This window comes from Vanessa atalanta, chromosome 20 (assembly GCF_905147765.1).
Source record: "Vanessa atalanta chromosome 20, ilVanAtal1.2, whole genome shotgun sequence".
Taxonomy (NCBI): domain Eukaryota; kingdom Metazoa; phylum Arthropoda; class Insecta; order Lepidoptera; family Nymphalidae; genus Vanessa; species Vanessa atalanta.
The window spans coordinates 1,624,666-1,696,754 of NC_061890.1; the positions used below are offsets into that span (position 1 = coordinate 1,624,666).

The 72,089-nt window shown below is 32.9% G+C and overlaps 1 protein-coding gene across 1 annotated transcript; it reads right to left on the reverse strand.

Moving 5' to 3' along the window:
• Positions 1-9,840: 9,840 nt before the first annotated feature.
• On the reverse strand, positions 9,841-35,021 carry LOC125071795. The gene is made up of 6 exons (XM_047682178.1): positions 34,976-35,021; positions 14,749-14,991; positions 13,526-13,663; positions 12,385-12,508; positions 11,059-11,287; positions 9,841-10,358 (listed from the first exon to the last, which is right to left on the reverse strand). The coding sequence occupies exons 2-6, from the start codon at positions 14,982-14,984 to the stop codon at positions 10,099-10,101; spliced, it is 987 nt and encodes a 328-aa protein (XP_047538134.1). The 5' UTR covers positions 14,985-14,991; positions 34,976-35,021; the 3' UTR covers positions 9,841-10,098.
• Between the last annotated feature and the right edge of the window lie 37,068 nt (positions 35,022-72,089).

The following is a 72,089-nucleotide window of genomic DNA, read 5'->3' on the forward strand; positions in this document are numbered from 1 at the left end:
CAGCCGCTTTACAAATATCTATCCAAACTTTCCCCTTTATAATAGATTATTATCTTAGTTGAATGTAAAATTATTTATCTTTTAACATTAAACGAGAAATTCTTGCATATTTCATTTAAATTTATTTCGTGTAACTCGGAAACGGCTGTAATAAATTGTCTCAAATTTTGGTAAAGTTCTGTCAATTTATTTGTTATTTTTTCTTTAGCTTCAATTAAACTCGGTCGTTTTCACCATTAAGGACCGTTTAAGCGGAATACGGTGGTCGAACGTGCGTCACGATTGCACCGACCGGCTTCGACCAGATTGAGTTCAGTCCTCGTACACAATTCTACGACGATATTCTAGTCACATGGTCGTATTTAAGGAGAAGGATTCAAAATCAGCTGTCTCTAACGTTTTTTCTTTATATCGCTCCAAAGTTGTCCCACAAATTTAATTTCCGACAAGCTTTATCAGATCTCCAGTATCGACGTCGATTTTGTACGAACTTATAAGCCTAAATGATGTATGTGAGGTGTTCTGCGGAGATCGACCCAGTGGGGTAGGAGACACATTGTTGCCGTCTCGTCGGCAGTTTATTTCTTTATGCTTTATTGCACGAATACTTAAAACTACATAATACATAAGGATTAACATTTACAAAAGTTGCATGAATGCAACAGGTGGCCTTATGGCTAAAACAGCGATCTCTTCTAGGCAACCTTTGAGCAGAGGACTGGTTGTAAATCTTTAGGAAGGGGAATACAATAACTTTGATAAATCATATACTGCATATATAATATAATAATACATATAATAAATATAAATAAATAGGTACATACCGATATAATGTAATACAAAAGTAATTAACAAAGAGAAAAAAAGACGAAGAAACAACGACAAGAACCTTGGATATTAAAGCGACTAATAAATGTATTTATCATTCTTTTAAAAATAGCTAATGACTGAGCGCTCCTTATAGCTAAAGGTAATGTATTCCAAAGTCGAGCATCTTCAACAGTAAAGGACTTAGAATATTAAGAAGGAGAGTAGGGAGGAATGGATGGAATTAAATTTTCATCCGAGTGAAGAGCGCGCTTATGAGTCTCCCTTAGGAGCTTGAATTTCAGATAGATAGATTTCGTTCACACTAAGTGGCAAAACGTCAAAACACCCTGACCCGATGCTGTTCTCGGATCCGTCTCAACTTCAACAGGTTCTTATAAATTGATCAGCTGCCTAAATAGACGGATATCCCATATCCATCTATTTAGACGGACTGAAGAAACAATGTACCTTGGTGAGAATATGATGATTTTTTGATAATTTTCTTTTCTTTTACTTAACATAAACCAATCATTTATTGTGTCATTGTTTTAAAAAAACGAAATTCGCAAGTAATCATATGTTTCAGAACATAAAATTATATTCTAAAAGAATCGCTGTTACGTCTATAATTAGAAAGTACGTACAAACATAAAATGCTAAAATATGTTTTTATTGTTTTATTTAATGAGTACGTCGAACTCTGGTAGATTGTAAATATGTACGATATAATCCACACTATTTCGTCTACTTGGACTAATTTCATTTAATTTCTAATGTCATACATCCGTGCGTGGGGGGGGGGGGAGAGGGGGATAAAACCGACTCGTACGCCTTTTAGGGATATGATACGACGCTCCCTTGTGTCTCCGTGGCTTGTACACAATACCTTCGTGACTTTAGTTTATGTTACACTAGCTCACTCACCCTTCAAACCGAAACACTACAATACTGCTGTTTGGCGATAGAATATCTGATACGTGGGTGGTACCTACCCAGACGGGCTTACTCAAAGCTCTATCACCAAGTAGAGCTCCTTTTTAGTCGCCAGTTAATCAATAAACTTGCAACGTTTCAAATAGGAATGTGTGAAATTATTTTGCTAGTTTAATTTCAATGAAATTCTGCCACATTTGTTTCCATCAACCGGCCAAGCTGTCAAGCCAACAGCGTGGTGGAATTAGATCCAAACGTTCTCCTCAAAGGGATAGGAGACCTTAGTCCAGTCCGGATACATTTACAAGCTGTTATTTTACTTTTATTTAAAATAATCTTTAAAAAAAATATTTATTAATACAGACTTTCTGTTATTTGCCAAAACATCTAATGCTTGAAAAATTAAAATAGTTAATGATAAAATAATTTATCTCAACGATTCGAAGATTATAATCGTTTTCATTTTCTGCACATTTTCTTAGTTTTTGGAACACCATTTTCGTTCAAGAGATTTGTAGAGCAAGGTGCTCTACCTTGTTGCAAGGGTTGTAGCAAACAAACTGTTTATTACTACGGTTTTGTAATTAGTGTGAACTAATTATCTGAGAGAACAATGTGTTTCAAACATTCATCATGCGTACCCACTGATAAGGAATATGTTCTATTACGTTTATTTTAAAACTAGCATTTAAGAAATTTAAATCGCTTGATAATTTTTTTTAATAAGGGTTATTGGTATAAGCCCGGATCTAGTGTTCTTTGACCTTCATGCAGGGTGAATAATAATTATTTTTTATTTTATTTACATACTTATGTAAAGTGGTACAAATGATTTTTTGATAGGAAAATCGGAAAAATATTTACTGGCTTAATCCGGGCCCTAAATCAAGGACTTCAGAATCGGGACCTAATTGGATTACAGGCGACTTGACTTGATTTGAGTTCTTGTAATATCAATATTTTTAACAAATTCCTGAGCCTATGCAATAATTTGTCGAAGACAAAAAAAAAAAAAAAAAGAAAATATAAAAACTTTTTTATAAATACTAAATCCTTCGATAATTCTCGGACTTAAATTATCATTGTAATAATAGTAACGTTATTAAACGGGATCGTGTTTCTTGCTTCGGTTAAATCAGATAGTGGATAGAAAGTGCAGCAGCACTGTGGTTACCACTTTTACTGTAGAATTATTTATCTCGCAAGTTATGCTTTGTACAGTTTTCGAAGAGATTTGGACTATTATTATTTTAACATTAAACTGTTACTAACATTACATTCCACTCGCTGGAGATTTGTGATCGTTTTTTTTTAAATTTAACATTTTAAGTACGACAGTCGCTTCTTTGATACTCATCTCTTGGGATGTCGACAACGTTACTCTAACTCATTTCCTGTGAGAAAAAGGAATAATGGAGAATTCTTCGAAAGATAGATTTTATTTCTTAAAAAAAAATGCGTTTAATTTAGATGGTGCAAATTATTTCTTTATAGACATTTTAATCATAAAATAAAATAATAAATTAAATGTAGCTGCATTTTCCAGAGTACTTCTGGCTTGAAGAGAAAATCAGGGACAAGTATGCACTTGAAATTAACATGTTAATCTAACTTAATTAAGCCGCAATTATTTTTCAAATACAACATAGAGTAGCTAATGATTGGAACTGGGATAGCTTGGATTCGCTTGGCTTTAGTTTTCAGGGTAAAATTTGTATAATATTCAACGTTTATGACGTCACGATTCAATTTAATCGTACTACTTAAGGTTCTGTTTGAATACAGTTATATATAAACGTTGGATCGGGATAATAGAGATTTCATCAATTATCTCCTTTAAGTGAAGCTGTTTAAAATCTACATAAGCTTAAAACAAAAAGTATTATAAATAAAAAAACAGAATAATATTTGTTATAAAGTACAGAAAATCTAATCTATGTATAAGGATTGCGTATAAATTTTTTGTATTAATATTTATTATCATTTATTCAATTTAGCATTAAATTTGAGTAGTTTTTCTTTAATATTTGGAATTTTATAATAGTTCTAATAATAAAAGTAAGTACGCGAGTCATTATCCGTAAATGACCTACTTACGGGTTAATGCCTCTTCTCTCTTTGAGGATTGGGTTCAAAGCTAACTGAACCAATACGAGAAGGCAGGTAAGCATAAGGCAGAATTTAATTGAAATCAGACACAGGCAGACTTCCTGACGATGTTTTTCATTACCACCGAACGCGAGATGAATAGTAGTACAAATTGCCTACAAACTCAAACTCAAACAAATTCAAATTCCTTTATTCAACTTAGAAGCATTATAATTACTTATTGATAGTCAAATTAAACACTACCACCGGTTCGGAAAAGGGAACACCCTGACCTGAGAAGAACTGGCAACGCCAATGGTTTCAGTGCTTGCCTGAGTTTGAGCTCGCAATCGTCGGTTGAGATTTAAGAGTTACAACCACTAGGCCATCCGGCAATAAAATAATAATAATTGTTAGAGTAAAGTAAGATTAATAAGGATGGCCTTTTTTGTTGGACATAAGCACCAATTTTTTTGCTGCTTAGCGTAATTTTCGGTAACATAAGAAACCGTAATTTCTAGAAACACGGCTCGCCACGCTAAGTTTGCCTCGTTCGCTCATTAAGCCTCGTTTGCATTATACTAATTAACTTGAAAGACGTTGTAGTGTATTTTTTTATATATTTTATGAAATGTTACGTCGAACATTAATTAATTTTGTATTTTCATACACATTTCACGATGTTTTTTTTATTTTTATGTTATAGGTGATAACGAGCAGGAGGCTCATCTGCATCACCGGGTGCTTGCAGGTGCGTTGCCGGCCTTTCAGGAAGGAGTACGCTCTCTTCTTGAAGGTTCCCAAGTCGTTTCGGTTCGGAAAAACCGCCGGCGAAAGCTGGTTCCACAGAGTGGTTGTGCGAGGCAGAAAATTAATTAATAATTAATTTTAAGACCACATTTTTATAGTGTGACATTCTTTGGCCGTTACTCCTCTTGCTCTAATCCGATAGGAGCGGGGAGACTTCACTTGCAGGACAAGCGTCTTCATTACTTTTTTAATTTATTTATTGAAAAAGTTACACCATCAGCTTATTACTAAGCACTTAAAATTAACAATATATATGGGTATCATTCAAAATGGTCTTTAAAGCTCTAAACAACATAAATCGAGACAATCTGGTGTAAATAGTGTCAAAATTTACACTCTGCGCTTTTACAGGGGATTTCTCACCATATTTGCTATTAAACATAATTTATTTTATTTCTTTAAAAATATTGTCGCAACGTTCTGTATTCAAATATCTCTTGAGATATATATATATATATATATATATATATGTAAAAAAAAAGTTAAATTTCGGCGAGCCGTAACTGGATAAGCGTATTTTCTTATTGAAGCGATTGATTTTGTTTAATCATGTCTTGAACATTACTGTTTTCACAAGCTTTTATTTAACTTTAAATATTTATTAGTTTAATTAGGTCAACTCTGTTTAATAACATAACCATTATCTCTTATCATAAGAAGTTTAAAATATAATGTAAATGGCTCCGATTCAATGACAATACATTTTTAAACATGAGCTTGACTTTGTTGTCTTGTCTTGACTTTTTTGTCAAGAGTATAGACATGAAATTTCTTTGTTTGTTTGTCTGTTTGACTATTAATAAATTGAAATGTAATGTTAAAATAATTTTATGAATATTCAATTAAATCACTATTTAAAATGAGGTCATTACAAAAAATCAAATTCGTCGACAACGTTATTTGGTACAAATCAACAAAATTGTAAAGCAGCGAAATAGTTTAGGATATCTTTTATTTGTACTCGTCGGCGACTCAAGTCTCGTGTACTGTTGAACGGAAATCTATTTCAAATGACTATCATTCAATACGAGTGAAAAATTTATTCGAGCGGAAAGAAATTTAAACGAAGCACACTAATGCATGTGAACCAATTACTCCGCGCTGTTTCATTATACGCTGTGAATTAAATTTCACTAGCTGAAATAAATCAGAAATGAATTAGGTAAACTGTATAGTATATACGAGTTTAATATACAAGCCTTAATTTAACGTATCTACAATAATATTATAAAGCCGAGATGGCCTTGTGGTTAGAACGCGTGCATCTTAAACGATGATTGCGGGTCAAAACCCATGCAAGCACCACTGAATTTTCATGTTCTTAATTTGTGTTTATAATTCATCTCGTGCTCGGCGGCGAAGAAAAGGGAAAACATGTGTTCAATTTCAACAAAATTCTGCCATATGTGTATCTACCAACCCGCATTGGAGCAGCGTGGTAGAATATGCTCTAAAATCTTCTCCTCAAAGGGAGGCTTTAGCCCAGCAGTGGGAAATTTACGGATTTTTAATATAAAAAAATGTAATAATATTATAAATTATTATAGATATTATCAGACTGTCTGTTGCTTTTTACGGACAAACCATTCAAATGAATTTTGGTTTGTAACAAGCTTGAATCCCAAGGAAGGACATAAGCTAAAACCTGACGAAAAATACTTAAAAAGTGAGCAAATCTGAGGGCGACAACTAGTAGAAAATAATTCATCAACATTGTACCACTTTCGATTCGAGCCTCAGAATTGACGTCATTTGATACATTTAATACTGAAATTTTCGTATAAAAACTCCGGTTCTTTATAAACTTTAAACATACTCGACTATCTAGTCTGTGTAACTGTTAACCGCGCTGTTAAAGAAGCGGCCTTATTGAGGCTTTAGTTGTAATATTCTAATTTTTTATGAACTCAAATAAGAAAATGTAATTTCATTTTAGTTGTGAAGTTTAACTTTATATTCGAATATACATCTTCAAGGGATAAGCGTGCCTATTATACTTAGTTCTGTTCAAAATGTTTGTTTTTCGTATAAATAGATGATTAAATAAATAAATAAACATACTACATATGGCAATTCTTTGATATATTATATCTTAGAATTAAGGCCTATTACTCGATACAAGATTATATTCATGATAAAAAAGCGTGGACTTGGTATTTGTGGATTCTATGCAAGATATACTTTCTACCATATACCAGTATTCCCAGAAGACAATGCCCATATTATTTAAATACAACTAAAATTGCCTCAACAAAACTTAACAAAACTTAAACTGTAATATACTTTACTTGGTGGTAGGGCTTAGTGCAAGCCCGTCTGGGTAGGTACCACCCACTTATCAGATATTCTACCGCCAAATAACAGTACACTGTAGTTTTGTGTTCCGGTTAGAAGGGTGAGTGAGCCAGTGTAATCACAGGCACAAGGGACATAACATCTTAGTTCCCAAGGTTGGTGGCGCATAGGTGATGTAAGGAATGGTTAATATTTCTTACAGCGCCTTTCTCTATGGGCGGTGGTGACCACTTACCATCAGGTGGCCCATATGCTCGTCCGCAAACCAATGCCATAAAAAAAATACTATTGTATTTTCGTTACTTATGGGAATTAATAATTATCCTTGTTTCTTTATAATGCGAGTCAGTCCCTTTGGACTTATTGTCTCAGTTGCAAATAATAATATTTTACTCGTATATACCGTCATATATACAGATACTACGTGATACATTTTTCAAAGACATTATCAATATTTGTAACCAATAGAATATCGACCATATAATAATACGCAATAAAGCTTAAAATGCAATGTTCTTTGTAATGTAATTCGTTGTGTTAAGATACGGATTTTTATATTAAAATGAAAATATAGTTTGATATATATGTTTACATATTTGATTCAATAAATTATGAATGAAATGAAGGAAATAGAATATCGACCACCATTGATACCGTTCACATTATTTAACAATTTGTGATACAATCGTTGTATCAATAATAAATATATATTTTGCGCAATTCAGAACTTTTGTGGAATGGCGGCAAGAATGCTACCAGCATTTCCCCGTTGTATCGCAATTCTGATCTGTGCAAAAAATAAATCAGCCCTCCTATCACCAGTGGAGGCAGTAAGGCGATGGTTATACTTTTAATATAGGTTTTTGCACTTTTACTCCGAGGTCTAAGTGTTTGAACTGCAAATTGGGCAAAGAATACAAAATATAATTAGAATCCCCCACTCCTTCGGAAATTGAAGAAACCCAAACAAGCAAACCTCAACTTTAAAAATAAAGGCTACCAAAGTTATCTTGTTTTGTTCGAAAAGAAAAAGGTATAATTTTAAATTGAATTACACTGGGTCCCCAAACTAACAAAACCTGCAACATGGGGTCAGTAAACTACTTATATAAATGTAACTAAGAAAACTACATAAGGTTTTCGGTGAATTTATTTTATAGCAAAAGTTTTTTAGTTACTTTACACGTTTTACCGTCCATCGTAAGATAAATTGTACGATCAAATTTATGAATTAAAGTGTACCTACTTGGTAGTTCATCCAGGGATCGGATGGGGATTTCTACATTCAATAAATTGTTTTAAAGATAATTTCTGAACACTGTATACCAATTTTCAGCAATTTTAAGGTTATGAGTTTATACGATGTGCTAGAATAAATTATGTCTCAACACATTATTTTGTAATTATGCTAATTGCAAATCTTAGTTGATAAACCACATAAACATTGTGGACTCAAATCCTACAGAAACCGCCATTGATTTGGGCAAGGCTAAATATTTACCACATGTTCAAAAATAGGAAAGCAAGTGTATCCTTTTCATTTATATCATAAATTTATAAATAAAAACTACGTACAATACGGTATCGTAGGATCGACTCTACTAAAATCGCATTGACAATTTTCATGTCCCGACGTGTATCGTACCGTGTGACGTGTCCTTTTTTATGTAATAGGTAGGCGGAAGGGCCAATGGACCACTTGATGGTAAGTGGTCACCACCACCCATAGTCATTCATGTTGTAAGAAGTAATAACCATTCCTTATGTTACACCAATGTGCCACCAATATTGGAGCTAAGATGTTATGTCTCTTGTGCCTGTTACACTGACTCACTCACCCTTCAAACCGGAACACAACAATCTGATGAGGAGGGGGTAACTACCCAAACGGGCTTTCTCAAAACCCTGCCACCAACTAATATTAGCCACGATAATATATTATGACGTGATTACTTGATTACAGTATGTAATTGTCCCCCCCTCCCTTCCTCCTTTTTATTATCTACTAATGATTAAGATTTATTTTTCAAGTGCATGCGCCTTAACTTTATTAATAGCATGGCGCCACAGGCCAACCAAGTCCCTAAGGCATGAGGCGTATAAGTATTCCTCGTGAAGTACCTTCTGCATAATAACTGTATGAATAATGCAAGGCACAAATCATTATAATAAACATTTTTTTTGCGAATCAAAGTTGAATGTTATTATAATAATTAGAGTTTATTCTTGTACATGTTTTTATTGTTCAAATATTATAAATATTTACCCTTTCAGTCGGTACATAACAACTGAGTATTGCTGTTTGGCGGTAGAATATCTGATTGCACCCAATCGCCTACCCAAACGGGCTTAATTAAGTCCTAAAACTACCAAGTGACGGTAATTTAATGCTTTCTCATATAAAAATACATTCGATTTTAGATATTTGATTCATGAAGTACATTTAGGGGTTCAATGGTATAATCTGATGTACTCTTTTAGAGAGCCAAATCTGGAGGTACCGCCCACTCTTTCGTCTATATGTCATAGATATTCTACCGCAAAGCAGTAATAATTAGAGTTGTTGAGTTATGGTTTGAAAGGTGAGGGACGCAGTGTAAAATTAGGCACAGGGGACACTGGACACCAAACGCTAAAATTAAGCTTTAAGTAATGACTTAAACAAACAACAAATACAATATTATCCTCTTATTTCTTCCATAATTGCTTAAAACTTTAAAAGCTTTTAAAAGATTGTAAGTATTACTTAGAGTTTAGTCAAATAAAACAAAAGACGGTATTACAAATATTTATTGCATAAAGTAAAAAATATACCATTAGGAACTATAAATGTTCTGGTCATGAAGAATCAGGATAATAAGATCCAATATATAGATACTACAAATCAAATATAACATAATATTATCTTGTATAGTCGTTTTGTTCTAACATATTGTCATTTATGTTTGTTGTCTCATTCACATTGATTTTATTTAAAAGTCGATCAGATAATTTATCATACTGTGAATAGACCTTAATCGGTAAACATTTTTTCATATTCAATAAAATATATGAAAAACAATAAATGCCATTTCTAGCACATTCGTCGATCTATGGATAACAGAATGAAACGTCACGTACAATAGAGATCCCAAGTTTGTCAAAGAAGTAAAAACTAACATATCACACATAGAACTGTTTGTCTGCCACTTTCAAAGTCCTATAATCACCGTGTATTTCTTCATCCAAATCACCTTGTCTATGTAGTGACCTGCATGAATGTGTGCGTGAAAGCATGTCGTACGATGCATTCCTGTGTAGATTCCGGACGCTTTTGTGTCGTGTACGGTATTTGATTTCCGGTTTTAGCTCGGTCTCATAGTATTTACGCTCTTCTAATTGCAGCCACTTAGAGTTTAATAGCAGCTTTTTAGTCCATTCATCTGCAATAGATTAAAATAATGTTGTTTAAGATAATTAGGGGGGAAATAAATTAGAATTGTGGAGTTCAATAAAATTAATTACAACGTCATTGTTAGTTGTTTTACTGTTACTTCATTGGATAGTGTTAATGCATTATATAATTACATACAACTCATAGTCTAAGTCTCTAATGGGATATAATTTTGTATAATAATTCCTTATGGACGTTAGGAATCACTAAGAGAGAATTTAAAAGATATATCCTCTTAGGAGGTTAAATCGGGGATGAAAGTTTGTATCGAAATTCGTCTTATTAAATTAGAAACATATATATCTAGCTTCTGTTTATTAGTTAAATACCAATCTTACCGATGGGATATTCCATCGGGTACAAGGCTAGTTTTATCATCAAATAAATATATTAAATACACTTGTGTCGGTTCTGATTTCAGATAAAGGCTCTCACCGCTTTTCTTCTTTCAAAGCTGCTCTTTTGAAATACCCAGACATTTTTTCATAGACACAAGGGCATAAATTAGGTTATATATGTTATTATTTTTTACAGCTTGACTTTGGGATAAAAATTGGGGGTAGTGACAATTAAGTATCTGTTTTAGTTTTCTTAGGATAATAATGTGATATAATATAATTATGATTTTAAAAGAAATTGCTTGCGGTTGCCACATGCCATATAACACTACCATGTTTAATTACACTAACCATTCAAGTCCTTCATAGCTCCAGCCTTACCACCATATTCGTACGGTAGACCTTCAACAGAGAAGAAGTCCACGCCCATTGCTTCGTTGATGTGTTCCGCGTGCGAATGAACGTGGACAATCTTGCGTCGCCATGGGTACAAACCGATATGCAGGAGTAGAAGCGACATGGCCTTCAAACGATGCGTGTTAATTACGTGTACTTCGGTAAACCGGGTAGGGTAAGCTGTCTGAAAATAAATTAACCAATAAAATAAAGTACCAAATTGACTAATAAAGGGCGAAATTAACTAATAAAACGCCAACATTGCCAGTTTTACGAAAGTAGAATTAAGCTGGTGATATTTTCTTGTCCTTCTGTCTTACTCTAAGCTTATATTATATCTTTTTTATGATATAGTCAGGCGTATGTGCAAAGGACCACCTGTTGGTTACAATGACGCTGTAAGAATATTGATCATTTCCTGCATCGCCAATGCTGCACCATCCTTAGGAACAAAGATACGTTTCTTGTGCCTGAAGTTACACTGGCTCATTCAAGCCGGAACACAACAATACCACTGCTGCTTGGCGGTAGAATACATGATGAGTGGGTGACGCAGACGGACTTGCACAAAGCCCTACCACCAAGTAAAATTATTTTGATAATATGTTTAATTTAAGTCATTGTTAAATTCATACTTGGCATTGATTGTTTTTTTATGCCAATAAGCCAATTGGCTTGACCAGATTGGCTAACATCATCTCAACGATCAGTTAATTATATAATTAGCCATTGTTATCTACTATATACTATTTATAGGAGCACTCTGTTAGATAATGAACTCATTATCTTATTTTCAAGGGACGACAATCAGGTTAAATGACTGACATGACATGACATGACAGGTACGTGCCTTGCGAGGCGCGGGAGTGTGAACACTACCAATTCCTAAACTCAGTACTTTTATTTTTACCGGACAACGTTTTATTGATTAGACGTGGATTTGAATCCCGGGCCAAAGTATTTGCATTCAAAGCTGGAGCAATAGTAAGTGCCTATATTGACATCAAATATTCTCCCCACTACGAGTTGCTTATGAGATGAGATGCAATGTAAAGGACATTTGTAATAACGAACAGTCGAAAGGAATGTCTTCTAACTTAATGCTGGAAATCTCATTTAGTTGAAAGCCATTCCGAGAAAAATCACTTACAATTAAATAATATTATTATTATTTTTGGCGCCTGCGAAAAACTTTTAGCAAAAGTATATTGTGACAGGAATGCTCGTGACAGAAACACAGGAACATAATTAAAACTTTTGCTTTTATATAAAGTTGCCTACCTTCATACACCGCATAAAGTCTTTCCAATATGAACCTCGGAAATGATTTTTAAGATGCGATGGTTGCAAATCAGAAACATCTATGAACACTATTTCTTCTCCAGGAGTTGGATCTTCACGTAATCTGGGAAAAGGATGTATTATCTATAAAATCTTTCAATGTTCTAATCTTTACTACTATTTTATAAATGCGAAAGTGACTCTGTCTGATACCTCTGCACAATTAAACCACTGAACAAATTTATATAAAATTGGTATCCCGGGAAAGAACATAAAATGGGTAAAATGTGGGTGACGGTTTGTGCGCTATAGATAAAATTTAATAAATTACGCGCAGATAAAGCCGCAGGTTCAGCTAGTAAGATGATATCTTTGTAGTCGCGCTTGTGAAAGTTTTTACACTATAACAATGAGACATCTTTAGTAAGCTGGAAAAACTTTGATAATAAGGAAAGTTTTACTCTTTTGTAACGGCGACATAAAGAGAAGAATACGCTACTCTTCAAGTAACTGCTTATACAAATATTGTTATTGCAAGTGTGGTCTTGTTACAATTCTTAACCTACTTACTATGTACACTTTTCTGATTTTTTTTTTAAATTATATTGAGTAAAACCTTTGTAGATAGAAATTTAATACTTGGCGTTAATGGTACTTATGAAAATGTAATTTTACATCATTTATGAATGTGTCGCATGTTCAAATCTTAAAAAATAGAAGGTTTTATATTCGGAATCTGTGCTATGTGTGTTTGGATGTCTTATGAATAGACGTTTATCAACGTGTCATTATTCTCTAAGTGTCAGATGGAAAAAAATAATTTATATCGTTTAAATACACATGTAAATATAAAAGTACTTGAGAACTACATTGTCCAAAAAAAAAAGATTTAAATTAGTTTTAGTGTTATTCGATAATAATTTTACAAGAACTTCTGTGAAATTACCAAAATCAGATTAGGGCCTTTTTATTTGTGAAATGTTGAACTGTGCCTTTTTCAAAGAAAAAAAAATGAAATAATTGCAAAAAATTAAAAAGATAACGGAAGCTTTGGGAAAAAACTCGTCAAATATTTTTTTATTTTTTTAAGAATTCATTTAGGAAATTAAAAAAAAAGGATATATAAACAATTTTAAATTACCTTATGTCTAGTATCATAAGCCACCTCGCCAACAAAGCTCTTGCAGACAAAGGCCGGTCCAAGGCCGAGGGCGCGGGCAAGCAAACGATGGTCACTCGTTTACCACCGACGCTGCGTGTGCGCAATGGTACTATGTATCTGAAATTATTAAATATTAACTGTGTTAGTGTTTCATAATTCATTGATAATAAATAATAAATATTGGACAACATCACATACTTTACTCTGATCCCAACGGAAGTAGCTAAAGCACTTGTGATATGGAAAATCAGAAGTAACGACGGTACCACATATACTCAGACCCAGAAAATTAATGAACTTTTTCTACATCGACTCGGCCGGGAATAGACCCTGGGAAGTCGGAGTGGCGTACCCACGAAAACCGGTACACACTACTCGACCACGGAGGTCGTCAATGTCAATTGATGGCGATGTTTTTATTTTATTCATATGACAAGAAGCTAAAACAATACTACCTTTGTATGTTTTAATTTTATTGAATAATACAGGATATTTTATTTTTAATGACGTTTAAAATAAAAATAATTTTAATCGAGATATCGTATCCAATATGCTTTGCCAATGGAGCGTTCCGTCCGAGTAACTGCAGCGTTCATATATTCGACGCAATCTATAGAGTTTGAAGCGAAAACTTATATGATTTTCAATTTAGATAACATTTTTCAATGTAGAGCATCTTTATAGAAGATTTCAAAAGCATTTATGAGATGATGAGAAATGTATGACGATGTCTTCTAGCCACAGCGGCCCATCCCAAGGAAGACTAGTCACGTACAACGTATTAAAGTGCACTAGTGTACGCGCAAACACAGATCCGATGGAAAAGCAAATCGGACACGACGGGAAGAGTTGATGTTAAAATTAGCCACTGAGCTAATGAGACTCGTGTCAATGTTCATGTCAGACATATGTATGTCTGATAACTTTATATCACATATAGAGTTATACAGACGTATGTGTGTCAATATTTTTCTTATCTTATCCACGTATTGCGGTAGATAGATTAGACAATACCGAAACATTAAGCTGTATTCACTGAAAGCCTAATAAGCTAACCATTCTTGGTCGTATAGCCTCTGACGTTCTTTAACAGGGTTTTTTCCACTAGCTCCTATTCTCTGCAAGTTCTCCCTTAGCATAAATGACGTTGACGACTAATATATATAAATTAAATGACATATTAAATTAAATATAATACTTACACATCTTGACAACTAGACAGGATATCCTCATCGTCTGGGTGTCGCTTGTGCCAGAGATCTGAGAGTCCTCCGGGTCCTCTAGATGTGTAGTATCTCCTGGCTCTTTTAGCAGCTTCTGTCTCATCTCCATCACAGGTGATAGGAAAAAGTTCCAAGTTCAAGATCTCTTCAGGTGATGCTTCTCTTGTCAGGTTATCGCGAGCCCATCGTTCTGCGAACGACGCTGCTGGAGACATCCTGAACCTGAGGAATAAGATTCCATCGTTTTATGTAATCTAAATATATGAAGATTATTTTGTACGGCCATGGAAATATATTTTAATATCTAGTGATAATTTCTTATCACCTTCTCCGATTTCAGATAAATTATGAGGTAATTATTAGTAAGAAGGATTCACAGATAGTTCCATACAAATTTGGGGAAGGTCTGATAACAGTAGTCATGGGAATATCATCAAATTCTAGCTATCATCACGTATCGATTAAATTATGAATACAGTTTATACAGAATGCAGTCAAGTTTCCTTAAAGAATAAACTTGACCAGTGATGCTCGACCCGATTTGTAGAGATATTGATGCATATATTCTTCAAATAATGGAATTATTGTGATTAAAGTCGATTATCTCTTTCTGATATTTGCCATATATGTATGTCCAAGTTCTGTGTTTTTTCTTGGGTATATTAATCCAAGATCACAGTAGTCTTCACTGGTACCGTTGGAAAAAAATATTTAATAAAAAATAGTATATATTATGTTATTACTGTGAATCAAATAAAAAAAAATATTTAGAGAACTTATTCGTATACTAATCTTTGGAACTATACTAAAAATCTTGAAGTCTATAATGAAAGAAAAAAAATCAGTATTTTCTTCACGATTCCGACAGGTCTTTTAAAAACATTTATATAAAGGAAAATTCTCTGCCATGTTAACTGTACTTATGAAAACTAGTAACAGCGTTCGGTACAAGTGAGATGGTAAAAGCGAGTTTCTGTTTTCGAAACTAATTTAAAATTAGAAGAACAGGATTTTATTAAGACACATTGTTTGTTGGTGTTTCATTGTTTGGGAATTTTCAGCGATGAAGCTAAATTTGAGTCCGATCGTTCCCTTAAAAACTTTTCCAACCAACCATAATGATAACCTGATAATTACAACTCATTTTAATTTAAAATGATTAACCATTTTGGCCATATCTGAGTAGGGTCCAGACAGTGCGCTTTGAAAAACGCCGATATCCTTTAAATTTACATCGAAACAGCACGTCAACTCCTATCTCCTGGCAACATTTCGGATATCCTCTGTTTCACAGAAATCACTGTTTGGAGAACTTAAATTCTTCATTAGAAATTGATATCTATATGATAAATTATCCCTCTTAAAAAGTTCTAAAAAAAAAAGTCCGCGATGGCATAATGTTTTATGTTTTTCCCGTACATCATCTGATTTCATTGACTATCTTCGGAGTTACCACAGTTTTAAAAGAATTCCACAGCAAAATACTGGTCAAGTGCGTGGCGGGCCTTTGTGTATGCAGGGCAGGAGGGCGAGTCAGTCACTCTACCTAGGACTGTTAATATTTTCTTAAATATTGGATTTTCGATATAACGATATTTTTTAGTTTATCATGATATCGGAGTGCAATATACAGAAAAATAATCGATAGTTCAATATATGGGTATAATTTAAAAAAAATCTTAAGTCAAAGAAATTATTATACCCCTAAGGGTTGAAAATTTGTTTGGAAGTTGGTAATTTTCTAAGTTAGAAACATGATACTTGTTTTTGGGGGTACTGATTAAAAATGAATAGATACGTATTTAAGCTTTTCTAGAAATTCTACCCTAAGGGGTGAAATACTCACAAAGAGGTCATAAATTTACGTAATGTTTTAAGTTAAGCTGTTAATATGTTCAACATCCACGCGAGCAAAGCTGCGGGCAGCAGCTAGTAAATTTAATCATATTACTTACACTAACGTTAGTGTTTAAATGAATGTAAAATTTTTAGTCAATCAAATAATTATAGTTGGCTGCAGATTATGATCTCGTCTATAAAGTATATTATCGTGATTATAAAGATGACCAGCAGTGTTATTCTGTAACTCACTCGTAAAATGTTGCAAATCCACTCACTAATATTGCATATAACATTATGAAATTTTACGCTCGTATATATAGAATGAGGTCCGAATTTAAGTGAGTTATTAAGTGCCGTCCTCTAATTCCTTTGCCTTGGACCAAAAAAAAAAAATCGTTTTCAATATTCTTTGGGAAAAGTTTCTCGACATTCTTTTTCCTTTCAGTTTTTAAGGCTCACGTCATACTGATAGGCTATACTTTATTGTAGTTTCAAGTTATATATATAAATCAAACTCAAAATTATACTCTATGTCAATAAGCGTTCAAAATCAGTTTTGAATCGTTATTAATTTACAAGATAAATTTTATTGGTAGCGGAATTTATGTTCGACGGAAAAGAACCTTCAAGTAACTTAGTAGTTACAGTTTATTTTCAATGCTATACATCTAATAATAAGTTATATGCGTGTAATCATAGCAACCTGTTTTTTTTTTATTAGCATTAGCAGCCCGTAAATGTCCCACTGCTGGGATAAAGGCCTCCTCTCCCTTTGAGGAGAAGGTTTGGAGCATATTCCACCACGCTGCTCCAATGCGGGTTGGCGGAATACACATGTGGCAGAATTTCGTTGAAATTAGACTTATCTTACACCTTGTTTAATATGTTTTTCTAAGCCTATTAGAATGTAAGTCTCGGTAAATATTTCATGTTATTCGATAAATAAATAAATTATTTAGTTAAAATAAGACAGTTCTAACAAAATTAAACAACAAATTTAATAAAGAAACTTTTTACAAAGTAAAACATTTTCGAATTATGTTTTTGTCAAATTCTTTCTTTCTTTTGTTTTATGATATTAATAGGCGGTCGGGCAACTTGGGCAACTGGTGGTCAGTCGTCATTACGGTGTATAGACATTGGCGCCATAGGATATATTAACCATTCCTTACAATGCGCAACCGACCTTGAGAACTAAAATGTCTTAGTTGTTATATAAGTATCTACTGCTGTTTGGTGCTCACAAAGCTCAACCACTAAGCAAGTATGTTTACAATATTAGCATAATATAATTTTTATCACATGAGTAGTTTCTGAAACGCGATCGTAAAATGATTACTTATATACAAAAGTTGCTGTCAAATATTATGGAAATAAATATTTCAGCGTAAGATTTCGTTTCAATGGAAAACTAGTCTTATCATAGCGCAGGTTTTTAACTCTTCCAGTTTTTTCGTTTGATATTTTTTCGATACATAAAAAAAAAAATCCTTGATTTTGTGAGTTGTGACACTTTTTATTAGACCGTCGAAGCTTACTAGGGCGTAAACGTGACATTGAAATTTTGTACGTCAGACTCACTTTTCTATGAACTAATTCATAAGTTCCGATTTACGAAAATTTATCTCATTTTCTTTCTCAGAAAATGAACAATATTAATTTGAATATATTATTATATATTATTTACCTATTTAATAGAAATACAGTTGAATAAACTCGTAAATTGTAAGCAAACATTGTAAGCTATTTAAAAATAAGTAATATGTACATAAATATGGTCATGATTTGACTATATTTATTAAAATGTGAGAAAAACAGCAAGGCGGGTTAGTAGTAGTCAAGTAAATTGAAAATGTAAGAAGGGTTAAAGATTTTAAAAGCACTGTGTTAAGATTAGTTCTCAGTTCGTTTGGGGCTTTGATGGCGAAAGTAATTTATTTATTTTTATTTTATTTTATTTAATAAGTACACTAACAATATACATATTAATTGATGGTTTACACAACATCCAAAAAAAATTTAAGGTAAGATTATTGTACTGATTATAATGTTCATTGTATTAAGTTAAAATTTACTAATGTTTAAATGTGATTTGTAAAAATAAATATATTCTATGATGTGTGTTTTTTTATTCTAATACTTCAGCTGTTTATATTTAATAATATTAAATATAAACAGCTGAAGTCGTTGTTGTTATTTAAAAATGGAATGAAAATAAAACCTCTTTAGTACGACAAACTTAAACAGAGCTATTTTATTTTTAAAATACGATTACAAAACATTTCCTTTGAACTTAAACGAGACAAGCCTGAGAACGATAATATAATACGTAGTTTATTCAGCCGTTCGTATTGTACACGGATATATCGAGCCACGAATACCATTATCGAAATATTTCCTATTATAATCGTCACGGATCTATTTAAAGGTATCAATCGTGATATAGTTACGAAATAGCACGCCATCCTATCACGTCCTCGCCTTGACTTTAAGCGGAACTTTAGATTTGTGCCGCAATAGTTCACGTAAGAGGCTAGATTCGTTGACGCTCACATATTGTATTTAGGGATTGGGGCGAGGTGTTTGTTTTTTCAAATTTAAATATCAAATCATAGTTCGCTTGGCTCTATACACTTTATAGATGAGTAAGTAAACTTCATAAATACTTAACCTTTTTTTTCTTAATTATAATTTCTATAGCGGGGGACTTTATACGATGTACTATTTACTGGGAATGTCAAGTTATGCCATGGCTCAGCTCAGCGTTGCGAATTCTTTGCGATCTATCTAAAAAATCGTTAATCTTATAAAAAATATAAAAAACAGTAATCGTAGATAATTTTATAATTCACGACTTCTATAATAAATGCAAATATCATATTAGGCAAAGGAAGCGAGATATTTACGAAATTATAAATTATGTGACCTTTGACCTTGAATCTCCTAAAACAAAAAAAACTAGACTTAATGTGGCTTTTGAGGGAATGTTTAAAATGCTAAAACGAATGTTTATATTAATTTTCAGAATTATTACTTATTTTTAACTAATTTGACCGTATTTAATATACACCACAAAGTTGCAAGTTTGTCAAAAAGAGATTTAAGATTCTCGACTGTCTCGCTACAATTTTAAAAACTTTAAAAGCTTTTACTAAAATCACTCTCGACAGAGCTTTTGTATTGAAGAATACTGCAGGAATTTTTGAAATCCACTTCAAGATATTAAGATATACTATTAGTGAGTAGAATGAAGATTTATCTTTTTGCAGAAACATAAATAAAACCCAACTGATAACATTGCCAGATTAAATTCTATTGAATTAAATTGTACATCAATTCAGAATTAAGTTCAAAAGCGTTATTCAAAAGGTACAAGACGGTAAACGACACTTTAAAATTTAAATACCAAAAAATATTTCTAAACATCGATATCATTATCTGTGGGGCCTTTCTAACGTCCTTAGCCAATCCGGTTACGGGTATCGAGGGTTTTCTACTTACTTAGACCTTTCCTCTCTTAAATTTTAACTGTCGCGTCATTTTCTTTCTGTAAATTCCTCACTGCTGGGCTAAGGCTACCTCTCCCTTTGAGGAGAAGGTTTGGAGCATATTCTACCACGCTGCTCCAATGCGAGTTGGTGGAATACACATGTGGCAGAATTTCGTTGAAATTAGACAAATGCACGTTTTCTTTCTCCGCCGAGCACGAGATGATAAACGCAAATTAAACACATGGAATTCAGTAGTACTTGCCTGGATTTGAACCCGAAATCATCGGTTGCACGCGTTCTAACCACTGGGCCATCTCGGCCATAATTTCCTTAGGCCTAAAATTTCAGAGCCAATCTTCATTCATTGGCTATCTAGTTTGCTTTGTCTGGTTGCCGGTTCTTTATCTGGTTGCCAACCAAAAAAACCGGTGCTAAGGAATAAAAAGATTGTCGCCAGCGAAAGTGAAACAATTATTTTTCGCTAAATGGCGTGTTCGCTTAGGTACTTTAGATTGTACATTGCAAATATCCCGACGTGTTATTCTTTAGATTTTTTTTATATATAAGTGTAAATAAATAAATAAAATGAAAAAGTTTTTTTTTTGTTTTAGTTTAATTGACATTATTTGACTAGTTATCACTTATTATACTATGTATTTTTTCATGAATGTTATAATGTTATCCATTTCGTTGTAACTCGCTATATACAGACAGAAAGTCTATTAGGTTTGCTAGTAACACATAATATATGTACTTTAAATTAATTTTAACGGTAACGGCTTAGAACTGATGTTTTTTGCGACGGAAATGTATGTAATGTACTCTATCTAAGATTAGTCCCACTTGATCTGTATTTATAGCGGAGATGGGCTTAATTCGTGTCAGCAAGATTAAGGTCGTGTGTTATCTTGATCCAAAGTTATAAAGAGATTAACATCAGGTCAGTTTAAATATTGATAACGCGTGTTTAATATAGGTACTACCTAATGTATAGGATTATGGGTTATCATAGTACCATTTAACTTAAACCAAAATAACCTTTATATCTATGGCAATGAGTTTCATAATCATGTAGCTATTTATCATGATTTTCTCAATAGCATAATGTACGCTGTATTTTTATTTAAATATACATTTCTAAACATCAATAGCGTGTTAAATATATATAAGGAAATTGTTTTATATTTGAATATTTATTATTATTAAGGAAGTTTACGAGAATAACGCAATGAAGTTTCTAGTTTTATTTATGATTTTATTTATGTATTTATTATATGCTGATACTATAAATGCGAAAGAAACTCTTGTCTGTTACCTCTTCATGTTTAAATTGCTGAACTGATTTGGATGAAATTTGACATAAGAATTGTTTGAGTTCTGAAAAACGACATAGGCTACTTTTCTTTGTGACTGTTTTTGTGCTATATATAGATATATATATATCTATATATATAGATAACGCTTTTAAATTTCGCGCGGATAAAGAAACCGGTGCAGCTTGTTTAATATATTAGTCAAATATATCTTAAATGGTTGTTAAGTAACTAGGCCAAAACTGCTGAACTCATTAAAATGAAACTTTATTGGTAAAATATATATTATGTGAAATCATCTAGCATTTAAATTATTATTAAATAATAATAATAAATATTGGACAACATCACATACATTACTCTGATCCCAATGTAAGTAGCTAAAGCACTTGTGCTATGGAAAATCAGAAGTAACGACGGTACCATAAACACCCAGACCCAAGACATAGAAAACTAATGAACTTTTTCTACATCGACTCGGCTGGGCATCGAACCCGGGACCTCGGAGTGGCGTACCCATGAAAACCGGTGTACACACTACTCGACCGCCGAGGTCGTCAAAAACTATCATAAGAATAATTTACGTTAGCTCTTAAATGAGTACATACATAATACAAAAGAACAATAGGAACAGTACATTTTTTTTTAATTTAAATTGTCTTTAAATTAATTAATTCTTATCAACATATAACATTTAAATGTTGTCTGTGAAACTAAATTTGTCATTCGATGTCGCTATTGACACGATAGAAACAAAACTACACGGGTCGTGTTAGGAGGTGTATTAAAGTAGATTGGTCAGACGGTGACTTTATGACGATAAATGTTTATTTAATGCTTAAGTTTTATAATAACAGTTTAGTTAAGGGTACATTTTTAAGTGTTTTGGAAGATAGAAGTTTTGTCGAGAGACCACTCTTCAATTATTTCTTAAACGTAGATGATATTAAGTTAAATGAATGTTTAAGTTTATATATGTGCGCACAGCCTCCAAGCATCTTATGGCGATTGACGATTTTACGAGTCACAACGTGTTGGCAATCAGCCGACTAGTAAGTTGTAAGGTCCTACCAAGGTAACTTCCTGTACTGAGAATGAAATAACTAAATAATGTGATAATGGTGTTATTTATGAAACATTTAATTGCACTTATTAAGTGTTATTGGTTTTTAGAAATAGTTCATGTTACTTTTTAGAGTTCCGTACCCAAAGGGTAAAACACTTGGAATTTTCACAGTAGATGTATTTCTGTTGCCGCTTTAACAATAAATACTAAAAAAACAGAATAAAATAAGTATTTAAGGGGGCTCCCATACAACAGACATATTTTTTTGCCGTTTTTATCGATAATGATACGGAACCCTTCGTTCACAAGTTCAGCTCGCACTTGGCGGTTTTTAAAATATTTTGACAATAAAGGCAAAACTTAAAATTAAAATCGTCGTATTTATATATATTTTTAGAGACGTTTTTGACATTTTATTTACACAATTGAGACTACGAAGTTCTAAGGCAGTATTTGCTTTATTAAAGACTGTATGTATACTCATATCACTAAACAGTTTGCTAAGTGATCAGTGGTTAATGGTATTGATTTTGCGATTAGTTAGTGGAAATTAATTAGTAATTTTTTTTTTATTACTTGTGGTCACCCTATGTGACTATAATTCATTGAAGATTGAGGAAAATATATAAATTAATATGTTTCGAATGTTTTTGCTTTTAAATCTTATTTTATTTTGGTAAATGACGTAAGTTAAAATCTTTATCGGAGTCATTACCGACCTTACCTCCCTATACCTAAGGCCACCTTTTCCTCTCTTTTTGTCTGTCCCTTTTTCTTATATAACATTATTTTAATTAATATTTATTTATCAATATTATCTTATATTATCAATATTTATTTATTTATTTTAAATCAATTTTTCAACCGTCATGTCGCAGTTGAATTAATGTAATTCGATTAGGAAAGTAGGTTATATCGTAAAGCACCGGCAGTAGTTACTTTTTCAATCATTTTAATTACAGTGTATATCTGTGAAGTACAATATTTTTTTACATATCGATAATACTAATCAATTCTTTGACAATTTTTCTTACACTTTCGAATCCATCGTGTGTCGAAATATTACATAAATATATTTATTATAATTTATATGAAAATATTCAATTCTTGACACAATGAAGAAAATACATTAAGAAATAAAATTTACTGTTTTGAATTTTGTAATAATATTTTGATGCAATTGAATTTAAATAAAGTAAGAATATCAAGCTACCTACCTGTCTTTTAAAAAATATATTTTTAATAGAGACAGAGATAGAGAGAGAGATAAAGAGAGAGAGGGAAGAGTTCACGGGTAGAACACGTGAATCTTAACCGATGATGTACCACATGTATCCATCAATTACCACATTGGAGCAGCGTGGCCTAAGCCAAACAGTACATTTACCACGTTACTTTTGCGTCGTTTTTTTATACAGCGCTTACTTTAAATGTTGCCGTAGCTGTTATTTATTGTAAAGGTTTAATTTAAACAAAAACTATATTGATAAATGAATACAGGATTTATTGTAGACCAACTGAAAAAAAAACTGCTAAGCCAATACACATAAAACTTTTACAAGAAGAAGCAACGCGATTTACAGAAAAGTTTATAAAATATGTATCAGATAGTGACTGCCGACGATTTTGCTTGTAATAATATACCTAAATAGGATTTACTACGTGAATAGGAGTCAGATGCTACTTACGTCTTTTATGAGTTGGCTTATAGTAAAATATTCTATGAAGACCTTCTTCTTAGAATATTTATTCTTCAATATCAGTATATTATCCGTATACCGTGCGGGTCGTAAACTTCGTACCCTCGTTTTTACGACGGTTACTGTACAAAATATCGTTCATACTTCTTGACGTACATATTTCTATATTAAATTTGTTAAATTATAGTCTATTTTTTTTTAGCATTAGCAGCCTGTAAATTTTCCCACTGCTGGGCTAAAGGCCTCCTCTCCCTTTGAGGAGAAGGTTTGGAGCATATTTCACCACGCTGCTCCAATGCGGGTTGGTGGAATACACATGTGGCAGAATTTCGTTGAAATTAGACACATGCAGGTTTCCTCACGATGTTTTCCTTCACCTTCACAGATGAATTATAAACAACAACCAAGCACATGAAAATTCAGTGGTGCTTGCCTGGTTTTGAACCCGCAATCATCGGTTAAGATGCACGCGTTCTGACCACTGGGTCATCTCGGCTCACCATATATCTATCGCCAAAGAGCAATACTTAGTACTGACGTAATTCAGTTGGAAGGGTGATTGAATTGGTAGCAACAGGCACAAGGGAGACAACATCTTAGTTCCCAAGTTTTGCGGTGCATTGGCGATGTACAAAGGCCGTATAGCCTGGAATTATTTCTTAATCGAATATAAACAATATCATACTAGACAGGCAGGCAGGTTTCCTTCCTGTGTTTTCTCTAACGCTGAGTACGAGATCGATTATAAACATGGACATCGTGTATTAAACATAAATAACACTAGTTTATACTGGGTAATTTCTGCTTAAGATTTTACGCCTGAATTTGCTTATATTATTAAGAATTACTTTTCATATTTAAATGAATTATTCAAGTAGGATTTTACAAGCACTTTTGAAACGTCAATTTACAAACTATATTAAGTGAAGCTACCACCGGTTCGGAATGTAGATTCTACCGAGAAGAACCGGCAAGAAACTCAGTAGTTACTCTTTTTTATCATCTATATCATCTTGTATTGAACAATATGATTTTTTATTAATGTTTTTTTTTTTACAAATGATTTGAATTTATGAAGAATGTTACAAATGATGATGTATGAATTTATAATAATAATAATAATAACTCTTTATTGTACACACACACAAGAAAAAAAACATTCAACAACACAATATAAAAAAAAGAGAAATTTACAACAGGCGGTCTTATCGCTTAACAGCGATTTCTTCCAGACAACCAGCATGGAGGAGTTAATGTGAAAAAGCGGAAAGCGGGTGTACAGCACAGAAGTTAAATACTATATGAAATTATATTTATACACAAATTATTACACTAAACAAGATAAATAAACTACACAAATACATATATATATATATATATATATATATATCGAAACATAAAACATACATACCTACCTACATACATACATACATACATACATACATACATACATACATACATACATACATACATACATACATACATACATACATACATACATACATATTGTAATTTATGTATTGTAAATGTAAATTCCAAATAGCGTTGATACTTTTACATAACAAGGTCAATAAACACTTGCATATACATTGTGTTATGAATGCAATACGAAAGAGAGGGGATTAATCTTTGATGTTATGTTAATGTCTATGATGTATCATTGATTTATATGTATTAAAAATACATATAAAATTTTACCAGAATAATACACGGGTAATTAAAATTATTAATAAAATTCAAGTCCATAAACAATTTCAAAATATATTCTTCCAAACTTTTTCTTCAAATTTAAATTGGTCCAAACGTAAGAATAATCCAAATCGGTTTCTTTTTTTGAGTAAATTATAGAAAAGAGTATTTTGTACTATATTTAATTAAAATATTTTAATTATTTGTAAGAGTTAAAAGGTATTTAGAGGATTAACAAAAGGGCGGTAGGGTAAAGATCGTGCGAAGTTCGTAAATGAAGGCACCGTAAACCCGGACAGGTGTGGAAATATTTATTAGAACGTAATACCCGGACCGGACCGGTTGTGGCTTTACTCTTAATTCGATTTAATCCTTTAACATGACAATTGAAAAGTGTTTAAAAGAACATATTTATCATCACATCATATTGTGAGGTTTCCTTTTCCGAACCGGTGGTAGTTTTTAATTTGACTATCAATAAGTTAGTATAATGCTTCTATATTGAATAAAGGAATTTGAGTTTGAGTATAAAGGATAATTAAACTTTATGTGAGAAACGTCGAAAACAAAGTCTAATTTGTGACTCGATAAGAATGTGTCCTGGTCATCTGAAATGGTCCTTACTTTTGTTCCATCTCACTCATTCATCAGATATTCTATCGCCTAATAGTAATTCTCAGTATTGTTGTTTTCTAGGGGTGAGTCAGTGTAGCTACCGGCAATAGAGACTTAAGGACTCAGTTCTCAAGATCGGCGGCCGTTGTTGAAATGCCAGTCCGGCTACCTTTTAATAAAATAAAATGAAAAATGTGTAGACAATAACGAAATTAATACCTGTAGCATTTTTTTCTATGACAACAAATTTTTACTTTTTTCTCGTGTCGTAATACTTGGCGACCCTTTGTATTATAAATAAAATAAGCGGTGAAAAAAAATTTCAAAACATTCCAAACATTCAACAACACAAAAGCCTTCCTCTAATTTTCGATTTTCAGCACAGAGCGAATACTACTTTGGGTAAATATACATATTACAGATTAAATTGTGATATTAGTATTATAGAGATTTTTTTTTTTTACAACATCACATACATTACTCTGACCCCAATGTAAGTAGCTAAAGCACTTGTGTTATGGAAATCAGAAGTAACGACGGTACCACAGACACCCAGACCCAAGACAACATAGAAAACTAATGAACTTTTTCTACATCGACTCGGCCGGGAATCGAACCCGGGACCTCAGAGTGGCGTACCCATGAAAACCGGTGTACACACTACTCGACCACGGAGGTCGTCATTAGTACGTCAGAGATAAATTAAAACCATCCCTATTTAACTAGTTTTTATGTTTGCATTTGTTTATATCGTCCATTCGAAAAGATCCACTGAACGTAAGTCCGCTTTAATTGGCACTACTCCAACTGGTCAATGCTTTCTAAATCTAGTGGTTTCCCGCTGTCAAAAATCAACACTCCAACTATACTGGGTTTATATTGTAACGTTAATTAAAATGTAAATCATTCACATCAAAAATATGTTATATAATAAAATAACTAAAATGAGAAGACATCACAATATGAGAAGACCAACTACACGGCCATACTATTTTTTATATTAAGGTGTATCCATTTTTTTATATTTTCGTCTCAACTGAACAAACAAGCGTATATATGTTACTGTAAAAGCTCGAACTAAGGTAAATCTTAAGATTTTCCAGTAAAACCTAAGATTTACCGACATGAGTTGGTAAATGTAAGTATTTATTATAAAGGGACGACTTTTTCGGACTTTTACCATTCCACCATAACCTAACCTAACATGTAAATCCTAAGATTTACCAAGTGAATAATGGTAAAATTTCGAACCTTAAAGTTTTATGGACATTTACGATTCATAATCGGTAAATCTTAGGTTTTACTGGTAAATCTTAAGATTTGCCGTAGTTCGAGCATTTACTGTAACATATATATTAGTAGTTTCTTGGTATGACATCATGATATAATGCCTGTTATTCAATAAAATGTTATCTCGTATTACTCTCAATTGGACACGAGATAATATCACCTCACGTTACACTATTTAACAAAACCCACACAGTTATAAAGAAATAAATTTTAGGTTAAATAAACACACGTAATTCTTCTGTTCTTATTTCTTTAGCGTTAGTTTTTCTTTATTTCGGGAAGGCAAGGAAACGCCACCTGACGCTACGAGATCCCCATCATCTATAGATACTGGCACCGAAAAGAATGTAAATTATGTCTAATAACGTAAATTTTATGTAACACTTAAGATCGTACCGAGATGGCCCAGTGGTTAGAACACGTGCATCTTAACCGATGATTTCGGGTTCGAACCCAGGCAGGCACCACTGAATTTTCATGTGCTTAATTTGTGTTTATAATTCATGTCGTGCACGGCGGTGAAGGAAAACATCGTGAGGAAACCTGCATGTGTCTAATTTCAACGAAATTCTGCCACATGTGTATTCCGCCAACCCGCATTGGAGCAGCGTGGTGGAATATGCTCCAAACCTTCACCTCAAAGGGAGAGGAGGCCTTTAGCCCAGCAGCGGGAAAATTTACAGGCTGCTAATGCTAATGCTAAGATCGTACGTTTGGAGATTGTGTCCCTGTGATTAAGCTACCTCACGCATGAGTGTTAATGTTGGTCGTTAGAATAACTGAACTATAAATATTAAGCTTTCTCTATTCTAACCATAAGAGGAAAACCAAAATTTGACAGCAAATTGACGCGTTTAATCTATGATATTCACTATGGATTTGCGCAAAAATTTCGTTATGAACGTCGACGAAACTGTTATCGGAATTTTGGAAATAAAATTAAAGTGGAAATATGTAGTTAAGTGTAATTGTTTTGTATCATAAATAAAGATATATTAATCATAAAATCTTAGTAGTGCACAATATAGCTGAGTTAATCTAAGGTTTGTTTATCTTTTTTCCTACTTCCATTGGAATGGGCTATATATCTTACAATGTTAATACACTACCCACCAAGCCTGATGTATCTTGGGCATGTGATGAGACAGCTGATCATTAAAACCAGAACACAAAAATAATAAGCTGATTGGTGGTAGAGTATGTATTGAAAGTTGGCCAACCTACTGCTACTAAGCCCACCGACATAATAAAAATAATAATAATATATATATATATATATATATATATATATATATTATATTCGTTAGTATCAGTTTTAAAACTAATCTCGAAACTGACTAACGAGCTACATAACAAATAGCAAGGTATTTGCCAGTTAGCTCGTTAGTCAGTTGACAGCGTTAATTTTATTCCCTCGTCGTTTAAAGTGAAAGCGAATTTAATTGCAAGCGTAACGAAACAATTAAATATGGGTAATTAATTTATTTATTCGTTAAACGTTACTTAGAACTAGAAACAAAAATAAATAAATTTTCGAAAAGAGAGCAAATACGACGGTTTAATAATGATATTTTTAAAAATAGAACAAAAAATTTAACGTTAAATGAAATAACTTTAATAACGTTGAAAATATGACAGCGAAGAAGTTTAATGTGATGGTTCGTTTTATTTTTTGATAGTGTTCGATATTTAGTTTGGATAATTTTTCTGACTTGCTTTCAAGTGTATGCGCCAATATATTTGAAAAATAGCATCAAAAGTGGCTTCATATGAAAAATTTAGAGCAGGGATAGCTCCTAGTTTTTTGGTAGGAAATATTTTCTTTAATATATGTATAATACCTACCCGTTCCGGCTTCACAATGGTCAAAAAGCGTCTATATGCAAGTTTTATTTATATATATATATTGAGGAAGAAGTATAAGAAGAAAAAATCTTGTTTTATCCTGGATAGGTAAGTTATAATTTTTTCAACTATAATATATATTTAAGATACACCTAAACTTTTCCCTTAAATCACTCAGTTGATGAAAACCGCACTAAAATCCGTTACGTAGCTTAAAAGATCTAAGCGTACAGACCGCGGGAAGTGACTTTGTTTTACACTTTGTATTGTATGGGTATTATCTGTTAAAAAGATCGTATAGCCTTAATTTGACTATTTGAAAAACATTGTTCAATTATTTGTTTCTCATAAAATTGACTTGTTTCAAGGTCGAAATCATGTGGGCTGGTAATTACCGTGCGAATAGACGTAAATTACTTAGAGCCAATTAGAGATTTATTACACTGATTTTGGTGAGCGCTAACAAAAAATATACTCCGTGATTTGTAAACAACGTATTTAAAAAAAAAAAAACCTTAAGCCTCAGACTGTCAAGAGTGTACACGTTATAATCTAAATAACGCTTTAGACTGTCGAGAGTGTACACGTTATTCTATTTATGATTTGTCGTTGTTGTTGTATATTTATTGCATAGTAATTCGTTATGCGTTATTTTAATTTTTACTCTGTAAATAACAAAAGTTATAATGTCAATTACTTAATCTGTATCGCACATTTGTTTATGATTTTCGTATTTATGTTTTCAGGTATATAACCTTTTTGTCTATTTATTTCAAACCGGCTGCAGTTGGCATTAGGTTTAATTTATTCCTAAATGTGGGAAATGTCATTACAATTTATAAAGTCATACTCCAAGCAAGAGGTTCTCAACCTTTCTTGACCTTGGACCACTATAATATTTGAATCCGCAAGAATAAAGAATAATGTACAATGATATTTTTTAAAGAAATGTCAATCAAAACATTCAAAATACTACGACATTACTTGTATATTCTTTTCAAGTCCAGTAAGCAGATGATATTATTTCTAATAGCATATGTCATACAATCAATTAATTCTTGGTATTGTTGCAGGTAAAACAAAATAAACACATGTTTGTAAAAATAAATAAACAAGAATAGTATATTAAATTTCTCGCAAAGTGTTTGAGGTGAAAATTTTACTTTACTTATAATTAATTTGAGTTTGAACCATTTAAATTATTGAAGTTGTGTCTGTTTAACTGTAGTTGCATACGTGGAATACTCCGAAGAAGAACGTCCTATTTTTTTTATTATAAAACGCGTTTTACGGGTTGGTTTTCAGGTGTTAGGCATAAAAATCAATGTCCTTCCTTTGAATCTAATTTTATTTGTACAAAATTTCATTAAAATCGGTTTAGTCGTTTGACCGTGAAATAGCAATAACATACATATTGAGTTATTTTAGCATTTATAATATTAGTATTTTATGTAATTTATTAATTATTAGTATGTACTAACTTTTGGCATTCTGGGGCAATATGAAAGGAAGAAAGAAAGAAATGTTTATTTAGGCACAATTATAAAAAAGTATAAAAAAAAAACAAAAAATAAATAAAGAACACATTACTTAATCTACAAAAAAAAGAAACAATAATTACCGTTTGTGTGTCCTAAATAGGTGTACCATTCAGCTTCCAAGTTGGGTTCCAAGAACCAAACGCTGAATTTCAATGGTATCTTATGTGGTTACGACGGAATGCGACAATATATGCTAATATTAAGACAATGGGGCCTTAACTCTTTGTTGTTTTATTTTTTTACCAGAAAAAAGTTACATTATCAGTCCTTGACCCCTGGATACTCCATGTGCTATCGTACAATACGGTAACGCAGACACTAAACGTCCGATGGTGATATCTTTAGTTGACTACAAGTATAATAAACCCATAAGTCATTTATATCATAATAGACGCAATCTTCGCTCGAACTCAGGTTAATCCCACCATTGTTATGAGGCAATTCCCTGTGACAATATCAGTCATTTTTAACCGATTTAAAAAAAGTTTCCTAATCTGTAAGTATGTTTATTTTTGTTTCGGAACAGACTTTAATGACAATTTGCAATGGGTCAATATTTTTTCAAATTCTTAACGTATTAATTTACTATTATTTTAATTTAGATAATTATAAAAAAGTTACAGGATTTTCAGGCAGAATTTCGTTGAAATTAGACACATGCAGGTTTCCTCACGATGTTTTCCTTCACCGCCGAGCACGAGATGAATTATAAATACAAATTGAGCACATGAAAATTCAGCGATGCTTGTCTGGGCTTGGACCCGCAATCATTGGTTAAGATGCACGCGTTCTAACCACTGGGCGGCCTCGGCTCTGATTATTATATACATAATATTCTATTAAATTTAACTATCGAGCGATGAATTTCACGAAATAAGATCAGAATTGCAACATTAACCGGAAAATGCGTGTCCGACTCGCATTAAATTTGTTTCGTAGTTTTTATTTTGTAACAACTCGACGTAATAATCGCTCGGTCTAAATTAAAGTTATTAAAACGATTTAGAAACTGAAACGAATAATTATCTTAAATTAGAAACACCCCATGATTTTTTTCGTAATATTACGTAAAATAAAAAATGCAACTATGTCGCAATTCAATATAACACATTCAACGTATAATGTTATTCATATTCGTATACGAACCGATGCGACAAAGTTCTAATCCATCACCATTCAGAGTATTGACTTCGTTTCATCATGAACCGTTATTTCTTATGATGGGACAATTTCGTACAAGTCAGTGACATTTACTAGACAAAAGATGACCTCAATACTAATGACGCGTAAATTTTTTTTTCCGTATTTGTCAACGTAAATGTTATAATGAATAAAATAAGACTACGAATCGTATAGAATCAAATTAATCCAATTAAAATTTCGATAGCTTAAGTTTTCTTATTTTGTTTTCAATGTTTATTATTGTTAGTATTCATTGTTTAATTTAATTCTAATGTTTAGATATTTATTTAAAATTTTTGTGATAATTATTGAGGGAGGTTAAATGTTTATTTTTTGTTTTTTTTTTTTTAATAAATAAATATATAGTAAATATTGGACAACATCACATACATTTCTCTGATCCCGATTTAAGTAGCTAAAGCACATTTGTTATGGAAAATCAAAAGTAACGGCGGTACCAAAAATACCCAGAGCCAAGACGACATAGAAAACTAATAAATTATTTTTATATCACTCGGCCGGGAATCGAACCCGGGACCTCGGAGTGGCGTACCCATGAAAACCGATGACCACTACTCGACCACGGAGGTCGTCAAATCTGTCTGCACTAATATTATAAAAAGGTAAAATATGTTTTTATACCCCTGCATACATAAGCTTCGGAATTAATGAACCGATTCTAAATATTTTCTTTATTAGTAGAAAGTTTATTCCCGAGTGCTATTGGGCATAAATTATATTAATATCATAATATTTCCTTTATTTAAAAATTGCATCCGTGTGTACTCGGGGCGGGTCATTTGTCGTATATATATTTTAAATCAATAGATTTCAGTGATAATCATGAAAGCTAGTACAGATATTTTTTGACGACCTCCGTGGTCGAGTAGTGTGTACGCAGGTTTTTATGGGTCCGAGGTCCCGGGTTCGATTCCCGGTCGAGTCGATGTAGAAAAAGTTCAACATGTTGTCTTGGGTCTGGGTGTTTGTGGTACCGTCGTTACTTCTGATTTTCCACAACACAAGTGCTTTAGCTACTTAAAATGGGATCAGAGTAATGTATGTGATGTTGTCAATTTTTTTTTTTATTTAATAAGGTTCATCACAGGGACATTTGCGAGCAGTTTTTTTCAAAGTTTTTCAAAGTTCAATATTGAATGACTGACAGACAACACAGTCTTATTTTGTAGTAATGATGTTGCGGAAACGACTTCGAAAATTTATCTTCAAATAGGATTAATGTAAGGAATGAAAGTCAATATGAAAGTTTGACAACACTTTTGGAATAAAAATATATCGCATTGAATTCGCTTTTATTTATATTACCATTGAAAATGGCGTCGATCCAATAACTCCTTCGAGAAATTCGGAGAGTTTAAGATATGTGAGATGAGTTCCCAGATGCCGGTGAATAATATCACCGCAATAATATCAAGCGAGCAATATACGTGTACATGTATAATAATACTTAGTATAGTTGTATTCCGGTTTGAAGGGCGAGTGAACCAGTCAATCTATCGACATGATATTTTGCATAGAAATTGTACAGAAACGGATATAGCATACCTAATTTCTATTATAATATAAAACTAATTATATATGTAAATAATTTAATGATTATACCTTAATTTTTAACAATTTTCGATTGCGTGCAAGAGTCCTATACCTAGGCGTGGATTATGATTGGCTGAAAAATGATGATTAAATAAAGGAAACATAAATCAACCAATAGGGTGTCATATTCAGCATCCGATTTTAATTAGCCTTTGTAATTTCTTTTTCTTTGTAAACAAACCATTTGTGCGTCATTTATTGATGTTAATATGGGAAAAACTTCACGCGCATTCCAACAAGAACTATTCAAACTTTCAATTGATCCGGAAGAATACTTAACAAACTCAAGGATAAAAAAATCATTTAACATTGTATATATCTTAATAATTAATATTGTATGTCTCTATTAGTATCGAGTTTCGGTCCTTCTCAGACCAGATATTTTCTTTTTAAAACCGGTGGTTGTTTTTCTTTTTGGTACAATTTTAATAACAACGTGAATGTTATATCTCTATAATGTAAAACAAGATATTGGTCAAGATATTTGAAATTAGAATTTAAATTAAACGATTACTTGTAATGTTTCTAAATTGAATGAATGCATTTGAATTAACGTTAAGTCAAATTTATTATTTATCAATTATTGTAAATGGATACGTTTAATTTGAGGAATACTTTTAAATAAAATATGGATTAAAATCGTCCAAGTGTTGGGCAATTGCTCTCTTCTTTATTAAAGAAAGATTAGAGCATATTCCATTACGCGATTTTTGACGGGGACAAAATCTCACACCGGCAGACTTCTTCTTGTGTGGAGCATGATATAAATTACAAACTCAAATTAAGTGAAAAACTAGTGTTGCTCGGAATCGAACCCGCTTTCTTCGACCTTTTCGACTTGGTTCTCGTTTTAGTCGAATAACAAATTAAAGTATATAGCCTCGCTCAAATTAACAAGATTTAATTATTTTAATTTAATTAATATCATAAATAATAAATTACACTTTGATAAAATCCACTATCATTTTAATTACACATAATATAACCATCACCGTAAATATATACACAAAGAACATACCACTTCGCACGTCACCACAGAACTGCGCGGGCGCACGTCACAGCACGACTGTCAGTGAGTCGGTGAGTAACGTAGTGTTGACTTCCATGTCGCCTTGACCTTAGTGAATGTTTGGGATGTCTGATCGACTGTGAGGTCATAATAGTCACTTTTTGGAAATCCAATATTATGTCATGACGTTGTGTTTTGATATTTATAGACTATAATTATCGCCCCCGACTTTGCCTGAGGGGGTCACGTGTTAGGTAATTTGCTTAGAACGATCTATCTATCTCTGTGCCAAATTTTTTTGTACTGGTGTGATTTAGTAATAAACATTCGTCCATCCAAAATTCTCATTTATAATATAAGTTAGATTCATTGAACAACATCACATACATTATCTGATCCCAATGTACGTAGCTAAAGCACTTGGGTTATATCAGACGTAACAACGGTACCACAAACACCTAGACCGAAGACAACATAGAATTCTAATGAACTTTTTCTACATCGATTCGGCCGGGAATCAAACCTAGGACCTCGGAGTGGCGTACCCATGAAAACCGGCGTACACACTACTCGACCACGGAGGTCGTCAGATTTAAGTCATTAATAATGTGTTATATATTATAAAAAAATAGTAAAATAAATGTTACTACTCTTAATAAATATAATGACGTGTGTTTGTCTCCTGTGCGTTCAGAAACCTTGGTGAATTATTTAAATAATTATAAAGTTATGAATAATTAATAAAAGTACCCCAAAAAGGATGTGCCTATATCCTTCAATATAAAATGTTATGTTCGGTTATTACAATTGTGCGCAGCCGAGACGTGTATATAGTATAGTGTAATAAAATTATACAAGTTTAGTAACATAACTTTTTTTTATATATATATTTATTTAATTTACAACATCCACTGGCTCACAGGTGCCTTTTTTACATTTTACTTTTATAAATTTTCGCGTTATTTTATATTTTTACTGAACATCAGCAGATCTTCGCTGGACTTCGAGCTTGTCGTCTTCTTGGAAAACGTGGCCCACACTGACATTTATTTTTTTCATTTTAAAATAATATATAAATAATCCATAATATAATAATATATAATATATAAAAAATACTGTATATAGTAGTTTTTTTTTTAGTAACATAAGTTTAAACATAATAAAAAAAAGTAGAAAGTTTATATGATATAATAAACAAAAAAATAACGTAGAAATATAAAGGTACATCAAAGGTCATGTATATGTTTATCGGTCCCTCATATATATTGATGCCGTAAAAAATTTTAACCATTCATTACCAATGTGGTACCAACCTTGGGAACTAATTAACTAACCTTTGTGCCTATAGTAGTAACACTTGCTCACGCACCCTTTAATCCGGAACAAAACAAGTCTGTACTGTAAGTACTGCTGTTTGGTGGTAGAATATTTGATTAGTTGTACCTACCCTGACGACCTTGCCTAAAGCCCTACCAACATGTAAGGGAGCTAAGTAGTCAAAAGGGTATTTTATAATTATATTCACTAACGTTTTTTGATCACTTTTTATAACAAACACTTACAACACCTAACTCGGTTACCTTCAGTTTCGTTGGCGGTGAAAGTCAGTCCTTGAGTTTTAAAATATTTACTAATGGCCCAGTGGTTACACGTGCATCTTATTTGATGATTTCGAGTTCAAACGTAGGCAATAACCACTAAATTTTCATGTGCTTAATTTGTGTTTATAATTCATCTCGTGCTCGCCGGTGAAGGAAAATATCGTAAGAAAACCTGCATGTGTCTAATTTCAACGAAATTCTGCCACATGTGTATTCCACCAACCCGCATTGGAGCAGCGTGGTTGAATATGCTCCATACCTTCTCCTCGAAGGGAGAGGAAGCCTTAGCCCAGCTGTGGGAAATTTACAGGCTGTTAATGTTAATGTATTTTCACTTATTGTTAGGGTAATGAGTAATGTCCTAATGTTGTCTTAGATTTTCGCGATTATTACTCATTGAAATAAAACCAGTTTTTAACGGATTTAATCGCGTATATTAATTATTTTAATTTTAACATCCCGACGTTTCGAGCACTTTGCAGTGTTCGTGGTCACGGGCAGACTAAGGTGACATTTGTCTGTTCGAATTAAAAGAAATATTATTTAGTGTGTAACTGTGTGACTTAATGTATTGTCAGGAATTTATAGGAAACCCACATACACCAATAAATACCTCAATGGTGACTCGCACCACCACCCTAGTCAGTTAGCTACCGTTGGCAAATCTTTGTTTCAGAGAGCTCACCATCTCTGCGATGCTGAACACCTAGAGGACGAGCTACTTCAGGTCAAGCTTGCACTCCACCAGAACAAGCTGCCCGTGCCTCGCCAGCATCGCAGAAGCCGTATCAAGCCACCCACAGTTGAGCGACAACCTGCATTTCTACCATATGTGAAGGGAGTTACAGACAGGATTGGCAATATCTTGAAGCGAGCTTCGATTAAAACCATTTACAAGCCTCATAAGAAAGTGAGCCATTTCTTGAGACCTATCAAGAGTAATATCCCTTTACAAACTGCGGGAGTATATAAACTCGAATGTGAGTGTGGTTTATCTTACATAGGTCAAACAAAGAGAAGTATCGGTACTAGGGTCAAGGAACATATAGGAGATGTCAAAAATAGGCGTTCTTCAAAGTCTGCAGTCTGTGAACATGCTCTGGATAAACCTAACCATTTTATTCGATTTGATAAACCACAGATCCTCGCTAGAGAACACAGATTCATTCCTAGAATGATACGCGAGGCTATTGAAATTCAAAAACATCCGAACTTCAATAGAGAAGATGGTTGGAGACTTTCTAACACTTGGGATCCACTTATTAAAAATTTAAAATCCCAAATCCAACAGACTGCAAGACCTAAAGATACAGTTAGTGCCTTCTGCGTGCAACCGGAACGCTACTCAAGATACCAATTAAGAAATCGTTGGCGGTAGTTGTAAATAATATTTCTTTTAATTCGAACAGACAAATGTCACCTTAGTCTGCCCGTGACCACGAACACTGCAAAGTGCTCGAAACGTCGGGATGTTAAAATTAAAATAATTAATATACGCGATTAAATCCGTTAAAAACTAGTTTTATTTCAATGAGTAATCTCTTTTTATGTACCATCAACTCATCATATATTCAACAACAACAACAAAACAGTAATTGTCTTCTTCTTTTCCTAAACTTTGTCCTAAGCTATTGAGGTTCGGGGCAACCTGTCTTTTCCTCCCATTCTATTATTTATCATCTAAACGTTCACATCCATCTCCCTCTTATCCCTCCTCAAACACTAGATCCGTGTCTTCTTAAGTCATGCTCTTCTACTCCATCTCTCTCATGTAAAATGACAAATGTATGATATAATAATTGCAATTGTTGTTCTACCGCCAAACAGAAGTATTCAGTATTGTTATGTTCCGGTTTGAAGATTAATCGTGCCAATGTATTATAGGTACGAGGCCATCATAGTGCCTATTGTACGATTTAAGGGATTATAAGGGATACAGTGCGAGTGTGTATGTATTGTGGTGACCACATCTGGTGACCCATTTGCCAGTCTACCAACCTATTTGGAAAATATATAAAAAATTACCAATACAATACTGGTATATCTGAATAAATAATTATGTAACTTTTTTACTATTCATTTTGTTAGAAAGTTAAGATTTAACGGCTTCAAAGCAACTGAATCTAGGTTTATAGTTATATAACACAACAGTTTGTTCGAATTCTAGGAAAAATTACAATATTTATGTTATGAAATGCGTTATACTGAATGTGAATGGCAGTTCTAAGCTTCCACTAATTCGGAATATTATATACGTTTCAGCGTTTGACTGCTTCGTAGGTTTAATGGCTATTTGGCTTGAGGTTCTGGGTTCAAACTCCAAATCAGACCGATGAGTAGTTATTGGGATCTTTCTATCGAATTAAGTCTCATTAACAGCCTGGAATTTGGAGTTGTAATACTTCCTCTCTTTCCGGTAGTGTCAGATTTTCTGTTCCATCAGATGTGAGACAATTGAGAGTGAGGGAATAGAGAGTACACCTGTATGTACACACACACTTTTGTACTATAATATGTCTTGACTAGTTTGCTGGTCTCTCTTGGGATTGGTCTCCGTGACCAGAAATCACTCAGAGCTGCATCATGTGCATACAAACCAATTTTTGCCACGGCGACAAACTTGAAAAAAGGCTAGGCAGTCTGCCTTTGATTTATTAAAGTGCGGAAATGTTCCCGTTAAAATAAATAATCAAATCGATGTATTTTGTATAATCAAACAGACCCGGTGTTATATCATTATAATCTTTAAGTAAGAATAATATCGAAGGAATTTTGAATCCATTCAGCAAAATTGTTTTAAAAAAACATTTGCCGAAATAACTGAATTGTGAGCCGCACACGAAACGCTACGCGCCGTGGTGGCGCTCCATTATCGCTAGGAAATTTAAATTGCGATTCATTCATGTGCGATTTTTTATTATATACATATATGTCGTTGAAACATAGTTTCTTCATGTTTGAAGTCTAAAATTCTAAAACAACTACCATAAACTTGATATAGAAAGGAACTAAGAGGGATAACATATGTTTATTTTGATCGAGAGTTTTGGTTTAGAATATAATTATATTTAACAGAAAGTGATTCTGGGACGCCTAGAACTAAAACGTCTTTAGCTATATCTTTAAATATATTTGGGTAATATTTTTAGGGGTAAGTAATGTTCTATTTGTATTATATAAATGATAAAACTATATTATCTTGGTGTAAATATATAGTTTGGTATGTGTTGGTGTTTCATGAAAGTTACGCTTTACAATCGAAAAACGTCATACTACTTTACTAGTGTGCGTGTATTTAGTAGACAACTGTTATCCACTATTTCATCGACGCGTTCTTAACCTTCACAGTCTATTTAGACACATAACTAATGAAATCCCAATAAACCAAAAGAGTAAGTTTAATAAACTACTCTTCGTTCCAATTAACTAACTAGGAAATTATGTTTTTTTGGGTTCGTAATTTGTTGATTTTCATATGGATGTGGTTGAATGAATGAATGAATGACTGATAATATAAGGTAGTTATAGGCTATAAGCTAAGTATAAGTTTGTATTGAATTATAATTAAATCGAACGAATTCATATCTTGTTTTATAATAGTATTAGGTACTGAGTTTGTTGCCGGTCCTTCTCGGTAGAATCTACATTCCGAACCGATACAAAAGTGCTTGTAAAAGCCTACTCGAATAAAGTATATTTTGATTTGATTTGATTTTCTTTAAGTTAAGCTCTAAAAAATTGACAATTAGACATCATGATCACGTGCAATTTCCTCACGATATTTTTCTTCACTAGCGAGCTCAAGATGAAAAAACACAAATTAAGCTTATTGTAATTCAGTGGTGCTTGTTTGGGCTTGAACCCGCAAACATCGGTTAACCTTTGGTACTCTCGGTATATAAAAAAACAACATTACGACCAAAATGTGAGTTACGTTGTGTGTTTTGTGTTTTTTTTTTTTTTGATTCAAACATTAAAACCAATAATAAGGCTCAAATCAAATCAAAATATACTTTATTCATGTAGGCTTTTACAAGCAATTTGAATCGTCATTTAACAAACTATTTAAAGTAAAGCTACCACCGTACCAAATACTAATATTATGCAAAAGTAACTCCGTCTATCTATCTGTTTAATTTATTTATTTGTATACATTTATTTTCTAATAATTTGATTGAATAAATATATTATAATTATAATGAACACATATTTTCTAAGATCTCTATCTGTAGAATCCATATTCCGAAGAAGTGTTATGTTTAAATTAACCTTGTAAAATTACTTACTTGATTAATATTCAAAATTGCGTGTAAGAGCCTACTTGAATGAAGCAGGTACTTATAATATAATTGGATCACTTGATACAAGGCCGTCGTTTTCTACCGAGAAACAGGAATACTAAGTATTGTTGTGTTTCGGTTTGAAGGGTGAGTGAGTTAGTGTAACTACAGACAGATGTAACATCTTAGTTCCCAACGTTGGTGGCGCATTGGTGATGTAAGGAATAGCTAACATTTGTTACAGCGCCAATGTTTGTGGATGTTGGTGACCACTGATCACCAGGTCATTGTTCCGTCCTAAGCTTACCTAAATTATATTAAAAAATGTACCAATGTACTATTCTTAATTTAAAATTTTAGTATAATTTAAGTAAATCTAGAATATTTTATTGCTGGATTCATTGGTATTTTATAGTAGATATCTATATATATCGATTGGTCAAGACATGGAGATGATTAAAATATTTGCATGCACGAATAAATCCGAAAAAGATTTTTTTTTTTTAGCCGCCTATTCGATAGGTCAAGTGTAGCTCGAATGCTATTCAAATAGGCTACGCCTCAAATCAATAAAACTGCCAAAACTCTAAGCATCTGGCGCGAATGTACGATTACAATACGCATGCGCAAATCAATGTTTCCAGAAATGAAATAATATTTACCAGCAAAATTAGGGAAGTCTTACTCGGAAAAGTCATTGTCAATTATATATTATTATTAATATATAAATATAAATCTACAAGTGGTTTGGGATATACGACACCACGTGATGTGTGGTCCAAATTAAGAACAGAGCTCACTTCATCTTAATCCGTGGATGTAAAAGACCGTAACAGCAGACGAAATGAATTAAAGTTATATGTGTGATTATCTTTATAACATCTAGTACTTTAACACCTTAAGCCGTTGCGAGAAAGTAACCAGCGAAAGCAAACCCAAAGAGCTTTCACATCTAAGGATCATGAATGTCTGCTGAACTATTATTTATAATCCTGTTTTATAAAACCAATCATTTGAACTCAACTGAATGGAATAAGTGGACAGTACCTTGATAGGATATGAATTAGAGTCCCTGAGTACTGTTTATTACTTTAACATTTAGTAATTCGTCCCTTTATTAATAATACAATTAGTTTCATATAAATATTAATAGTATATAAATAGTTATTGTTTGTGATGTGATATTGAGTTTTATTATATTATATGTTTTCTTTCTGCGAAATCACGTTAAGATAAATAGGAAGAATTGAAATTTTAATATGGCAACACCGTAACAAACGTCAAAAATAAGAAGTGGAGCGAAATTTAGGTGATGCAAGTGAATTCTTTTTAATTATGAATGAAAAAATAAAGGACAGCTATCGAATTTTTTTTAAGTCAAGCAATGAGACGTTCTAATATGTTTTTTTCAAATTTATTTTTCGAAAAATGTTCTGAATTTTTAAAAAAAGAACGTAGCGCGTGCTCGTCCAATGTGTTCTTACAATGTATCAGACATTTGTTGTAGTTATTGTGTTGTGTTAAAATCGTAACAGATGCAATGTTGTTAAATATCCGTGTCGTAGAACATATCGATTATTGAACGAATTTTTGTAAACGTGTTGTGTCAAGGTTGTGCTTTTATCGTTGAAATTCCGCTGACTTTTAAAGGTAAATATTTTATTATGCAAATAGATATACACTTAAAAAAAAAACATTACTTACTTACTGCAACGAAGTATCTTTATACTACATATATTTACCATCATATAAAAATTACTTTTGGAAGACTTTTTTACAGAAAAAATACTATAAGATAATATAATAATTGATATATTTAATAGTAAAAAAACATTTCCCCCAAAATGTATTCAAATATAAATATATATTTTATAAATTATGAAAACATTGAGTTTAAGTTATAAGCTAAACATTAATAATTGCCGGAATTATTTAAAATTAATATCTGATTTTGAGTTAAATTTGTTAAAGTGTAATTTTAGACTACTACGCTTTGAAACATTATAATCTAAAACTTGTGACGTTGTTAATGAAAGGAAACTACACGAAACTTTTAATAGCCTGTCATAAGATGCCAAAAATAATGTCAAAACTTCGTAACGAGGGCCTCCAATATCGGATAATGGGATGCTGTTATTATATTATTAATAGATTTGCCTCAAGAATACTTATCTGATTTTTAATCTTATACACGCCATCACGAATCACCATTTTTTTTCAATTTCTTTAGAAGCGTTGTGAGTTTTGAAACTCGATGAAACGAAAGTGCGTCACAAAAAAGGGGAACGAAAATAAATAATCTTATGTGATTATTAAAGTCTCTCTTCTATCGTTTGTGAATTACACAAACACATATTTTTTGAGAAAATGTATATATGTATTTATTTTTAATGTAAATAAATATAAAACAAATTAATTTTATTTCAAAAATAATCTTTATATAAGTTTTTAAAAACATAATTGTTCAAGAATAGCGTATATTTTTTTAAAACCGATTCTGATTTTTTTATTTATGGTGTTCAAAGAACCTTACGCAACTGCTTACAGCAAATACAAAGTTACAACGCAAACGAATAAACGATTCGTGAATGCATATATTGCTTATTCTATTGAAAGTAGGAAAAATATAAACAAACCTTAGATTTACGTATTTCATACGATTTTCTAATAACTCCGCTATATTGTGCACTACTAAGAGTTTATGAATAATATATCTTTATTTATAATACAACAGTATTTTAATTTTACTTCCAAAATTCCGATAACAGTTTCGTTGATGTTCATAACGCAATGTTTTCGCAAATCCATAGTAAATATCTTAGATTAATCAAGTTCTCGACCAATGATATCGCGTCAATTTGCTGTCAAATCTTGTTTATTTGGCTTTTTTCCTCTCATGGTTGAATATACTCTATGTATATTAGGCTTTATCCTATTCCCGCGACTTCATTTACTACGAAATACCTGATCCATCTCTTTCTGTCATCATAACTCTAACATTTGAAAGAAGAAGACAGCAATATTTTACTAATAAAACATAATTGGTAAAAATTATTTGAAAGATAAATTAGTTTACGTGTTTATGATGACGTAATAGATTTCACGCCTTGTCAATTTTTGAAAGCAACGTTGTTTAAACATTTAAATTTATCATATTCCTTAACTTTACTGTTCTTTATTTAAATCTACGTAGCCTGTGGACATAATCATTTAATTACATGCCTGAGAACTTTTACAGGCTATTACGAAATAAATATTTGATAGTTTTCTCTGTGAATTTTATTTATTTACTTGCGGTTTCAGTGGCTTTACCTTCGCGCAATTTATAAAACTTTATGTATAGCACAGAAACCGTCACCCCCATTTAATCTCCCACGGCTTAAATGCAAAAAAGTAGCCTGCGTCTTTCCCTGGGACCCTCTATCACTACCAAACTATCTCAATACTAAATATCCCCTAAATCGGTACTGCGGTGTAAAGATGTGTTACCTCTTTACGTTAAAGAGTTACTTTCACATTTATACTATTTGGATAGACATAGATTTTGTTATTATTATTATTTATTAGCCCATTATTTTTAATTTACCTGTAATCTACATTTCCGTTTTTGCATTAAAGTAGGTATTATCAATATGTTAGATACAAAGTTGATATGCAAATCACGCTATGATGTCCACCTGAGGTCTGATTCTCAACGAACGCGTAAGCGAAGGAGATAATTATACTAATGTCAATAACTTTAATCCACCTAACTCGGGAATTGACCCCGAACCACGATTAACTCTTAAAGCTAGCCACTAGATTAACGGAACAATTAAATCGTAATAAGTAGCACAATACAAATATACCACACCTAAAGAAATGTCATTCCTAGCAGTCTACTGCTAGGTTTAGTCCCGCAGTCTTTTTTAATTCGCTTCAGTCATCTAACGTTATTTTGCGTATCCTCCAATGAGCCTGAAGACTTCATCTCTTACCATAAAAGTTTCAGAGGATTTCTTCAGAGATAAGGAGCTAAAAATCCTATGAGCATTTCGTTGAAAGTCTAAATATAAAAACCTTTTATGATATGTGCCACTCGTTTCAACGGTCATGATTTCATACTTGTGCTATTAAAAAATTTAACGCTCATGACAAAATAGGCGTATTACTCGATGGTAAAGATAAAAAGGGTAAACTAAGCATTTGTTGATTATTAGGCAAGTTATATATAAATTTAATTGTACTTTACTAATATACTCTGTAATTAAAACGGTGGATAAGAGTAGTTACTGAGTTTCTTGTCGGTTCTTTTCGGTAGAATCTAGTTTCCGAACCGGTCGTAGCTTCATTTAATTCAACACTAACTACAAAGAGTATTTCTAGTTAGTGTTAGTAGAGAGTATACGAGATGGCCCAGTGGTTAGAACGCGTGCATCTTAACCGATGACTTCGGGTTCAAACTCAGGCAGGCACCCCTGAGTTTTCATGTTCTTAATTTTTATTTATAATTCATCTCGTGCTCGGCGGTGAAGGACAACATCGTGAAGAAATCTGCATGTGTCTAATTTCAACGAAATTCTGCCACATGTGTATTCCACCAACCCGCATCGGAGCAGCGTGGTGGAATATGCTCCAAACCTTCTCCTCAAAGGGAGAGGAGGCCTTAGCCCAGCAGTGGGAAATTTACAGGCTGCGAATGTAATGTACAAAGAGTATTTGGTTTTTTATGTTACAATAGTTACTTATTAATTTGATTTATATGTTATTATTTAAAAACCATATACGTAATTCTGTTATATACTGTTGTTTCAGAATATATAATGCGGTATAAGAGGCGTGCATCGCAGACTACGAGGGCGTCTCGCCACTCCGACAAAAAATACACTATTCGTAAGTTTAACATTTTTAACTAAAAACCTATGTATAATTCAATCGCGTCAAAACTTATCTTACTAAGATAAACATCCTTCATTTAAGTATTATTTTTCATCGAAGTCTTTCGATGTTTCGTTTATTTCTTTTCATAAGATGAAATTGGAAAAAAAATGTTTTTATTGGATTTGAACCGCTAAACAGCAATATTCAGTATTGTTGTGTTCCGGTTTGAAGGGTGAGTGAGCCAGTGTAACTATAGGCACAAGGGACATAACATCTTAGTTCTCAAGGTTGGTGGCGCATTGGTGATTTAAGGAATGGTTAATATTTCTTACAGCGCCATTGTCTATTGGCAGTGGTGACCACTTACCATCAGGTGGCCCATTTGCTCGTCCGCCTATATATACCATAAAAATATATATATTTGAAGATGCTAACTTTGATCATGTTCAACATTCCCCCCCATTTGGATGATCTTGACGCAAAGACTTCAACTCATTGTGTCGATGCAGTACGTCAAGGAATCAATTTAAATAAATTGAAAACTGGAAACGAAATCCTCATTTTAGGTCATAATTATGTTCCGTGAACAACATAAATCAACATTTTTATTTAAAAAATAAACTTTTAATAAACACAATAAAACAAGATAAAATTTATGTTTACGTAATGCAAATTTAATGGCCGTAATTTCCTATGAGCTTGAAGTTTAAATCGGTAAAGTTTAAAACATTCGTATACCGGGAGTCGTTCCTAAACAACCAATATTAGTTTCAAGTGTCAAACTTCGATTGCACCATAAATTATTGTTACATTCATTACAGAAGAACAAAATTAGACTTATGGTAGTTTTTTTATGGACACATCTAGGTCCTAGGTGACTGGGTTACCCATAGGACCAGTTCAGTCGGTTAATATGCAAAATACCAAATCATATAATCCCTAAGTCTTTACTTACTTTGAAGGATGATTGAGCCATTATGTCTTAGTGATGGATGGACGATGGATTAGTGATATGATTAATATTTTGTATATTGTTTATGCGTGGTGATCACACGCCACCAGGAGACTAACTTTCCTACGTTCCAAAAACAAATAAAAAAAGTTTATATATCAGGTAGGTATGGGTCACCAAACATACATATATATAGGGCAGTGGCGAACTGAGCTAATTTATTTTACATTTGTGTGTATAAATAAGTGTTTATGTTAATTTTAAAGTCATTACACACTAATAAACTATTAAATATCAACGTAATTAAATTTAATATATTTTGAATGAGGCTAATGTTTATTTTTCGACGTAAATCGAATGTATTGAATGTCAATGTAGGCGTACAAGAGTGAATTATTTGCACTTCATTCATTCAGGGATTCCTGGGGAAGTACCCGCTACAAAGACGGGGATACCCGTATATATAAAAAGTCTAAGATGGCTGAAGAGTGTAGTGTTTTGATCTTGATGAAATTATGTAGGTATTAAGCACATTTTTGAAGTCTTGTTTAGGATTTTATCAGGGGAACCCGAATGCATTTGGGGCCATCAAAGACTGAAGACCTGGGGCGAGCCACGACTTCCGCCCCCCTGTTGGTCCGCTACCTATATAGGGACCTTAAGTTAGTCGAATTAAACACTTTAATAACTTCGTTAACTGTAATATATTATTACAATTTATAGTTGTGACCTGGTTGAATGCTCAAACCAAAGTGCCTTCCGTTATTCCGCGCTCAACTATGACAAAGTAGTCGCTGGGATTTACCAACGCTTTTGATTAGTTATCGCAGATTTAGTCAAATTAGCATCTTATAATCGAAACATTAACTAATCTAGTGAAAAACTACCTCATTTAGAAAACCTTACAGTTATTATTGTTGTGTTCTGGTTAGAAGCTGTTAACTGTGTGTAAGTTCACAAGGGACATAACGACATTAAGTCACATTGGATGATTTAAATATGAACATTTAAATACAACAAACAAACGCATTGGTTGTACAATAGTAAACTTGGACGCGGTTCATTTATATGCTTGTCATAAACAGCTGTCGCCAATAAATGTAATATTTATAATTTGCATACGCCGTCTTTGATTTTAATATACGACGAAGTTTGTATATTAATTTTATTTGTTTATAAGAGCCGAGATGGCCCAGTGGTTAGAACGCGTGCATCTTAACCGATGATTTCGGGTTCAAACCCAGGCAAGCACCACTGAATTATCATGTGCTTAATTTGTGTTTATAATTCATCTCGTGCTCGGCGGTGAAGGAAAACATCGCGAGGAAACCTGCATGTATCTAATTTCAACGAAATTCTGCCACATGTGTATTCCGCCAACCCGCATTGGAGCAGCGTGGTGGAATATGCTCCAAACCTTCACCTCAAAGGGAGAGGAGGCCTTTAGCCCAGCAGTGGGAAATTTACAGGCTGCAAATGTAATGTAAAGTAATTTGCTTATAAGTTCCTGCGCTCGCTATTATTCATATAAATTACTTACTTCTGTTATTTAATCGGAAAAAGAGTTTCTTCAGAGTAGAATATACATTCTTAACAAGTTCCTTTACATTGAATATGATCTTGTAAAAAAATATTCAAGGGTAATTGTAGAAAAACCTAGTTGATTGAAGTATATTTTGTTTTCGTTTATTATTATTATTCAATTTAGTCTATAACCTCGACCGTACCGATCAATCTCCTGTGTATGACATCGCACGTGATAATGCCGAAATAATTTGTGACCTGTTGACACAACAAAAATACATTAAAGAAAAAATATTTTTATTTAGTCTGCGTATTACGGAAAATTTACGTCATATTATTTTCCTGGGCTTAAGAACTTTCTATACATGTACAATGTACATACTCGTATATTAACCACTGGGTCATCTCGGCTCTTTTCCTGGGCCATCTCGGCTCTTTTCACAGTAATCTTGCATTTATAATATTAAGTATTCATTGTGTATGAAAATTTTCGAATACAATGTCCAACAAAATTTTCAAGCGAAGCAACTTTTGTTATTTAATGGTAAAATGTTCAAGTAAAATGTGTTTGTATTTTCAACTTTTTCTCATCAATAAGTTAAAAGTTTACCTCGTATCTGGTTCACTGGCCGCGGTCCAACGTTTCCGAATTATAAGGTTAGTGTCACACTGCAATCATATTTAAGAATCAAAAATATTCTTCCTTTAGTCATATTCCTTGATTTTCGATAAATAATAATTTAATTGTATTTATTTAACTTTATTTAGATGTATATTTTGAACCGTTGGTTAGACGATGCTAGCAACGTGTCAGACATAAAAATATTCTTTGTATTGAAAAGTATATTATGTATATTTTTCTAACCTAGCCTAGATAGGCAAGATGGCCCAGTTAATTAACCTATGATTGCGAATTGAATTCCTTTACTTAATTGGTGTTTATAATGCATCTCGTGCTCGAAGGCATACATCGTCTAATTTACTGGCTAATGGTGAATAGGGCTATCGGGATCTAGGGGCCGCGGTTTTGTTACTGTGCCATAATCGCCACGCCTGGCTGGCTGGTTGGCAATCGCAGTAGTATACGGGATAAGATGTTGTGGTGATTATACATATTTATTATATACCTACCACACATACCAACACTAAAATTAGTATTGTTGTGTTACGGTTTGAAGTGTGAGCCAGTATAACCACAGGCACAAGAAATGTAACATTTCAGTTTCTAGGTTTGGTGGTGAATTTAATATGTTGCCCTTACCACCGGCTGGCCCATTAGCCCATTAGCTTATCAATCCAAACACCGCTATAAAATAGCTTGTCTTTGTTGAAAGACTTACCTAACTTGTAAAACCTACATATGAACCAAAACTACAACGAAATTAATTTAATAAGTAATATCATATCTGGTTACAGGTCACTGTATACCAAGACGATTCAAATTATTTACCAGTCAACGTGTATCCTTACAAAGTATGACAGAGATAGGAGCCGTTACCTTTTTATTTGGATAATAGCCAAATGTTACCAAATAGCCTCACCGGCGCCTTGGGAAAGCGCAAGAATAACATCTCTACTGCAGTCGTACTTAAATATTATAATCGAATAAAATAACAGGATAATACGAATTTTAATATTGCTGATTTACAATATTTTTATTCAATTTTAATAATAATATTTTATTGAAATGTCATTACTATTAGTATATCGTTGAAAAACAAAATAAAATTTACTACCAGCGTTTGATAGATGTCGCCGTTCCTGTTTGTATTATGTCTTTGTCACCGTTTATAATCTTTATTTATTTAAATCCTTATATTGCAAACTTAAAAATGAGGCGGTCTTTAAAGGAGGTCTTTTTGCTTAATAGAGAGCTTAGAAAGAAAATAGGGCAATGCAGAAATGAGAGAAGAGATAATAACTATAACATAAGAATATTTATATTTAAGTAAAAAAATAAACTGCACACAACAACATCTCAATAATACACACATAATAATTTAAATTATATATTTATAGATATTTCGATGTGAATTTCAGTTAAATTTTAAAAATTCTAACCTACCCGAACGACGACGATGTTTTGATATAAGTTGAATGACGGTTCACAATTTATCGACAATTTACAATCTCACGAGATTATTTATAATGAGAGGGCTATTAACGATTTACAGTTCACATGGGGATCCGTTGAATAGTATAGAAGTTGATTTGCTGCAGCGGCATCTGAATATTTGTTAAAATAAACCGAAGGAATGAAACCTTCACTAGGAAAAAAATATACGTGGAAACTTTAACGGTGACTGTTCAAAAGGCGTCAAAGGCTCATTATATCTCAAATATTTTTGAGGATAAAAAAATAGTTTATTAACTTAAGAATTAATAACATTAAGTGCTTAAATATATACAAATATGAATTACAAATAGTTACTGTATAAATCTTGACCGCGTGGAATGGTGGCAAGAATGCTAGCAGCATTTTCCCGTTGAATCACAATTCCGATCCTCAGGGCTAAAACGAACCAGCCCTCCTGTCACCAGTGGTGTTATACTTTTGATAAGGCTTTTTGCACCAATACTCCAAAGGCCAAGTGTTTCGACGGCAAATGTTTTTTGGCAAACGATTTAATTGTTATTACTAAGCCCTTACCCATAAATGGGTTATATAACGTAAATAATTTTGTTAAATTAAATACATAATTTAAGGTTTTGGACATGATATATAAAAGGCTTCGGGTTAGAGGAAGAACGGAAATGAGAACAATGGCCTATACGAGGGACTATATAACTTCGTGCATAAAGTATCATGAGTGAATGGACAAGGAAACCAGCCTGCCTGACCTTTAATAAATTAGATCATGAAAAGCGAATGTTTTAAACAAGAGACATTTACTAACTTACAACGGTAATGATACGTACGATCCACGTAACTGAGGACCAATTCTACGTACGAGTATATACCGATTCCGATTTTAGTACGATTCAACTTTGACCGAAAAACTGGAGCAACTGGATCATTGCGTTTGTAGAATACGAAAATGGCTGAACGGCAACGATTGTATGTCGATTCGATTGCGATAAACTGACGATTTGTTAATTGAATACGCTCTATATTAGCTACTTGTTTTATTTATAGAAAACGTTTTCATCTCAAGAAATATCATTTTACAAAAAAAAAAGTTTCATAAATCATCAAGTTTAATTAATAATTAATGAATCATTCTACCTTGATCAGTTTAAATAACTCGCTTAATAAACCTATTCATCGTCAAATTATATTTTATGAATGGATCTGGACTGGTACCTGATTATTCGTTAAATTATTTATAGAAATCAATACTTTGTAGGACGAAAATACGATACGTAATTGTGCCAAAAGATTTTTGTAAAATGGAAATTCGTAATTCGGTTTTAACCCAGTGAAAGAATCCTTTATAAACTTGTTAAGCATATTGTATTTCAGTAAAGAATATTCTCTAAAGCCTTTTGCAGGTACACGATATTATTAAATATGATACTATACACGGCTAGGGAGAAAATAAGGGGGGAAAATTATACGGGTTCTGCAGGAAGATAGCGTAATAAAGAGGCCACAGGCGATACTTGACTTTTAACAGCGGAAAAATGCTGGTAAAAGGTTTTTCTGTAAAATATGTAGACTTAATACAACAAAAAGTTTGGGTACCCCAAACATAATAACTTTATACCCTTGTATTACTTAGTGGTTGGAATGTGTGATTCTGAACCGAAGATTGTGGGTTTGAACCCAAACAATTACATAAAAAATATTTTTATTTTATAATTCTTCATATGTGGTGAAGAAACCTGTATATTTACATTAACAGCCTATAAATTTCCCACTGCTGGGCCAAGGCCTCCTCTCCCTTGAGAAAAAGGTTTGGAGCATATTCCACAACGCTGCACCAATGCGTGTTGGTAGAAACACATGTGGCAGAATTTCGTTGATATTAGACTCCTGCAGATTTCCTCACGATGTTTTCCTTTACCGCCAAGCACGAGATGAATTATAAACACATATTAAGCACATGAAAATTCAGTGGTGCTTGCCTGGGTTTTAAACCGCAATCATCGGTTAAGATGCACGCGTTCTAACCACTGGGCTATCTCGGCTATCTGTATATATTGGATGAAAATCTAACACTTACTTTAGGCTAGAATTTATTTCATGTATATTTCTAAATCTACCCGAATAGTGGTCGCCTGTTGCGTCATCGGTTGCCTTTGACCAATGACCATGCGGGTCATTGGTTCAGGATTGGTGTTCGTTGTATGTGTTACTTATTACGTTTCTGAAATTTATCATGACATAGTTATTCACAAAAATTAAACAGTAAGTACTTACAATTATTATACCATAATATATTGTGCTATCGAGGATTTAACGCTTTGAATTAATTTACTAGTTTAATAGTTATCTGGCAGTGAAATTAATTGCTCGTTACAAGACATACAAATCTTGTTCGACAGCAAATCTATGTAGACATCATTCCCACTGGAAGCCTATCTGTTATTATTATTATATATATACAGCTACATATGTTAGTTTTATATCGTTTTTTTTAATCGATAAGGACATTGACAAAGTCTAATTGGCTTATTTAAACGACAATAGTAATTATTTGTTTATTAATTTGGGTGTACTTCAAAAAAGCGCATACCATCGATCGATCTGAATTTTGTTATATAATAATAACCTATTTTGAAATTTGCGCAAACTTCCTTTTTAATATGGACAACTTAGGAGAACCTCTTTTCGTTCCGTGGGTATAATCGTGCGTTCCTAACCGATTTAGGCCTTTTTAACTTTCCTCAGAAAAAGCATTTTGTATGTATATTCTGAAGACTAAGATCTGTAAGGCGACATTACTACAATTTTAACAACTCAAAATACTCTTTCCTTCTTTTGTGTGTGTGTGTGTTATTTTATTAACATAAAGTAGTATTGTCCGGATGTGTCAATCAAAATGAAAATATTCTTTATTTTAAGGCTCGTAAAAGCACTTTTTAATCGGTATATTAAGTTACCAATGTTACCAAAACACCGTGTACGCGTTGTTTTTTTTTTTTGTTTATGCATAAAAGTTTACAAAACAAAATACTTCTAGCTAGAATCAGAAAACCACCCGGGTTTGTAATAAATGCTGACATGAGTTAGATCTAGGTACGTTATCTACAGAACATTAATAACAGTTGAAAATTTTGTGTATAAATGATATCATAACTGACTCAAAAAGTATTTGCATACCATTCATTTGGCTATTCCTATAGAGGTTCCTGCTGGTTAGTCTAGGTAGAATTAACATTCCGATCCGGTGGTAGATTTGTTTTAATTTAATCCATTAAAACGACTGAAGTGCTGGGCTTGTCATGCTTTTTTTAATTCATATTTAGGACTTGATTTTTTAATGAATACATTCAAGAGAGCCGAGATGGCCCAGTGGTTAGAAGTCTGCATCTTAACCGATGATTTCGGGTTCAAACCCAGGCAGGCAGCACTGAATTTTCATGTGCTTAATTTGTGTTTATAATTCATCTCGTGTTCGGCGGTGAAGGAAAACATCGTGATGAAGCCTGCATGTGTCTAATTTCAACGAAATTCTGCCACATGTGTATTCCACCAACCCGCATTGGAGCAGCGTGGTGGAATATGCTCCAAACCTTATCTTCAAAGGGAGAGGAGGCCTTAGGCCAGCAGTGGGAAATTTACAGGCTGCTAATGTATGTATGTAATGTAATTATGAATTCGAAAGTAGCTTTGTTTACTGCTCTGTTGCTTTTTCACGGCAAAACCACTGAATCGACTTCGATAAAACCTTTTTTTGAAGCTTGCATTTCAAGGAACGATATAGGCTCCTTACTAACCTAACCCCCAAAACACAAAGTGGCACATAGTATTTTAAAATGTAACTTTTTTTTTTTAAGTTAATAACATCGCACGTGCAATAATGATCAGAAATTCAGAATTTATTGTTCAATTCCGTCGGGACCAGCTGAACCCTAAAGTTTTAATGTAGTTTGTCCCTTCAAGTTACTGTCGTGATAAATTTGATCGATTGAATTAGGGTAGGTAAAAGTTACCTTTAGTAACTGTTATTTTCTGTAGCCTATACAAATTTAGAAAATTACGTGTTGTGTTTTCTTGTATAAAAATATTCTTTATTTTTACTAACTTAACTGATTTGTTTGAGTGACACTGGCGACCCTTGAACTGTTCAGTACCGAGAATCCAGAATTTTTCAAAGAAATACACTATTATTTTAGTAAAAACAAACAAAAAAATACGACCAATTTGAAAACATACTCTGTTTTTTGAAGTCAGTTAAAAAAAAACAACCAAATGATTTACAAAGCGAAACCATTTTTAATTGAAAGTCTTTCTTAATAGGATCAACTAATTACACGAATGTCCAAAGAAAGGAGTGTAAACGGTCATTAATAGATTTCTTTGTTCAATCATATCTTACAAATACCCGAACAGATTCGGATGTATGGTGTTTCGTTAGAACACTCACATCAGTCCTTATAACTTCATTCACTCTTTAATTAGGCTTCAATTAAGTTCATAAACATATTTTATAAGTCCGTTCATAAAACTTTTAAGAGACGTCGTTATTTGAAAACATTTCTACAACTCCTGAAACTTCCTACGCTCTTAAAAATGTTGGAACTCCAAAACAAGCTTTAAATAACACGCGATACTTGAATTTATTCGGATGAAGGCATTTTCTAAAGAAAAACGATCACATAAAGAAATCACGTTTATTTTTAAGCAAAACTTTTTCAATGTAATTTTTTTCTTTTACACGAATGTAGACTTAATGTCCAATATGTTAGGGCATATTTTACAATAAATGCGTTGTATTTGTAGAACCTATCTTTATTAGCTTTAATTGATTAATATGTCATATCTATTTGGAGTCTTGAGTACTTAGGAGCGATCTTATATTGAATGACTAGGGATTCATTTGATCCTTCAACTCGCTGCCAAATACATCTTTGGCACAATATGACCGAAATTGAAGATTGGAAATAGAAGTCAAATAATTATATTTGACTTCTTCATAAGGATTTTCTTGGTAGTAGAGCTTAGTTCAAGTCCGCCTGGGTAGGTATCTTCCACACATCTGAGAATAGAATGATTCATTTTCAACCGCCGAACAGCATACTTGTATTGTTTTGATCTGGTTTGAAGGGTGAGTGAGGGAAGCTAGTGCAACAGGCACGAGGGACTTAACATCTTAGCTTCCAAGATTGGCGCCAATGTCTATGGGCGACGATGTCCATTTACCATCAGGTGAGCCAATTATCCATTCGCGATGAAAGAAATTATTGACGTAATTTGAACACTCAACCTTCGACATAGAGTCAGAACTCACTCAGACTCATCAGGTTTAACCGGTTTAACCGAATTTAATTCACGTTGACATAATTATTTGTGTGGTTTCTTTTATGCCTTCGTTTGCTTCTCTGGTCTAGCGGTTAATAAACAAGGACCTATGGTCTCGGAGGATGGAGAAGACAGAGGATGGAAGAAAAGGTCATGGGGTCCCAAATTCTAAACCTGGATTCAATTGATTAAAAGTTAAGGAGTTTTACTGATTAATCATCTGTTTTGTTCCAAACACGAATCAATCTTAAAGTTTATTCTTGATATTAGTATTAAATAAGTGTATTTACTATGCTAATAAGTTTATTCTTTGAGGATAATAGAGCCTTAATAGAGTCTGTAAAAACTTTTTAATATTAAAATATAAAGAGCTGAGATGACGAGTGATCTTACTATGATAGCATCCAAGCACCCTTGTCCGTTGAGTTGAATAACTCTACTTTAAGTATAAACTTTATAATGAAAAAGTTATTATTTATTAATACTTTTTATTTGATTACGTTGTAGCAAAATAATATTCATTATTTGTTGCTAATACTTAGACCATCCAAAACACTATATTCAGGGTTTTTTGCAGATAGATGAAAATATCTAATAGATTGAGTTACAAATTTCATTAGAATTATAATGAAAATATGGTACGCCTTCTATGCATATTAGTATTTAGGATAATTATTATTAACGCTATATGGGTCTGTAATAAATGTTAATTATTATTATTAAATCTGAATCTGTCTTCTATAGTTTAAATTGCTTCAAGTGATTTATTAAAATAATATCTATATATGGTATAATGTCTAACGGGGCAGTTAGATACCTAACTGCCCCGTTAGACATTATACCTAACATCAGACGATGTATGGTCGCAGATTTCAAGGTTCATTGCTGAACTGGTATGCCCAATCTGTACCGGATCGGTATATGAATAATTGGGTATTTTAATCAATATTTTTCCAGTAGCAGTGCGAAGTTAGTTTATTCGTACTGATGCACTCTTATGTTTAGATTTTACGTAAAGCGATACATCCTGCACCTGATCTATATATTTAAAAGATTATCGAACACATACAAGTTATCACGAGATATTCCTTCCCAACCAATTTGACATATTAAATTAAAATTCGTAAAAACATTTTTAATATGTTGTTAAAATTATTAGCGTTTATCAAAATTCCACAAGATTTCGTTCAACTTTTTCTTATGATGAAAAATTCTTATGATATAAAGGGCCAACGTTCGTTGTTTTCGTTCATGAGATTCACGTCCCTACGCTCGGTAACCTCGTTATCTCCTAATTGCTATACCAATCCTTATCCTTTGCCTTAAAATGTCCGTATTACGTGAATACGCCATCTTTAATTATCTTGATTATGATTTATTAACCTAATTAGTATTTCGCAAATATATAACCTTTGAAAATATTTACATACGAGAGTTGTTTTCAAATCTATAATTATTATAAACGAATAAACCGAAATCACGAAGTCTTGTATTTCATTCGTAGTTATTAATTTGTTTATCCGAGTTTTTGAAGCACTATAATTCGGACAAGACTTGGCTGGACGTATCTCGGAAACAAAATTGCGGTGTATCCGGGAAAATCTGTAATCAATGGCAGCCCTAAGTTTGTAATTTTTCCTCTCGTTCTCTCTCGTTCTCGTCTCCTTTCCTCAAAAATTATCGTGCCACGATTATTTCCGTATCTTTTGTAACTCTTTTTTTTATTACTGAGAATAAGTTAAATTTATCCTCTTGGTTTGTTAAGAGAGTACAGATTTATTTATGTAAATTGTTATGTAATTTTATTGATATGTAACATCTTTTCTCTCTTTTTCCGGACGACTCAAGGGACGGAAATGTAAAACAGGAAGCCGGAAAATTTCGCGCTTTTGTTTTGACCAATGAGCGCGCGGTATTTGAATTAGCTGTCAGATTCTATCAACCCGTTTTCGTCATATTTAAATTGCTTATTACTAAGATGAGATATCTGATATTTCATCATGACGTGTAACATCCTCGCTCGTTTTAGTGTTGTTTTTTTGGTTTTAAGGCTCTTGACACATTTATATAGGTTATTTTAATCATATTGATAACACTTAAATACTTTTATTTGAACTGCAAATACTATTAACGATACCAAAAAAAAAATACATAATTGAAACAAGTCAAGTAACTCAAGTATAAAACAAGTTAAAAAAAAAGTTCAATTAACTACACAGCAGGGTGACATCACAAATAAGAAAGCCTCTCGTCTTATGTCGGCAATTTAAAGCCTATGACAACAGCTCCTCGAGTTGCAACGCTGATTTGTAGTAGCTGCCTTACAATAATGGACGAACTAACGACAACGACCGCCTTAGTTTTTTATTTTTGTTTCTCGTTCATGTAGTCCGTGTCTTTGGTGTATCTTATTTCTTTTATTTGTATCAATGGCAGTATGACATTAAGATGATAAAAAGAAATATTTATGAAATAAAAAAAATAAAACAAAATTGCTTATAATTTTGTCAATACAAAATACAACAGCCGGTTAAACAATAAAAGCATTGTGCTAAGTATATGATTAACTTGGTGATATTATTTTTGTTAATAGTACGTTACCTTATATAATAATTGTTATCTATTACGCGGTTTTTATCTCGCTGGAAAAACTTAAGCGAAAGTGCCCGGGAATACCCATTAAAAACCAGCGTTAGCCATACCGACTCTTCGTGTTCGTCTAGGGTTAGCTGTTATTTACAGCGTCTTGTTTGATTGCATCGGTAATCGGATGCGTGAAAGTTCCACCTCATAGTAATAGTGGTCACCACTGCCCACAGGCAGTAGCGCTGTATTAAATTTTACATAATCAATGCGCCATCTACTTTGAAAACTTTGACACTTACACTGGCTCACTCATCCTTAAAATCTGTACACAATAATACTAAGTATTGTTGCTCGGCGATATAATATATGAATGAAAAAATAATTAGACCGTTAGACCAGTTAACAAGTATAACTTTATACATGTTCATGTATATTTATACAAAGTTATCTGCAGTGCGATCTGTTTCGTTCAGGGGTTGGAAATCTTGTTAGTAATATACATGACGCGTTCAGCGCAGCCAAGCTGAAAAATAGCTCGCTGCGATATCAATTTTGGATGTGATATGTATTCCGACGTTTGTATTACGGAATGCAATATACAAATGTCTAGAAATTTAAATGTATTTCTGATAGATTATAATGTAATTCATCTCGTGAAGTGGTGGCGAGGAAACCTACATGTAACGGATGTACTCCTGCCTCGTGTGTATTCTTGAAATCGCATTGGAACATTTTAAACTACAAATTCATAAGAGGAGATGAATATTTTTATGGATTAGAAATATTATTCAAACAAAGTCGAACTAATTAACAAGGTTCAGCAATAAAATACATCATATTTTCGAATCAAAGAATTACGAAGAATCGGGGTCAACCTTTATCAACTTTTCACGTAACTAATTTCGTTTCATATGTATGTATGTTAGACATGACATTATCATAACAATAGTCGACGTACAAATAAAATAAATACCCCTCGGCGTTATCGATTTCATCAAATCAAAGCGAGAAGCTATTTTTTTTGTAATTTGAGTCTTTAAGTAGCTAAACTATGCTTAAGGAATCAAACGGTTCATTTTTTGTTCATTTTCGTGTTTCATTTTGCATCTTTCACTCAAAGTGACACGTCTAAACACAAAGTGAAACAAAAGTGCCGAATGAATTAATTAGTAAACTGATCCAACGAGATTTCATTCGGCATCTTACATTCCCACTCCGAATGAACGAAAAATGAACAGTCTGAACACAGAGTCAACGTTCACTTGGATTTGGCTATTTTGTCTCGAACGCATTTTTCTTAATCTTTTATTTTAGCTCCTTGATCAAATGATCACAAATTTAACTTATTCCAAGAGACACGACATCATTCGACGCCATATTGAAAGAAACTACGGATGAATGTTCTTTTTTACGTCATTCCAGCTAAGCCGTGTGAACATGGATTGAAAGAAAAATTAATCATTCACTCAAAAGAACATTCACTCGAATGAACCGTCTGATATCACCTTTGACTTGCTATAGATCGAGTTATGCTCGGGCTATTTGGAAAACAAATGAAGTTACGGACGTAACTTGCAAAAGTGACTCGGCCTTGTGCGTATAGGGGAGCGATGGCAGTTAGAGCAGAGTTCTCGAGTTGAGTACACGCATTGGCAAACGCGCCGTTGTATGCCTTCCAGCGAGTTCATTTGAAAGCTTGATGGAGGCAACTTTGGCGCACCTTCAAAAAGACTTATTTTCAAAAGGGGACCATGTTAGGCCATTCTTGTGTTTTACACGTAATTAATGTATTTATTGTTACATACGAATATTGGATATCGTTATATCAAATCTTTGACATTTCTGAATCGCGAAAGCAAGCTAATAGTTTTAATAAATAATAATTATTATTATTGGACAACATAACATACATTACTATGATCCCAATTTAAGTAGCTAAAGCACTTGTGTTATGGAAAATCAGGAGTAAAGACGGTACCACGAACACCCAGACAACATAGAAAACAAATAAAGTTTTATATACCAAAATGGAAAGATACATGATTAATTTGGTTGTAAAAACCATCTATTTGTTATATTCGTAAAGATTAGCGTTCTGTAGCATCTTTAGGATCTAGTGTGCTAGTCTTTCAAGAGTGATTATGATATAGTGATATTATTTTGATGTTTTCGTGGATAGCAACAGCGGATTAATTGGCTTTATAATTATTATGTATCCAATGTTAGCTTAGAAATATTTTTGAAATTTTCGGAAAATAGGATGTCTAATCTAATAAATTTAAGTGACGTTAACAGGAACATAATAAATGAGGAATCGCGGTAAATTGTCAGCGTGCATTAAAAATATACTATAATTTGTGTATTTTTTTACTATTTTTATTTGTACATTAGTCATCTCACTCGCACAAATACAAAAGGTAAAAATATTATATCCACTTTAGAAAAAGTCAGTAGTTTTTGTAATATGTAGTCGGTATACTGGCGGATTTGTAAAGCGTTAACAGTAAAATGACGCATGTATTTGTGCGTCTAGTAAGATGCGCGGGAGTTTCTTGATTAGCCTTCCCGCTCTCGACGGATTATTTCGGTCATTGTTTGTTACAATTACAGACATAAAAAAAAAGTCGATTGTGATGATGCGTCAGCGTCATTACGACGATCTGATGAGTGGGTGGTATCTACCCAGGCGGGCTTGCACAAAGCCCTAATTTATTCTTTTTGAAAAATGAACTGAAAGAATAAATTATATAAACCGGATTTAGTATTTCAATTTATAAATGTTAATGCAACTAAATCAATTTTAAATTTCATCATTCAAACTAGAAATTTCAATTTTCTTTACAATTTTTCATCAAGCCTGCGGCGAGCGAGGAAATGAGTGCTTAATTGTCTTTGCGAGCTGGTTGTCGCCGTAATTGCTTGCTATTGTAGTTCGCTGTAGAAATTTCTATAAGAATTTTTACTTATTGTTGAATAAAATCACAAGAACAAAATAATTCGACTAGAAGTTAAGTCTTATTAATAACTAGCTAAACTTGTGGCTTTACCCGCGCGAAACTTATAAAGTTTTACCTAAATCACACAACAGGGGGAGGGGTCTATTTTACCGCCTCGAATGCCGAATTAAAAAGTAGCCTATGTCCTTCCCCGGGACTTAAATTTATCTCCGTACTAAATTTAATCGAAATCGGTTTAGTGCTTTGAGCGTGAAGATGTAACAGACAGAGTACCTTTCCCATTTATAGTATTACCAATCAATACCAATAGAGATAATTATTATAAACAAAAATATCAAATATTATACTGAAGCTTATAAAGATATAGACAAGGGTTAAGGTGAAATTAAGCTTGAACGTTTTCTGCTATAACAAAATGTAGAAACTATTCTATTCTAAATGAATAAAGATATCTCAAGCGAAAAGGAATTCTGCAAAATGGCGGCGATGATCCGCCATGTTGGATTTACGGTACGTCACAATGTATGACAGTCGAGTATCGATTGTCGAAGTTTTTCTTCACTTCACAGTGTGGACTGCATATGTATTCTGTACGAAGAAACTCGAAACTCATCGCGGAGCACGAGCGCGAAATGTCAGAATGTCATAAGCGACAATCACGATAATACGTCTTATAAAATTGATAAGATATATGTACGTATTGAAATGGCGTATCACCGTCGGCTGTGAACATTTCACAAGTGAGATACGAAGTGAATTCTTACAGAATCATACTAAATTAGTCAGACAAGAAATCATTTTTGATTACACTCAATACTGTTAACAAGTAAAACCTTTAAACACTAGTAAGTGGATACGACTACACTATTTTGTATGAAGATATTGTGATATACGCGTAATAAGACGATGAGCCAAATATTTTGGTCTTACGTTTATCAAAAAATTTTATACTAGCACTTTGAACTACGTTGATTATGAAAGTAGTTCGACTACATGAATCTACATAAATTACTTGAAGAATTGTGAGATAAGAAATCAGTAAACAGAAAGATATATTGAATTAAATTTGCACTTGCGTTAATTGAAGATACACAAGGCATGATCAATAATTAATAGCGAAATTGTCGGGATGAAGGTACACATAACTCTGTAAGTGTACACATCTGTGACTAAGCGACTGAAATTTGTTGTGTCATCTCGCATGATTACACAGATGTGGCCGTAACTTTACTTAGTCGCAATCTACGAGTATATTGGATCTAATGGTGCGCTCACATATATAATAGTATTCTAATAGCGCTAATTGTATACTTATGTTACGACCCGGCGATAGATGGCGCTGATTAAAAATGACACTTTTTTGAATCGCGGTGTCAAATTCTACTGGGTATATACATATACATAGGGATAAGATATTATGTGGTTCGAGCATGTCAATACACCTCCGTCAGAGGTCCCAGCTTAGTGACATTACGGAAGCGGTCGTGATATCAATCGATTCAATCAGTGCTCCGAACAGAAGTGCTCCCCACCCCGCCGACTACGTACTCTTACGATTGCATAGGAGACACCCTCAGGACGAACATCACTGTTGAGCCCGAAAGGCCTCAAACTTCAAGGCCGAGTTTACGCCTCAACGCCCGGTGACGCTGTGAAGGCCAGTAGGGCCAATAGCACGACTTCACACAGTCACAAAAAATATTATGTAGATAGTTTCAAAAGTGGTTGCAATTCTCTAGTTTCATCCATCTGGTCTGGAGTCTTTATTTGATCCCCTGATATTATTTCGGTATAAAGCTATGTTTAAATATGCGTTAAAACAAAAATAACTGTTGCCACTTTATTTAATTAGTTTCTACTAAAGTTCTAAATCAAGCTGCTGGTGTTTTAGATTACTGTAATAGCGATCAGCCACTTGTAGTGATTTTAATCTAACTTTTGGATAAAAGCGCGCGTGAAACCATCGACATTTCATGTTCAATTTGCGGGCCTTTATGGTTTGGCCAATATATACGTACATATATGCTATCTACGTATCTATGGTTGGTAAAAGGTTATCTAATATTTGTATGTTTTTATATTAATGTATAAATATGAATACATTAGCGGGTAGTCGGAAGTGGCAACTGATGGTATCCAGTGCTCCTAGATATTGGCAGTATTGGCTAAGTATTGTTAATTGGGGGCTCAATATATGATGCCTAGATGAGCTTGCACAAAGCCATACCACCAAAATATAGGTCATTACAGATAGGCAGTAAAAATTCGCAGTAACCATAGCATATCTAGTATAAAAAAGCGTGAGTTATTATATCGAGAATAAATCATTATTTTGTCTTTAAACAATATAATGTGAAAGATTTCTTGTCGCCGAAGGCGTAGCTCTCCACAAGCCTATTGTTGAGAACAATATCTACACCGCTCTCGGTTGCAGTATCTGTGCCCTCGTCCGCATCTTTAGCCGAGGGATTGAATCCCTCGATCCTGACATCGCTCTCGGTTATGGTCTCCAATTTACGTCATAGATAACTTCATCATTCATTTTAATTTTATACGTATCCGAGAAAATCACGTCACCGGTAATAATTATAGATTATAATCCTTATAGATTCTCCTTTTGTAGGATTACCGGCGATTAAAACGGCTTCTTGCCCCAAGAACAAAACCGGAAAAAGTATCGTTTGTCGAATATCGACCCTTACTATATATAATACTAGCTAAACCTGCGGCATTATTATTAATTATTAACTTCCAACGCCTGTTTTACTCCCTTGGGTTGTTGGATTGGATGATGTTTACATCCTAGAAGAACCTATCTGCCTAATTTAAAGTTTGTTGGTGTTATAGTTTCTGAGATTTGGTGATTAATCAGCGAGTGGTATTTCGCTTTTATATATATACATAGATTATATTCTAACCTTGATTTATTTATCACTGGAATGATAAGTATATGTACACGTTTACATATACATACGTATACATATCTACAAGTTTTTCAATTACTCTGACATCTCTAGTTTTCTATGTATATTTTAAATCGTTGCTATTACGACCTCCTTTGTCCTATTAAGTTCCCATTTCCGTGCCTCTCGCTCCTCAGCCCTAACAAAAGAGGTCATTATAACGCAGAAAATATCAGACTGTAGGAAACGATGAAGAATATAATTACTTTTTAATATATTTTTCTATTTTAAAAATAAAGAATAATTTTTAGAGTGAAAAAAATATTAAAAATGTAAAATTTGTTTTATTGTATGTATGTACTGTACCGTTACTATTGAAACAATTGTCATATATTTTTTTCAGTTGTATCGGTGTTTTGTATGGATTAATTTTGTAACATATAATTTTGTTTTTATTGATAAATTCCAACCGCGCGAACATGGGTTCGCTAATTGATTAAAATTATATTTCAATAAGACTAAAAATAAATTAACTAAACCGAATAGAGCTTTTTTTAGATTTTGTTTTTTTTTTTATTTATTTATTTATGTTATAAAAGTGACTACCACCGCCCATGGACATCTGCAATACCGGGGGGCTTGCAGATGCGTTGCCGTGCCGGCCTTTAAACTGTTTTCAAGAGTCTTTATATAATTATACATTTCTGAGATCAACGACCTTTGGATTTTTTTTAAGTACTATAACCATTTAATAAATAAATATGATAATGATTGAACTGCCTGTAAATGTGCCGCATCTGGGCGCATACCTACTCTCCTTTTGAGGTAACGATTTAGAGATAGAGTCCACCACCCAACTCCAATGATAGGATGGGTGGTGATAGAGCAAAATATTATGACATATATATAATTGCTTACAATGTTCACCAATATGATTAATATACACATAGTAAGCTCATGAAAAGTGCTTGGTGCTTGCTCGGATTTGAATCTCCGAATTCAGATTCAGATTCCCATAAAGGTTTAATTTTTTAAATTATGTTTGATGATAAAATGTTTAATGTAAAGGTGTCACTGAGCAAATTAAAAAAATGTAATTTACTCCAGGCGAGCACATGCCACCGAAACGTGGTACTGTAATTAACTTTATTAATTATTTTAAATTTTCTCGCGGAAAATACGTGTGAATTTTAGTTAATTCAGAATTTTATAATGCATGCTACATCAACATACAAATTGCTTTTTCAACGGCTTAATTAAGAAAGTCTGATTACGGATTAGTAACATTTTTTTAATGGTCTGTGGTCACTACCGCCACTGTACATTAGTACTTTAAGAAATGTTTATCATTCCTTAAATCGCCAATGCAATTAAATCACTTTTTAAGCTGAATCATAACAATACTAAGTAAATATCTTTAGCAGTAAATAAACAATCAAAATATACTTTATTAAAGTAGGCTTTTACAAGCATTTTTGAATCGTCATTTAACAAACTATTTAAAGTAAAGCTACCACTGGTTCGGAATGTAGATTCTAGCGACAAGAACCGGCATCAAAGTCAGTAGTTACTCTTTTTCAACATTTAAAAATACACGTCATGTTAGTTAAATACAATTATAAATATATATTATGTCACCTGCCTGGAAATCAACAAGCAAATTAACTCCACGCTTTTTTATTATCTATATAATCTTATAAAATTTGCGATGAGTACTTAAAGTACCACCATGTAGACCAGCGATAATTTATAATGCATTTATTCGCTCCGCACATAAGTACATGCACACTCAACACGCGCGCGTTCTACTGTTATCCTAGTGAGTTTAGAAAATAAAACCAGTGTACGGTTAAATATTTAATTACACAACGATCCTGCCATGTTTATTTTTATGTCCATAAAATCTCTTCATTAAATAAACATCGCAAAGGTTTAGTGGATATTGTAAAATGCGGTCGCATAAAATTCCTTTCGTACAGAACAATCGATATCAAGGGTGAACGGATTTAACGAATGAATGAATGGCTGCCGATTTATCATTCAGGTTAATGCTCACTGTTGGAGCTGAGTTATAATTTTTCTATCGATTTTTATTTTCAGACTTCGAACCCTTAGTGGTGGGCTATATAATCCTTTAAAAGCATCCTTTTCAGCAAACGTCAGATTATATTTATAATAGACCGAAACATGAGCGATCAATCAAAATCATACCTTACGATAATACTTCGGAGTTTTCCTTTAAGTGAAATTTGTATAATAATAGACACTTTTCGCGGTTTGCCTTTGAATATAACATTGTTGAAAAGTTTTTAGAGTAATGTTCTAATAAAATTATGGTTCCTTTTTTTATACAGGCGGTCAGACAAATGTATCGCTTGATGTTGCGTAGTCACCTCTGCCAATAGACATTAAAACTGTAAGTAATATTGGCCATTCCTTACATCGCCAATACGCCAACCTTGGGAAGTAAAATGTGCCCCTTATGCCCATTGAAATTAGAAATATATTACCTTACCTATGTCTACCTGTTAGCTAATCTATAATCCATAGTAGGTAATATTATAAATGCGAAATAAATTCTGTCTATTCCGGGCTTGTCAGGGCTTAACCAGTGAATTGAAATTTGACGAAATTTGGTATAAAGCAAACTTGAACCCCAAGAAGTACCTTAACCTTTTATTACTTAACACCTGACGCTCCTCCCTTAACAAATGGGTTAAACTGCTGGCTAAAACCACTAATAATACATGTACCAAAAATACATAATCTTCTCTGGAAAAATGCTTTGACTTCGAATAATTTAATCAATATGTCTACTTTCATAACTAATGTCGTGGCAGAAAAAATAGTTGGCGAGACCCTGAATTTATTATCGTCGCAGTCAGTTCATTCTGTTAAAACGTTCTAAAGCTAACATACCACCTCAAAGCAAAAGCTATAACATACTAAGGATTTTTTTTCATTTTTAATTATATTTATTTTATTTACATACATACATTACATTAGCAGCCTGTAAATTTCCCACTGCTGGGCTAAGGCTCCTTATGAGGAGAAGGTTTGGAGCATATTACACCACTCTGATCCAATGCGGTTTGGCGAATACACATTGGTTTTGAACCCGCAATCATCGGTTAAGATCACGCGTTCTAACCACTGGGCCATCTCGGCTATTATATTGATAAAAATAATATTGGAGTTAAGTGGATAGAAAATTTAGATTGTACTTGAAGAACAATAGTTTCAAGAGAAAGAGTTCAGGCAACAAAGGCTGATGTTTCATGTCCTATCATTAGTTCCTAGCTGTTACGGAAACCATCATGAAGCTAAACCCCAGCATGAACTCAGCTTTTATCGGCATAAATCTTAAATAATATATCTCATTGGAATAAGGTATCATAATAGAAGGACTGCTTACATCCCATAAATACCTGTTCGATCTTCTTTCGGTCAATCTTCTTTGCACATTTTGCGCACATAGAAAGAAGCAAAATTGCATACCTTAAAGAATTGTCGACACGATACTTAATGGTACCCACAAATTGGAAACTAAAGGTGAAATATACCTGATTTAAAAGGTAATATGTTCACAATAGCACGACCTCATACTGCGTTCTCACAAGATACACTCGTAGGAAGATCAATTTACTGAGCCCTCACAGAGGGTATCAAGTCGCAGCACTTGAGCACAGCACATAAATCCGTGACCCGTGTTGCTGTCAATAAAAACAAGGCGATGTGGTCTTAATTGGTTCCGGCCTCGACACTTTGCATGATAAATTTAATTATCACCCAGATATTACGCGTTAAAAAAATATCCTGTATAAATTATTTTCATTATAAAGCTGTTCTAGAAATTTGATAATAATTAATCAATTTTGGTACTTAACTAGTAAAATTGAATTAAAATGGAATGTACCCCCATTTATCGTTTATTGTGTTATAATTCTTTTAAACGTATACTTGATATCTTATAATAATAACAATAGTTGATTTACTGGAAACATTGTATATTTTGGTGACAAATTGAAAAAAAAAAATACCAAACCTCCTGTTCCATCAATAGCTGACGTCGAATTTAATTCTATTATATTCTTTAGTTTTTCATTATATTCAATCTATACGAAAATAAAATTAATTCTACAACAATACGTTCGAAACGTTTTCAGTTTGATTTCAGTGTGAAAAAAGGTATGACTGAAAAAATAGATTGATTGAGCAGCGTTCCTTTATCCTCACGGGTTTTGTCGGGTTAATCCATTTTCATTTGCTTTGTCGTTGTTGCGAGATTTTTTTATCGTCGCGAATAAAAATGTTTTTCTGTTGATGGCAGGTAATTTTTTCAGCTGGAACATTCGACTTTGTTTTTACAAGTCGACCTTTCGAACTAGTACTTTTTAGTTCGTGTTTATTGTGTGAGACTTCGATGCTGATAAATGTATTGAGGAGGATTGCTTTAACGATACGAAAACTTTAAATGAACTATCTTTAATGTTACTGAGTACTTCATGTGGTGCAGAGAAGTTACCAGTCATTTTCCGTAAGTCATGCTCCGTGTAACTGTATCAAGATAAATCCTTAAAAAAAACATAGGTTTAAGAAATCTTGGTAGATTATACTGTGCATATTAAAGGGCGAAGTTCATATCCAAATCAAATAACAGAACCGTATTAATCATCAAGCTACCACTGGTTTGAAATGTAGATTCTTCTGAGAAGAACCGGCAAGAAAATCATTAGTTATTGTCTTTTCCAACAGTTACCAAATTCACTATTATTGCTAAAAGCTGCTTCAAAAAGCATCTTTAAAAGATTCGACCTATCTTGCTTATTATTAACAAAACAAATTCATATTGAAAAGCATGAGAAATCATTTTATTATTAAATTTTGAAGGAGACTTAAGTCGGGAACATGATATCAGGATGGTCGTATGGTTATCGGCAAATCAATCTTAGTACAATCTCTTGTAGTGTCAGTGTTTATGACTTAAGGTATTAGGTGACCGAATTGGTTCGTCTGCTTTACTATAATTAAAACAAAAATCAGCTTAGCAAAATTTGATCTTAGATATTATATTTTTTGTATTTCTTGGAGTTTTACTGATTTAATAAAAATTTTTGCGGATCAGCTCATTGTTACGTCCTTTAGTGTTTATCGTCGAATTCTTTCCAAGAAAGGAAGTTTTATTAGGCTTTCCACTTTACTAAAGTGGAACGTAAACATCAGCGGTACAATCATTTGACAAAACATGCTTTGAGAATTTGGTAAATATTTCAATTATCTTAACCGATTTTGACTTGCATTGTCATTTTTATTGTTAGGATTAAAACTATAGACAAAAGAGTTAAAAGTTTTGACTAAATGCGATGTTTGATTAGGAGAGGAAGCTTTATTAGATGGCAAGATTAATTGGTTATGATAAAGGAATACTACTTGCTTTACAAAGCAACACCCAATCTTGTAAAAATGACATAAAACATAAATATAACCTCAAAATCGCGTCTTTCAAACACATTATAAACACATAATCGCAAATTCAGTCTCTCCTTCTTGTGTTACAAAACACTGGTACACTGTCGCCTTTTTCGCCTACTGATTCATAAAGTTCTTTAAATAGAAGAACTACAAGACCACCGTCGAACTGTCAGGTTTGACAGATGTCATTAAAATTTTCCCAATCCGATTATCTTGTCAAAATACGTGTTTTATTTTAAGTTAAAATAAAGACAAAATGCACGTATATCTGCGTAACATGGACTGCACTAAAAGGACATAGGAAAATTTTAACCTTTTGTAATATAAAAGGAAATCTAAAAGAGCTTTTTAAAGGCGCAGTTAAAGCTCTTTGTTCCGGTTAAGTCAATTTTCACGTTGTACTCTCAGTACGTGCCATTATAAACCTAATGTTGTAAGCGTTTGGAACTATAGTGGTATATCATAGTAATTCCATTGTAAGTTATACGGCGATCCTTGACATGATTATAGCATTGTACTCTTTATTTTTAGTGTGCAAAAGAAATAAAGTTCTTGGCAATATACCGCTTATTTCATAAACACTTAAGTTTGCTGTGGGTAATTGAAAAACTAATGGTTGGATGAAATGCATATAGATTTGTTGATAGTGTGGCTTCTAAATGTATATAGGCCTTATACAGTGTGCAGAATTTAAACTTTTAGCTCAAGTTATTTTGTCATTGTAGACTACCCATGCTAACATTCATCTAATTTTATAGTTGTTCTGTCTTTTTTTTAGAATAGAGAGAAAGCAATTTGTTTATTAAGTGAAGAGGCGTGCTTATTATAGGTTAAATATATAAGTACACAAAAAAAATAACCTTTAAACATATAAGTACAGAAAATAATACATAAAACAATTTTTAAGCCTATTTCATGGGTGATAAGTCGCTGAAGTCTAATCGGCGAGAATATTTTACTGAAACTTATTAAAAAAGTTTTATTTTTGTTATCTGAATTAACTAGCGAACACACTAAAAAAAAATCTAATTTACTACATCTATATAAAAAAATCAAATTTAAGTTGCTTTAACAATTACTTTTTGATAAACTCTTAGTTCACATAGAAGACAATTTAATACTGACTAAAAAAATATTTCAATTAAATTGGTTGGTTAGGTCTTTTAACAACCACGCCCTCCACATTTCGTGAAAAAAAAAATGGAGGACGTTGGTATGTTAAAGTTTTCAATACAAAAGAATTTGTAATTTTTAGTTACGCCGAGAATCTCCCAATCAGCTAAACACACTATGACCGAGCTGAATACAAACATGGATTATAAAACTTTTGTATTGAACGACCTCTCAAACTTTTTCGGATATAGAATTTTAAACAAAACGTCGGAGTCGGGGCTCGCCCATCTACTCGACGCGTCTGCTTCTGTGCAAACATATTTTCACATATAGCCTCCTCCAATTGAAGAAGGAATAAAGATAAACAAACCTTATTTACGTATTCCATGCTATATTATATCTCAACAGCTATTGTGTACTACAGAAAGTTCTTGATTAATTTATCTTTATTAATAATATACTACTTGACTAACTTTATCGACTTGAATTTTATTTCCAAAGTTCCGGTAACAGCTGCGTCTACATTCAAAACACAATTTTTTCGCAAATCTATAGTTAATATCATAGATAATTCAAGCTATCGACCAATCATATCACGTCGATTTGATGTCAAATGTTGTGTATGTACCTTTATTCCTCTTGGGGTTGGACAGATTAGCTCATATCTTGATTTAAAGAACAAGAAAAAAGGATTTATTTGAAATTTTAATACGGGCCACCTCCCATAGTAGGCGTGTTTTTACATTAAGTATTATCAGGTAGCAGTGATTCAATGGGGATTAATTAATCTCTGATTGAATTATAGTAGAAAAGCGACAATTCTTTTGGTCATTTTTTGTATGGAAATTGTCGCAGCAATTAATATAATAAAATCAAATTTTGCCGTTTTGATTAAACAATCTATCTCTGTTTAATTTTATTTTGTATTCCTTCCTCTTTCCTTCAATTTGCTTGCTATTGGTGTTGGAGCTCAATATAAAAATGAGAGAATAGACTTTTGAGAAGGCCTGATGAGGAATCTCTAAAACGCGAGTAAAGCCGAGAGTATCTGTCATCCTTTTAAAAAATCCTCTTTATTATGTTCATTTGTAATTGTATGTACACTTATTTTCAGAATGTAAAAATTATGGATTATTAAAGTTATATACAACTTTATATAACAAGTTTCGAAATTTTTATTTCTTGTTTTAGTAGGAATTCTTTGAAAAACTAATTTTATTTTCATTTATTTTTAGTTCCTTTTTTTTTAAATAATTTTCAACGGATAACTTGAACATTATATGTGTTTCCGGGTAACGGTCATTTATATTTAATAAAAAAAAAATACACTATCGACGACCTCCGTGGTCGAGTAGTGTGTACACCTGTTTTCATGGGTAAGCAACTCTGCGGTACCGGGTTCGATTCACGGTCGAGTCGATGTAGAAAAAGATCATTAGTTTTCTATGTTTTCTTGGATCTGGGAGT

What these genes read in the sequence shown, in the direction of transcription:
- LOC125071795 (XM_047682178.1), bottom strand. Translation starts at nt 14,984, where the DNA reads ATGTCTCCAGCAGCGTCGTTCGCAGAACGATGGGCTCGCGATAACCTG. An exon ending in CTGTCTAGTTGTCAAGATGT is followed by an intron (nt 13,664 to 14,748) that starts GTAAGTATTATA and finishes TAATAATTTCAG; the next exon opens with ATACATAGTACCATTGCGCA. An exon ending in ACTTTATGCGGTGTATGAAG is followed by an intron (nt 11,288 to 12,384) that starts GTAGGCAACTTT and finishes ATTTATTTTCAG; the next exon opens with ACAGCTTACCCTACCCGGTT.